The sequence below is a fragment of the Antechinus flavipes genome, chromosome 2, assembly GCF_016432865.1.
Source record: "Antechinus flavipes isolate AdamAnt ecotype Samford, QLD, Australia chromosome 2, AdamAnt_v2, whole genome shotgun sequence".
Taxonomy (NCBI): domain Eukaryota; kingdom Metazoa; phylum Chordata; class Mammalia; order Dasyuromorphia; family Dasyuridae; genus Antechinus; species Antechinus flavipes.
In genome coordinates this window covers 62,345,641-62,405,988 of record NC_067399.1, presented here as the reverse complement: position 1 = coordinate 62,405,988, position 60,348 = coordinate 62,345,641, and the positions used below count along the sequence as shown (strand labels likewise).

General features: G+C 35.1%; 1 protein-coding gene across 1 annotated transcript; it reads right to left on the bottom strand.

Moving 5' to 3' along the window:
- Nucleotides 1-15,801: 15,801 nt before the first annotated feature.
- NAE1 (NEDD8 activating enzyme E1 subunit 1) lies at nucleotides 15,802-57,082 on the bottom strand. Its single transcript, XM_051975074.1, has 20 exons — nucleotides 56,930-57,082; nucleotides 50,945-51,048; nucleotides 50,759-50,819; nucleotides 46,357-46,387; nucleotides 45,079-45,150; nucleotides 44,620-44,699; nucleotides 43,511-43,620; nucleotides 42,364-42,473; nucleotides 40,195-40,257; nucleotides 39,651-39,714; nucleotides 39,081-39,172; nucleotides 29,757-29,816; nucleotides 29,446-29,579; nucleotides 27,926-28,001; nucleotides 27,715-27,754; nucleotides 22,513-22,599; nucleotides 20,644-20,736; nucleotides 18,904-19,018; nucleotides 18,755-18,804; nucleotides 15,802-16,048 (listed from the first exon to the last, which is right to left on the bottom strand). The coding sequence occupies exons 1-20, from the start codon at nucleotides 56,989-56,991 to the stop codon at nucleotides 15,939-15,941; spliced, it is 1,614 nt and encodes a 537-aa protein (XP_051831034.1). The 5' UTR covers nucleotides 56,992-57,082; the 3' UTR covers nucleotides 15,802-15,938.
- Between the last annotated feature and the right edge of the window lie 3,266 nt (nucleotides 57,083-60,348).

Below are 60,348 nucleotides of genomic sequence, written 5' to 3'. Positions count from 1 at the left end.
AGGAAGTGAAAGCTAGCTTCCCAGAAACACCAAGTAGGGAGTCCTGGCAAGAACTGTGTACAGCCAGAAACTTTCACCTCCCAGACAATGTAAGGAGACTGGGCAAACCGAGGGAACTTTGACTAATTAGAAACACTAGGCCCCACTATGCTGAAGACACAACCATGGGCGAGAAGGAACCAGCATCCATGAGTGCAGAGGCAATGCAGCTCTTGGTTTGGATTCTAGATCAGAAGGGAAAGCTGAAAGCAAGCTGAGGCACCATCTTCCCACCCCATGATTACTTACTTACACTAATACTTTTTATTTAAAAAAATGAATAGGCAAAGAAGATGTGTGTGTGTATGTGTGTGTGTGTATGTAGGGTATGTGTGTATGTATATTTATGTATATCTCTACCTATGTATACATAAATATATCCTTTCTTAATTATAGCCTGCTTGAGGGTGATGGGGAAGAGGAAAGGAGGAAAAAAAGAATAAAGTGAAAAAGGTGCATAGCAGAGAACAAAAGAACAATTTCCAAGGAAGTAAAGAAAAGATCAACACTCGTGAATATAATTTCTTCTAATATATGTACTTTCTTGAACTAGTAATTTGTTGTTATATATTTTGAATCCTTCTGGATGTTCTGATGGGCACTTGGTAATGTTCTGTTCTGCTTTTCTTTTCTGCTTTTTTTTCCCCTTAAAAAATAAAGTAAATAAAAATAAAGGGTAGCATAAAAAAGAGAAAATGTACCTAGAAAAATTAACTAAATGACTATTCATGATTTAGCAGTAATGATTCAAACTATTGTTAATCACACTTTTAAAGGGCACTGAAAATCAGTGCACTGTTTTAACCCCCCCCAAAAAAAGAACTCTCATTCAAAACTATATAAGTATAATGTTAAAACATTTAATTTTCTTAACATTGTCAATGGCAGCTAGAAACTAAGCTTTTTTTGTTGTTCTTATGGAACAAAATTTTTCCTCAGTAGCAGGAGCACAGAGGATTACAGAGTTTCGAGCAGGACAAATATACAAAATCCAGTCTCCCAGGGAAAGTAAGTGACTTTCCAGACTCCACTTGTTCTTTTCTTCCAACATGGTTTCAAAAATAATCCCTCAGTCTCCCAATTTATACTCTGAATTCCTAACAATCAAGTGTAGTATTGTCATGAAATTCAAAATTTAATAGGAAAACTATGTTCCCTGATATTGTTAGAAAAATATATATCCACTGTTTCTTTAAGCCTAGGGATAACTATTTTTTCCTCAGAAAATTAAGGAAAAAAAACTATATTCTAATGTATAAAAATTAGCACAATTAGTATAAGAAGCCTATGTTGTGGTTTATAATTTCACTATTCTCATTTGATTTTTCAAAGGTTAGGACTGACAACCCAAATGAGGATAATAGTAAAAGAAAAAAAATCATTTTTTTCTTCAAAACTGCTGTATGTGCTATAGACAATAAGAAGATAAAAAGAAATCTTCAAGTAAAAGTGATATAACATTGTTCTTATTTTTAAAATGCATTAAAACAAGCTAATCATTAGAAAACATATTTTTTGAACCAATCTACAAGCATTAAGAGCTTATATATATATCATGCTCTATGCATAGATGCTAGGAAGGCAAAGACAAATGTGACAGTTGCCCTCAAAGAGATTACATTATATAATGGGAGATATGTGCATGTTCATATACATATATACACATAAAAATAGCAGCTAGGAATAATCAGGGAAGGTTTCAGGTAGGAGGTTAATGTTGAAGGAAAATAAGGATTTAGGGATTTTACAAAGGAAAACTTTGGCATGGGAGGTGGCCTTAGCACAGATAGAGAGAGGAGATAATAATGTGTATATTTAAGGCTCTTTTGCCTGTCTGGAGAGTTTGTAAAGAGGGGTTCTCTGTACATTAATAAGGCTAATAAGGCTGGAAAGGTAAACTGAGACTACATTGTAAAGGGCTTTAAATACTAAACAGAAACGTTTGTGTTTAACCCTAAGGACATTAGGACATTTTCAAAGTTTATTGAATAGGGTAATTATATGGTCAGATCTGGGCTTTAGTACAAGCAGTTTGTCAGCTAAGTAAAGGCTCCATTCTGATATGTGGAGATGGATCATCAAATTGGTTTCAAATGCAGGTGCTATATAGAAATCCACATCGTATACTACCTGACTTATTTACCAGACCATGTGGAGAGTACTAATTCCATAATCTTCCCACAGTGGCCATTATAAATTTAATCCCATTCTTTCACTTGGTCTTTTAAAATATTCCTCCATATTCCCTTTTCCTTGCAGTGTTCAAATGGAAAAGGATTCACTAGAAATGGTGAAGTCCTCAGATGCTCCTGCTTGTGGATAATATTGTGATAATTGCAGCAATCCTAAAATATCACAGAGGCTCAGTGAGGTTCAAAACCATTAAAAAGATATCAGTTTGATGCTGAGTGAAATGAGCAGGGCCAGGAGATCATTATATACTTCAACAACAATACTATATGATAATCAATTCTGATGGACCTGGCTGTCTTCAGCAATGAGATGAACCAAATCAGTTCCAATGGAGCAATAATGAACTGAACCAGCTATACCCAACAAAAGAACTCTGGGAGATGACCATGAACCACTACATAGAATTCCCAATCCCTCTATTTTTGTCCACCTGCATTTTTGATTTCCTTCACAGATTAATTGTACAATATTTCAGAGTCTGATTCTTTTTGAACAGCAAAACAACGGTTTGGACATGTATACTCATTTTGTATTTAACTTATACTTTAACATATTTAACATGTATTGATCATCCTGCCATCTAGGGAAGGGGGTGAGGGGAAGAAGGGGAAAAATTGGAACAAAAGGTTCGGCAATTGTCAATGCTATAAAATTACCAATCCATATAACTTGTAAATAAAAAGCTATTAAAAATACAAAAAGATCAGTTTAGCAAGATACACGGATAATAATAAATTCATGAATAATGTCTACTGTTCACAGCCTAACAAGTTGTAGTATTGTCAACTCATTGAGTTAGTCTATTAGTACATGTATCACTGACAGGTATTGAAAACAGATAAGCTGGATCCAAAAATTGAAGAGAAGGAGGTAAGTAGGATAGGGTTTATTTTGGAAATTTGAAGGTATTTTCAAAAATCACAAACTGCAACCTGACACAAACTTTCATTTTGAAAAACACTAATTTTTCCCTATAATATAGATACTTATCAAGGAACACTACAACATCCAAAATAAATAAATAAAAATTATGATGACCCAAAGGGCAATGGGAATACATAAAGTGGGTATAAGTAAATGACTAGTACCAAAAAGTTATCAGCAAAGAAATACCCTAGAGGAAAAGAAGGTGGTAAATGAATCATGCAGAAGAAATAAAAGATAAAAGATGAAAAACCTAATGTTGCAATGATATTCACAGAATAGATTTTTTTTAAATAACCTAAAAGTCCTATAATTAGTTGTGTGGATCTCTAGGGGGAATTTATGGAAGATCATGATCAAAGAATCACACTTTGAAAAGGCATGGATAGATTGAGAACTGCCTCAATGCAGGGAATATCCACACTAACGAAATCAGATTCCCTAGTCATGAATCCTATGAAGGAAATGTTCTGACTCTTAAGTCTTCAGATAGATTTAGGGGGTTGTAAATTTGTATGGGAAAAGAATTATGTCTTTATTTTCATTAACCTTTAGCTAAAACTTAGCATTTCCTTCCATTTAAAAAATTATTCTGAGAACAAGCAAACAACAATTTTAAAAGGTAAAAATACTATGTTGTGATCCACACTCAGAAAGGGAAAAAATTATGGAATACAGGGTTTTGCAAAGGTGAATGTTGAAAACTATCTTTGCATGTATTTTCAAAAACAAAAAGCTATTATGAAAAGGAATAGATTTCCTTTTATAATTTATTGGGAATTATTATTCCCAATTGGGAATTGGCTCAATAAGTTGTAGTACATGAAGGTAATGGAATATTATTGTTCTATAAAAAATGATCAAGCTGATTTTATAAAGGCCTGGAAAGATTTACATGAACTGATGCTGAGCATAACCAGGAATACATTGTACACAATAACAGCAAGAATGTGTGATGATCAACTATGAAAGACTTAGTTCTTCTTAGTAATTCAGTGATCCAAAGCAATCCCAATAGACTTTGGACTGAAAATGTCATCTGCATCCAGAAAAAGACCTAAGGAAACTGAATGTAAATCACATGCTATGTTCACTTCTTTTTTTCTGTTTTTTTTTTTTCTCTCCCATGGTTTTTGCTTTTTGCTCTGCTTATTCTCTTCAACATAATTCATAAAACAATGCATATTAAAAATAAACAAAAAAAAGAAAACAATTCCTAACCATAAATTTCTGATGAAATCAGGTCTAGTACCTCTGTAATATACACCCACATATTGTATATAATATTTATTATGTGTATATATACATATATATTTATATATATTTACACATTACATGTATGTGTAGTTGTAAAATGATTGATCTTAAAAATAATTGTTAATCTAAAAAATAAAAAACTATTATAAAAAAGTAAAAAAAAAAAAAGAAATAAAGGGCTTGGACAAGATAGTATGAATGGTCTCTCTAAATTCTAATTTCTACAACTGTCAGGATATCTTCCTATTAATTCTTAAGTTAAATTAACCTCTTGTATTTTTATGGAAAACTAAATTTACAGCAACAAGGGTTGTACCATTGGTTAAATAATCCACAGATATTCCTGCCTTTTAAAGAAGGTTCAATCCCACAAGTGCCTCACTCTATCACTTCACTTGAAATAATGATGATGATGATAGCTCTTTTTGTGATGGCCAAATGATGTGCTGAGTGAAGTGAGTAGAACCAAGAGAACCCTGTACACAGCAACAAGAAGATTGCACGATGATTAACTCTGATGGACTTGGCTCTTTTCAACAATGAGGTGATTCAGGACCATAGACTTGTGATAGAGCCATCTGCACCCAGAGAAAGAACTGTGGAGACAATGTAGATCACAACATAGTATTTTCAGCTTTTTGTTGTTATTGCTGTTTGCTTTTTCTTTCTCACGGTTTTTTCTCTTTTGTTTTGATTTTTCTTTTACCTGACAAATTTGTAAATATGTTTAAAATGATTATATGTGTATGACCTATATCAGATTACTTGCTGTATTGGGGAGTAGGAATGTAAGCAAGAGAGGGAGAAAAAAACTGGAATTCAAAAGCTTATAAAAATGAATACTGAAAAATTTCTTTACTTGCAATTAGAAAAATAAAATACTATTGAGGAAAAAAAGAATAATGATACAATAGCTAATATTTATATAATATTTTCCGGTTTATAAAAGCTATTCAAATATTGACTCACGGTATTCTCATCACCACCTCAGGAAGTAGGTGCTATTTTCATTATTATCATTCCTATTTTACAAATGAGGAAGCGGAAAGTGAGAGAGGTTATAAGATTAGCCCAGGGTCCCATAACTAATATCAATGCTGAATTTGAAGCTGGGTCTTCCTAGCTTTCAAAAAAAAAAAATTAAGAAAAGCTGATTTCGAGTATTTCCTGGTCTCATTTCTGGGGAGCCTCCACTCTCTGTAATAACAACAGAGCCCCCAGGAGTTCCCCTTCCCACGGACAGCCTCCAGGTGCTGGATTTAGCCAATCTTCAGGTGGCAGCAGCCACCATCTGGGTCATTTTGGATTCGCAGCCCAAGCCCGAGTTTGGTCAGCTGGCTCGGTCAGGTGATCAAGAAGCCGGGATCATGGGGAGAACTGATGGAAGGCCCGAGGTCCAAACCCCGCCCTAAGGGCTTCCCTTTATAAAGGGCGAGTCGGGCCTCCCTTTCTCTGTAACCTCCTGCACCTGCCCCATTTTATAAAAAGGTGGGAGAGGGAACAAGCATTTATTAAGCACCTGCGGTGTACCAGGCCCTATCTGTGGCTTAGTTTAAGCCAGCCCCACCCCCATCTCAGTTTCCCTTTCTGCTCTAAGGCCTCCGAGCCCTGGCTGAGGGGGATGGGGATCGGGAGGTCAGTTTGCACGCATAGACTTGACCTGGCCTCCAAACCTTAGTGAAAGGGACGGACACACACACACACACACAGAACGGGGTGCAAATCCGACCCCCAGTTTCTCGGAGTACCTCGGTCGAGTCCAAGCCACCATTTCCCGCCGAAATGGGACACGCAACTTCCGCTTGGAAGGCGGAATTTCCGGTGCAGCTCCCCGAAGTGCTTTGGACTCACGTGCGAAAGAATTCTTTCTTCCTGTCCTATCTTGCTCCACCTCGCGCTGTATCTCCAGCTCAAAGCGAGAAGGCTGAAGTTTGGACTTCTTGCTTTTGGAGCAAATCAGACCTAATTAACCCCAGCAGGGAAAGACTGGGTCAGTGGAGGCCCTAAGGGGTTAATTCAATTCAATAAATGTTTATTAAGCATTTTAATGCAACAGCCCCTGACCACAAGATTACATTATTTTACATATGTGTGATTTCATTTGATATCCTTTTAGGTCATGTTTTGTTATGTACCTTATGTTTATAACAGGATGTAATATACATTCTATACATTATCCTTCCCTCAAACCTTTCCCTCTTCCTAATTTCCTTATTACTGTCAAGAGTACCACCCAAGCCTGAAACCTAAATAGTTGCTGTCTAGGGGAGGAAGGGTCAAAGGTGGGAGAAAAAATCTGGAACACAAGGTTTGGCAAGGATGAATGTTGAAAACTATTTTTGCATATATTTTCCCAAAAAAGCTATTATAAAAAAGAGAAATACTAGACTATTACAGTATAAATGTATTAAGGACCTACTGTATATACTGTTTTCAAAGGTGCAAGAATGTTATGGAATATCATTATTCTGTAAGAAACAATCCACAGGATGATTTCAGAGCAGCCTGGAGAGACTTACATGCACTGATGCTAAGTGAAATGATAATATAATAATATAGCAATGTTAGAGGATTTCAGTTGTCACCTACACTAAACCATAGGCTATATAGGGAATGTACCACTTCAATCTACTCTCATTCCAAATTGTAAGGTAATCCAAGAGTATCTTTGGAAAATATTAATATTAATATTAATTACTGAAATTATAATTTCTCTCATTAGTCAGCTAGCTCTGAATTCCTACTTCATTTTACTAAATATTACTTAACAAACTTAAAAGATGTTTTTCCTGGTTAACATGACAGGAAAAGATAATGACAAATGTTGGAGGGGATGTGAGAAAACTGGGTCACTGATGCATTGTTGGTGGAGTTGTGAACTGATTCAACCATTATGGAGAGCAATTTAGAACTATGGCCAAAGGTCTATAAAACTGTGCATACCCTTTGATCCAGCAGTGTTTCTATTGGGCCTATATGCCAAAGAGATCTTAAAGGAGGGAGAGGAACCCACATGTGCAATACCGTTTGTGGCAGCCTTGCAAGAAACTGGAAACTAAATGGATGCCCATCAGTTGGGGAATGGCTGAATAAGTTACGGTATATGAATGTTATGGAATATCATTGTTCTGTAAGAAACAATCCGCAGGATGATTTCAGAGAGGCCTGGAGAGACTTACATGAACTGATGCTAAGTCAAATGAGCAGAATCAGGTGATCATTATACACAGTAACAGCAAGAGTATGTAATAATCAATTTTGAAAGACATGCCTCTTTTCAACAATGAGATGATTCAGACCAGTTCCAATGATTTTATTAGATAGAGAGGGCCATCTGCATTCAGAGAGAGGACTGTGGGAACTGAGTGTGGATCACAACATAGCATTTTTGTCTTTTGATGTTGTTTGCTTGCATTTTGTTTTCTTTATCATTTTTTCCCTTTTTGATCTGATTTTTCTTGTGTAGCATGATAATTGTATAAATATGTATACACATATTGGACAACATATTTTTTAACATGTTTAAAATGTATTGGATTACTTACCATCTAGGGGAGCAGATGGGCAGAAGGGGGGGTGGGTTTGGAATACAAGGTTTTGTAAGGGTCAGTGGTTTTTTGTTTTGTTTTGTTTTATTTTTGCTAAGGCAATTGGGGCTAAGTGACTTGCCCAGGATCACACAGCTAGGAAGTGTCTGATTTCAGATTTGAACTTTGGTCCTCCTGATTTCAGGGCTGGTGCTCTATCCACTGTGCCATCTAGCTGCCCCTGCAAGAGTCAATGTTGAAAAATTATCCATGCGCATGTTTTGAAAATAAAAAGCTTTAATAAAAACAATATAAAAAATATATCACATAAAAAAGAAAGATGTTTTTCCTCATAATTACCTTCCATATATATATAAACTCCTAGTATCTAGGTTTAAATAAAAACAGCTAGCACTTATTAGTGCTTCATGATTTGCAAGACTCAATTTCTATTGAAATTTTCTTTTTTTACACTAATTGCATTTCTTCTTATATCATTCCTTCCCAGAGAGATCTCTCTTACATTTTAAAAATGATGAAAAAAAAAAAGTTTGACCAAACAAACCAATGTTATATGCAGTTTTCCACCTCTATTGTTCTCTACCTCTGCAAAGTAACAGAAGATGTGTTTTCTTTCATCTCTTAGGGGTTAAAGTTGACCATTATCATTTTGCAGCATTATTTTATTTTGTTTTGTCATGTTATTTACATTGTTGTAGTCGTTATGTATATTTGTTCCTAGTTTTGCTTTCTTCACTTTGTATCATAGAACTCTTTTCATTTCCTATATTCATATTCTTCATTTCTTACAGTATAGTAATAATGTATTATATTCATGTAGCTTAATTTTGTCATCTGTTTGGTCATTCTGCAATTGATGGGTATTTTTCCCCCCCTGTTCTTTACAACTACAAAAAGTGCTGCTATAAGTATTTTGGTGTATATGGGATATAGGGTATAAGCCTAGCAGTAGAATCCCTGGATCAAAAGGTACAGAAATTTAAGTTAACTTTTTCACAAAATTTCCAATTGCTTTTCATTATGTTTATAAAAATTCATAGCTCTAATGATTTATTAGTATGCTTCTCTTTCCTTATCCCCTCCAATCCTGACAAACTCTTCTTTTGTCATTTTGACAATTTTCTGACTGAGATAAAACAAATCTCCAGTGGCATTCTTTTGCCTCCAGGATCAAATATAAAATCTAATTAGTGAAAGCCTGGTTCCTTTTTTACACTTCATTCAGTCCTTTTACACTTCATTCCCCTCCCATCTCTATATCTTTGAAGTCACAGTTCCTCTCAAGGGTCCTCAAACTTTTTAAATAGGGGGCCAGTTCACTGTCCCTCAGACTGTTGGAGGGCCGGACTATAGTAAAAACAAAAACTTTGTTTTGTGGGCCTTTAAATAAAGAAACTTTATAGCCCTGGGTGAGAGGGATAAACATCCTCAGCTAGCTCATCTGGCCCCGCAGGCCGTAGTTTGAGGACCCCTGCTAGAATACTTTCTTATCTCCCCTCCCCCAGGGTTAAGTAGTCCCTAATTTCCTTCAAAATCAGCTCAAAACCAAACAATGGAAGAATCCCTCTCAGGTCTTTTCCTCTCTTTTGAAATCACCTTTCATCTACTGCATTTTCTATGTCCCTAGTTATCTACATGTTCTCTCTCACAAATGTGAACCCTTCTAAAGCAAGGACAATGTTTTTTCTTTCTTTATGACATAAGAGTTTTAACACAGTGCCTAGAATTACACAGTAAATGCTTACTGATTATTAGTAATTTGGAGCATTTTTAAAACTTATTGTAAATAAGTTTCTAATGTAAAAAAAAAGTTCACAGCTTTTCCTTATACCCTGGGGGAATGGTCAAGCTATGATCTCTTTAGAATGGCAATTAAATGGTCAAGATTCTAAATCTTCTTCAGAGAGGCAGTGACTGTGTTTATGGTTTCTAGAAATCCTAGTGAAGTTAGTGTGACAGCAGAAAATAATACTACCTTAAATGTCAGAAGATTTGGTTTCAAATCAATCAACCAATAAACATTTATTAAGTGCCTACTAAGTGGAAGAAATAGGGATACAAAAGGAGGGAAAAAATAGTCTCAGCCCTCAAGAAGCTTACAATCTAATAGTAAGGAAAACAAAATGCAAACAAATAAATGCAAAATAAGCTACATATAAGCTACAATAAATAGGCGATCGTAGAAGGAAGGCATTGAAATTGTGAGGTTAAGGAATGTTTCTTGTAAAAGAATTTTAGCTGGGACTTAAGTCCTTTAAAGGAATCCAGGAAGGTCAATAGTTTGTGTACAGGAAACAGAGCATTCCTGCCATAGAGGATAACCAGTGAAACCGCCCAGGGTCTTTCAGAGCCAAAAGATCAAGTGTCTGGTTTGTCCAACAGCCTAGAGGCCAGAGTCCATTGGGTCAGAGTACAATGTAAGGGAATAATATGTAAGAAGACTAGAAAAACTGGAGGGGTGTTATGAAGGGCTTTGAATGCCAAACATTTTGTATTTGATCCTAAGGCTAAAAAGAGCGACCAGAGCTCATTGAATAGGAGACAACAGAACCACAACTATGTTTTAGAAAAATCACTCAAAATGCTGAATTAAAAATGGATTGAAGCAGGGAGAGAGGCTCTAGGCAAGCAGACTGACCAGCAGGCTAATGCAATAATACTAATTGTTATTACCTGTGAGATCTTGGAGATCTGAGACCACTCTGAACCTATTTTTTCCTACTATAAAATGGTGGGCTGGAATAGAATCTCTTAGTCTCTCATAGTTCTTGAAGCCCCTCATCCTATGAGAACAATAAGTGATTTGAATATAGAGTCCATAAAAAAAGGTATATAAGAAGGGTAGGAAAGCTGGTTCAAGAATGAGCTATCTAAATTATATTCATCATATAAATGGAAGTCACTGAAGACTTTTGAATAGAGTGACATTGATGGGGTGCAGCTTTTAGGGGAAATGTCACGAAATGAACCTGAGGTCCCCTGGCTTTAAGAATGCTTATAGTTCTATATTTTTTCTCCTAGCTTTTAGGAAATATATAGATAACCCTGAGGTCCCCTGACGTTAGGAACACTGTAATCCTACAAACATTGCTAACTATCAGATAAAAATCTGTTGGTCAGTGATTAAAAAAAAGTTCTGAGACTATAGTGAATAGACCACCCCTCAAACCTACCTGTAAGCCATAAAATTAGCAAATAAGTAACATTAAGCTCCTGGTATCTCTTTTTCCTATAAATGTATCCTCTTGCTCTTAGTTCTCTACTAACTTCTTTTGGGACTTAGTCCACTTCAATTGGCATTACAATTATAATAAACTTTGCCTCTTGACTTGGAGATGGGTTTGAGCCTGCAAATTCTTTTGAGGCACCTTGCAACATCAGTCTGAAACTCTAACCTTTTGGGGGAATCTCAACATGATTTGAGAGGTGCATTAGGAACATTGTATTAATGATGGATTGAAGAGGGGAGGAAATGGAGGCAAGAAACTGGAAATTGAATGGATGCCCATCAATTGGAGAATGACTGAATAAAGTGTGATATATGAATATTATGGACTATTATTGTTCTGTAAGAAATGACCAGAAGGAGGATTTCAGAAAGGCCTGAAAAGACTTACATGAACTGATGCTAAGTGAAATGAGCAGGACCAAGAGATCATTATATACTTCAACAACAATATTATATAATGATCAATTCTGATGGATGTGGTCCTCTTTAACAATGAGATGAACCAAATCAGTTCCAATAGAGCAGTAATGAACTGAACCAACTACACCCAGTGAAAGAACTCTGGGAGATGACTTTGAACCATTACATAGAATTCCCAATCCCTCTATTTTTGTCTGCCTGCATTTTTGATTTCCTTCACAGGCTAATTGTACACTATTTCAAAGTCTGATTCTTTTTGTACAGCAAAATAACTGTTTGGACATGTGTGTGTATTATATAGTATTTAACTTATATTTTAACATATTTAACATGTATTGGTCAACCTGCCGTCTGGGGGAAGGGGTGGGGGTAAGGAGGGAAAAAGTTGGAACAAAAGGATTTGCAATTGTCAATGCTGAAAAATTACCCATGCATATAACTTGTAAATAAAAAGCTATAATTAAAAAAATCAGAAAAAAACCTTAAAAAAAAAGTAAATTCTACCATTTAAATAACAATACCAATAATATATATACTTTTTGAAAATATAGGCAAAGAAGGAGGCCTACCAAATTCCTTCTAGGACATCAATATGGTTTTGATATCTAAAACAGGGAGAGCAAAAACAGAGAAAGAAAACTGTAGACCAATTTCCTCTAATGGATACTGATGCTAAAAATTTTTATATTGCCAATGAGATTATGCAATATATCACAAAGATCATACATTATAACCAAGTGGGATTTATAGGAGGAATACAGAGCTAATTCAATATTAGGAAAACTATAAGCATAAATGACCATATCAATAACTAAAGCAACAAGTTATATTATCTCAATAGAGGCAGAATTTTTTTATTTTATAAAATACAATTTTCCTTTTTATTAAAAACACTAAAAAATATAGGAATGGAATTTTTCTTAAAATGATAAGTAGTACCTACCTAAACCCATTAGCAAGCCTTATATGTAATGAAGATAAATTAGAAACCTTTCCAATAAGATTAGGAGTGAAGCAAGGATATCTATTATCACCATTATTATTCAATATTGTACTAGAAATGTTAGCTATAGCAATAAGACAAGAAAAAGAAATTGAAGGAACAAGAATAGTCAACAACGAAACAAAACTATCACTCTTTGCAGATGCTAAAATGGTATGTTTAGAGAACCAAGAGAATAAATTTAAAAACTAGCTAAAACAATTAAAAACTTCAGGAGGACAAAATAAAGCCACGTAAATGATCAGCATTGCTATATATTACCAACAAAATCCAGCAGGAAGAGATAGAGATTCTATTGAAAATAACTGCAGAGTTTAAAATACTTGGAAATCTACCTGTACATATACATAAAGGAATGATATGAATAAAACTACAAAATATTTGCACACAAATAAATTCAGATCTAAACAATGGAAGAAATATTAAAATAGTAAATAAAAAATAAAATAGTGAAATAGAAATTGCTCATGGGTAAGCCAAGTCAATATAATAAAATTTTATAATATTAATAAATTTACTTATTCTGTGCCATAGTGAACTACCAAATAATTGTTTTATACACCTAATTTAGATATCTCATTCTTGAACCAGCTTTCCTACCCTTCTTATATACTTTTTTTTCATGGACTCTATATTCAAATCACTTCTTGTTCTCATAGGATGAGGGGCTTCAAGAACTATGAGAGACTAAGAGATTCTATTTCAGCCCACCATTTTATAGTAGGAAAAAATAGGTTCAGAGAGTGGTCTCAGATCTCCAAGATCTCACAGGTAATAACAATTAGTATTCACCCAAGGAACAAAAGATCAAAAATATCAAAGAAATAAATGGAAAAAAATAAAAGGAAGATAATCAAATAGTATGGGATCTCAAATTATACTGTAAAATGGTAAATATCAAAACAATCTGATACTGGATTAAAAAAATAAGAGTTGTGGAGTTGTGGATGAATGGAATAGAACAGTTACACAATACACAGTAGAAAATGACCATAGTAATCCCAAAATTCAAGTTACCGGGGAAAGAATTCACTATTTAACAAAAACTGCTGAGAGAATTGGAAAATGGTCTAGAAGAAACTAAGCACACCATATAGTAAAATATTGCCAGATGATTATGATTTACACATAGAGTAATATCATAATTGGGGGACCATGGGAAAAAATACCTGTCAGATCTACAGATAAGGGAAGAGTTCATGAGCACACAAGATAGAAAGGAACATGGGAAATAAAATGGATAATTTTGATTACATTAAAAAGTTTTTGCACAAAAAACTCCCAATGCAGTTAAAATTAGAAGGAAAACAAAAAATTGGGAGGAAAGGAAATTACAAGTTTCTCAACAAGTCCTTGTTTCTCAAATATAGAGACTGAGCCAAATTTATAAAAATAAGAGCTACTCCTTAATTGACAAATAGTCAAATGATACTAAAAGTTTTCAGAAGAAATTAAATCTATCAATAGTCATATGAAAAATGGTCCAAATCACTAATAATTAGAGAAAATTCTGAGGTATTACACTCATCAGATTGACTAAAATGACAGGAAAAAAATGAGAAGTACTGGGGAGGATGTGGAAAAATAGGGACACTAATGTACCGTTTGATTGAATTATGAATTTGTCAGCCCATTCTTGTAGAGAGTCACAGATAGTGGGGGAACTCTGGGTGAGGTATAAGACCTTCCAGTCCAGCAAGGTAACTGCTGACATGGCTGGTTTGGCTCCTCATCCCCACTAAGAGCATCTTGACCTTCCTGAAAAGTCAGGGGGCATGACAACCTGTATTGTAATTAAAGCAGAGTTTACTAAAGTGGCAAAGAGACATGTGCACACAATAGCAACTTGTTTATGTGGTCCCGCATACCCAGTATATAGTTAGCACATGTGCAGTGTGCTATAGTTATGTAAGGGTATTAGGGTATATAAGGTTGAGAGAATTTTGAATAAACGGACTCATGTTTGACCATCTTCGAAAATTCTGCCCCTTCATTCCTCACCCATTCTCAGGATTTGGGCTGGTACCAAAATCTTCCAGTGAGCAGGTCTAGACCCTTTCTGGAGAAAAGTTTGGAATTACATCAAAAGTGCTATAAAACTGTACATATTTTTTGACTCAGCAATACCACTATTAGGTCTGTATCCCAAAGACATCAAAGAAAAAGGAATAGGATTTTATTTATAGTAGCTCTTTTTGTGGTGACAAAGAATTGAAATTGAGGGGATATCCACCATTTGAGGAATGACTAAACAAACTGTGGTATATAATTGTGATGGATGGAATACAATTGTTATAAAATATGACAAGTAGGATGGTTTCAGAAAAACTTGGGAAGACTTATATGAACTTATGCAAAGTGAAGTGAACAGAAGCAGGAGAACATTGTATGAAGCAAAAGCAATACTGTAATGATAATCATCTGTGAAAGAAACAACTATCTCATCAATACAGTGACCCAAGACAATTCTAAAGAACTCAAGATGGAAAATATTATCCATTTCCAGTGAGTACTTCACATGGGTATCACATTTCATGTCTTCTCAATGAATGGAAAAGGGAGTACAGGAAGACAGAGAGGAATTTGGAACTGAAAATAAAAATGTTAAATTAAATAAAAATAAAGAAAATAGGTGAGATTCAAGGTACATGAGAAAGGGAGATGAATGATGGAGCAAGGATCATCAAATAAAAGGGGAGGGGAGTCTGGGATCAAGGATGGTTTAGTGTCCTTATCTACAAAATAAGGAGGTTAGACTGAGGTGAAACTGATTGGCCTCTAAGATTCTTTAAAGCTTTAACATTCTATGAACTTTTTAGTTTATTACTGTTTTGTCTTTTGTACTCAAAGAGGACCATGACATCAGGGAGGTGGTGTCATGATATGTGAGTTGGAGTTCAATGAGGGAGGGCTGGGAAAGGTTATCTGTCTTACTTTCTTCTCCAGAGCCATCTGGGTCCAGTAGCCAACTATAGAGCAAGACAACTGGATATGGTCCTGACTGAAATGGGAGAGCCTGGCTAAAATCTTCCACACATTTCAGTTTATTAAATGAGATTATAGTGATTATAGTTAGCAACTTACAAATACTATAACACATTTATTGAATTAAATTCAACATAAATACTATGTAAGAAATGATAGCTGTACTACTGTTCCCCTTCAAAATAAACATGAATGACACAACATTTTTTAAAAAATCATTTTTAATGTTTATTAAGGAAACAATTTAGCAGCCCTGTATTGGAATTATACAGAACTTAAAAAAACATGAAGGCAATTACAGTTTAAAGCATTAGCATGCTGTTAACATACTGTAATTTTTCTACAATTGGAAAGTTGCTGAGGTTTGTGACATGCCACTGTAAATATAAGTATTATTAAAAATTACAAACTGTTTGGTAATTATTTTGATAACCTCCTGAGCAGCAGCTCCTATGAAAGAAAAATGAGAAAAGTAAATGTTTTAAACAGTTCACAATAGTTGCATAAAAATTAAAGAACTCCATCATATTAATTTTTCAGCAATTCCTAAATAGTCCTAAGATGCCAGATTTTTTTATATTTTCATATAAAAAGAGGGGAACAATTTTTTTGGGGGGGAAGAACAATTCTTTATAAGCTCTATATAGATCATGTTTTAAAAAGAATGTTAAAAAGTATTTATTTTTCTAAATATGATCAACAGAGAGACAGTGTGGCCTACCAGATGTAGTACTAGCCTCTGAGTAAGGAAGACCTAGGTTTAAATCACAATTCTTTTTTCTTTCTTTTTTTCCCCCGGAGGCAGCTGAGGTTAAGTGACTTGCCCAGGGTCATACAGCTAGGAAGTGTTAAATGTCTGAGGTCAGATTTGAACTTAGGTCCTCCTGACTTCAGGGCTGGTGCTCCCTCTACTGTGCCATCTAGCTGCTCCTAAGTCACATTTCTGACATATCTTTGTGATCCTAAACAAGTCACTTAGCTTCTCATTGCCCCCATATTAAATATGTGTGTATGTTCATATATACATACATATGTATGCCTGTTATTATGTATATACATATATGTACACACACAGATATGTATATGTATACACACGTATGTATATAAACTCTGTGTGTATGTGTATGTGTGTGTATATACAAGTTGCCCAATAGTTGGTGATTAGCATCAATAAAGATTGTCTCCCTTCTCCAGTAAATGGCGGTTGTGTGTCTGGGGGGAAGGGGAGGGGAGCAGAGGGGGGAGGCGAGAAGGAGAACGGGTGCATGGGAAGGGAAAAATTTTTTTTTCTCTAAATAATATGTACTTCTAATCAGGAAGGCAGATAAGTTAAACAGAGGCTGATGCTTTTTTTTTTTTCTATCTGAAATACTGCAAAACTGCTTTGACTACTTCTTAAAAGTCCACTCAAAAAAAAATTTCTACCTCACTGACTACTCTGAACAAAGCTTCACCTTCGGAGATAGATTCACAACACAATTATATAGAATGAAAATGGAAACACAAGCAAATCATAGTTAAGTTTCAGTTTCATTTCAGGTGCAAAGAAGGAAGGTAACTACCTGCTATCAACTATGATTCAACTAGTTTTCCTTGCTGACTGGCCAACTCTGCCAAACAATCAGTTTTTATTTTTTCAGTCATGTGCAATTCTGGTTTGCCATTTCCTTCTCCAGCTCATTGTCAGATGAAAAAACTGAGGCAAATGTTATAAAGTGACTTGCCCAGGTTCCCATAGTAAATGTCTGAAGCCAGATTTGAACTCAGGAAGAGGAGTCCTCCTGACTCCAGGATGAGTAATTATGGCACCTAGCTGCCCAATTTGTGACTACTGAATAAGACCAAAATTTTGGTATAATACAACTTTCCTAAACTTCTGTATCCCAAGTGGTTTAATCTTAATAAGCTGACCTACCCAGAAAAGAGGGATAAAACTCAAACAGGCTGTTTTAAAAATCAAATTAGCAAGGTGTTTTGGAATTAGAGTCTCAGAGTTCGGGGAGAGGGGGTTCACATATAAAATGAAGGCAATTTTTCTATTAGGTAAGAATAACAATTTTTTGGGTTTAAATTCATGATTTAAAAAATAAAAATTCTCATGTCAATTCAAAGGCTTTGGAAACTACACTTGGAAAACTAGTTATAAAATTTACCTTTAAAATTACTAGATATTTTGCAATATTTTATCTATTTCTTCAAATCTTCTCCTTCACTGCATTAAAAATATGTTTGGTTTCAATTTTTGTCTGAGAAATAATATTTAAAATCTGGCTTTAGTTGGGATGTAGTTCAATTCTTTACTTAGAAAATAATCCTTTTAAAAATTCTTTTTAAAAGAAATCTTTTTAAAGTAATTACTTAAATTACAATGATTATAATATAATGTATATTATAATATCCATTATATGTAGTAGATATTATAATATGATATTATATGTATATATATATACATTTATGTATACATTATAATATGATCATATTATATGTATATATACATACATTTATGTGTATATATACATATAATATGATCATATTATAATATCTACTACATATAATGGATATTACAATATAATATATAATATATATATACATATAATATGATCATATTATAATATCTACTATATATAATGGATATTATAATATAATATATAATATAATAATATCAAAGAAAGAAATTAAGTCTTTGGTATTTTAGAATTCTCTCTATATGAGATGTAAGTTCTTTTCATCAAATTTTAATGATGACTATTGAAATTCAGAGAAGATAATAAAAGTTTCAGCTATTACATTCACTACTTAAATACTTGAAAGATGTCCGATTTCACTGGTATGGGTATTCCCTGATCATAATGCATAATGTAGACCTAAGTGTGTCAGAGGATGAGCCACTTCTAAATGAAGTGAGTGGTCTCTCACTAGGCCTTTCTTTCCAGTTTAGCAAGACCTGTCAGAGATTACATGGCAAAACCTTCAGGAATGCTGTCATCCCTATATCATGAGGAGCTATTGGAAGAGGGCTACAATTGATGGTTTGTCTACTTTCTACTTCGGTTTATGTGGCAAAATGTTTTTAAAAAGGTAAAATATTTGACTAAGTACTTCTCAGAAAGGAGCTAAGTAGACCATGAAAGGGTGAGCTCTTTTCACCAAACTCACCTCCCAAGAATGCTGCGATTGTATGAGGTTCAGCAGCTCCGTACCGACAGCTACATAAGCACCAAGAAAAACATCTTTAAGTTAGTCTTAAGTCATTAAAATAATTTGTTATTATTTAACTACTTTTACTAAAAATAGAAATTACTTACAATTCATGGACATAATCATCTTTTACCATTACAGATAAACCATATTCTTGAAGGAAGCTGGTCAGGCAAGATTTCAATTTCCCTATATCATCTTCAACTTGATAGTTATAAACTCCTAATAAAAATAAGTGCAAATTATTTTCCACTTAGAGGCAAATTAATAATTGGCAACTAACTTATATTTACTCCTTAGCTTCTTATAAGCACTACTCACTCTTACATCCTCCATAATGCTCACAAGAGGCCTAATCAGGCTTGGAGACCACCTCTGATTGCAGTGAGAGAACAGCTGGTGAGGAAACCCCACCCCTGCTCTTTGTGCCTTTATTCTACATGCAGAGTCTCATCCAGTGGCCTGGAATGCTGAGGGCTTCAGCGGCCTACCAGGTCACCCAGCCAGAGTCTAGGAGACACAACATTCAAAGCCAGGTCTTCCCCATTCCGAGACTACACACACTGCAAGATCTGTCCTGCTTCAGGACATGAGCATCATATGCAAAAACTCATTCTTGCTCTTAGGTAATATATCAGGACTTATCTCCTCAAAGGAAAAAAGGCAACCATATAAATGAATTTTTAAAAACTACCTTGATCTAAATCTGCATTCATTTCTTAAACCTCTTGAGTCAAATATGATAGCTGGCATAAGTACAATAACAAGAGTCTTTTGTTAAACCTGTTAATTAAAATAGCAAGTCCCAGGAGAATAGGCAGTTAGACCATGGGATCATGCTATACATCAGGAACCATAAATAATAGGACTAATTTGGTTAATAATCTCTCTAGTATAATACAAGACCTTAATTTGCAAATAATCTCTGGCTCCCATATACTAAAACTGAGGTATGATAAATCTTGCATTTAGTCTGCAAAGAAAAAAAAAAAAAAAAAAAAGGAAAGTTGCTCATACAGTTCATATAGCTATTTACCCACCATTTGGCAAACCAAGAATTAAATTCTTTTCAATCAAAGAACAAATACTTACTGGGCACTGGGCATCTAATATGTGGAAGGACCTATACTAAATGCTATGAGAGACAAAGGTAAATAAGGTATATTTTAAACTCTAGGGGAGTTACAATCCAGTAAATGGAGGAAAACCATTTATACAAATAGATAATAATTTACAAGGCTAGGTGAAAGCTTCATCTCTTCCTGCCTGTGTGAGCACAGATAAGGGATTTTCTGAGCTTCAGCTTCATATTAGCAAAATGGAGGTAATACCACCTATACTACCTATTTCTTACAGGACTTGTAGGATCAAGTGAGAACACAGGTGAAGAACTTTGTAAACTTTAAAGCACTATCTAGCAATGGCCACTGTAATTATTAATATAGGACAACTGAAACTACTATGAAACATCAAAAAAAAAAATAATTTAGGGATGGAGGATAGGAATCAGAGAAGACCACAAGAGGGAGGGAACATCAGCAACTAAGCTGATATTTAAATATCAATCTACTTTGCAAACATTTGTATTAATTTTTTTTCATTTAAAGGCAGTTCCTCATTATTGTTTATTGGATTGTCATTATATTATTATAATGTATTATAACTGATTATGTTAGTACATTAATAGCCAGAAGGGCTGCAAAATCTATGCAATGTTCTTAATCTAATCAGTTTCCCCTAAAAAACATAATAAGCACTCCTAATACAAATTCTCTAAGAGTACTTCCTGAATGTAATTCACAATTCTAAACTTTTATTAGTATCTGCTCTGCTAATGAAATGATTACCTGGATATCTTCCATACTGTTTTTGGAATCTATCAACAGCTCGGAGCATTAAGTACAACACTATCTCACTATCTGGATTATCCATGCTGGAAACTAAAAAAGGCAAAAGAAAGAAAAATCTTTTTGAATATATCGCACAATAAGAAACACTTGAGAGGAAAAAAAAATTGATGAACACAATATTTTAGTGTATGACCAGCTTGAGCACAGAAGATAATTTCACTTCTTAAATATCACATATCATTAAATAGTAGAGTTATAGGAATAAGCCCTAGAACGAACATTCAAATTTACATAATTACACATTAAATCTATTTTCAGATGACGAAGTTGTGGTCCACAGAGGCTCCGTTCCTGGCTTCTTTCCATTGCACCTCATTGCTGAGGCCTTAGAGAGACTTAGTGATCTACCCAGAGCCACGCTATAAGCAGTAAAAACCATGGCTAATGGAGTGTTTATGCATGAAAGAAGTCCTGACTGACTGCACAGGTATAGGCTATGAGGAAGAGGGAGGAAAATCTGGAATTCAAAATCTCATTAAAAATGAATATTAAAAACTATATTTACATGTAATTAAAAAATAGAACACTATTTGCATTAAAGAGAAAGAGAGAGAGAGAGAGAGAGAGAGAGAGAGAGAGAGAGAGAGAGAGAGAGAGAAAGAGAAAGAAATCCTAGGAAGCCCAGGCCAATTTTCTAAAAAACTCAACAAAAAGGCTTCTTTTTAAAAAGCCCTCTTTCCAAAAGGAGGTAAACTCCCTGAGGACAGGATAGTTTTTAGATTTTGTTTTTGAGTTCCCAATGCCTGGCATGACACCTGGCATATGAGGGACACTCAACAAATGCTAGTGAAATTGGAAAAAAAAAAAAAACCCACTTGTTCAATATTTATTGACCTTCTAATTCCGCTCTCTACTACTTAGTAGTAGTAGTACTACTACTACTACTCTACCAATAACATCAATCTTCAATTCTTTCACTATCATGCAACTGTGTGACCACATAACAGATTTTATACATACTTCTGATATCACACATACAAACTGATAATCACAACCCAAATGAGTATGTGATGACATTTGTGGAAATATGTATAAAAGAATTGCACCTGTTTAACACATATTGGATTACTTGCTGTCTAGGAGAGCGGATAAGGGGAAGATTTTGTAAGAGTGAGTTTTGAAAATGATCCATGTATATATTTGGAAAATAAAAAGCTTTAATTTTTTAAAAAGAGTATATGAATACATTGCCCTTAATTATGGAAATCTCTTAATATGGAATCACATCCCACCTTAGAGTAGACAAGTAGGTATGGGAAAGGGGAGCACCCCTGACTATCCTTATATCAAAATTAAAGAAGAAAAAAACCACTAATCTGAAAGTTATCATTTTTTCCTAATTGAAACACAGTTAAACTTTAGTAATTTCATTTGTCTGTTTTTAATTAAAATAGTTTTTAACAATTCAAAATAATTTAAAATGTATTTTAATTTTCTTTCTTCATATGAATGCATATAGAAGCATATACATAAACATGCAAATATATAAAATTAGCTTCTTGAGTCTTTTTCCTCCCAAGTTCACGTCACCCCAAGCAGAGTGATTATAGCCTTTTGAATGCTAAAAATACAGTTTCTGTTTCTAAGAATTGTTGTGCTAGAAACCTACTCTTTCATCTCAGAAAACACAGGCTTCACCTGAGCCCCACAGAAGAGTAAAATTATTTACAAAATAAAAAAGTTTCTCTTGTGAGGTATCCTATGACTGCATGCCAAGACTGAACTGTATAGAAAAAGAGCTGAAACTATTTGAAAAGAACTGTTTAAAGGCAACAAGACAGCTGTTTGAAGATACTATATACTCACTAATTTCATCCTTATTGATAGTGTCCAAGCCATATTCTTCAGCAAGGGATCGACACCTCACCACTCGAAGAAATGCTGAATTGCTGCCTAAGTACAGGGAAACATTATCAAATTAAATGGTTGCAGCAGATTAATGTTCTAAATTACAAGTCATTAGAGCTATATGATATTCTTTGTAAACCCTTCACAGAAAAGTTCTATGAAAAGATTTCTTCCATCAAGAGGGAAAAGAATATATTCTAAAAGGAATCTGAAATGGCTGACTGCACCTAGTTCAGTGTTTTGCCCTTTGTAAATGTACAATTCCATGTATGTGACAACAAAGGCTATTAAAAACATCAAGGTAGACTTCAATATTCCTGAGAGATAAGGACCATATGGCTGTGTGTTTCTTTTCAGGTACTAAAACCTAGAAAAAGGAATATTAAATTAAATCAAATCAATTAATATTCAAGTGTTTAACATGTGCAAAGCTCAGTATTACATGGACTCTATCTTTCAGACCTGGGAATTTAAAACTTGAGAGACAACTTGTATGTGGGTATACAAAGCACAAGGCACAGAGAGCAGCAGTGGTTGCAGCTTTGGTGGCTGCCCGGGTGTCCAGGCTTGAGGCTTCTTGGATATGGTAATAAGATTGGAATTCTGTGCAGTGTTCTCTCCTCGCCAGCAAGTGAGTATGGAAAAAACTATCCTGGATGCAAGGGGTGGAGAATGATTCAATTCATGATTTCTGGGGGGCCATTTATTTTGATTTTCAAGCCTACTTTTTCTAAAAGTGGAAAATAAATCTGTAAATAGGTGTTATGGTACATAACAATACCTGACAGGCTACAATTACAACACAATTTTGCACAAAATTCCACAAATCACAGATAAGCTAACACAGACAAACCCATTTAAGATGGAACCCTGTGAGAAACAGAGTCCAGATTTCAAGATCCCATTTTAAAGAAGGGACTGTGCCTCAGGAAAGCAAAGGATCCCTGACAAAGCTGGGACAGGAACCCGCAACATCAGGATAAACGTACAAAAATGACTGACCTTGTTAGTTTTAAGTAATGTGAAAAATCACAGGCTCTTATTTCTATCCAGAAAAGAACTTAAGAGATATAACTCCATGCCCTCATTTTACAGATGATACAAAGGCATGGAGAAATTCACAACCTGCTTGGTCACAAGGCCACCAAGCGGAATAACCAAAATGTGCACTAGATGCTCCACATTTAGGACTCTGACACTGCCCCAAGGCCTGCACAATACCCTCACTCTTACACTGTACCTCGCTTAATAATCATGATTGTAGTTACACTGCACTTTAAGACTTACAAAATGTTTTGCAAATATTATATAATTTTATCCTCACAACAATCTTGGAAATTATTATCTCCATTTTACAAATGAGGAAACTAAGAAAGGCAAAGATTCAGTGATTTGCTAAGTCATCCAACTAGTATATGAGACCACAGTCAAACTCGGCTTTCTCTGATTTCAGGTCTAGTGCTCTAACCACTGCACCAATTAACTCCTCCTAATTTTAATAATAAAATCTAACATTTTGTTGAAACTCTAATTTTTACATAACATACAGAGTTCACTTCTATTTACTCTATTTACCTTACAGTGGGGAAGCAGGATTAAGCATATCACTTCATAAATCACAGACCTTCCAGGCTGGAAGGGCTCAGAACTAGTTCAACTACATCTGAAGAAGAAATTCCTCCACACCCCACCAAACCAATGTTTATACAATCCAGGCTTCAAGAGGCCAGACCCTGCTGCTTTCTAGGCCCAACACTTTACTTTGGGATCTTTCTAATACTAGGAAGTTTTTTCCAGCACCCACAACTCTTATCTATTTTTCAGAGGAACCAAACAAAACAAGTAACTCTTCTTCCAAGTGACAGACTTCTAAATGAGTAAGGATAGCTCCTGGGGCCTCGAGTCTCCTATTGTCTAAGAGAAATATCCCCAGTTTTATTCAATGGCACCCAGGATTGAACACAGAACTCCAGAGATAGAATCAGATCCTGGCAGAGTAACAATCTCTAGACTATCTCTTCTCCAGGCCTAGATTCTACCTTTCTCTTAACTCAGTCTAAGATTACAATTAGACTTTTTGGCTTTCAAATCAATAAAATTTTCAGTTCACTAAAATCCCTAGATCTTTTTGACACTAAGAATTGTCAAGTTATTCTTACCTATCTTGTATTTATTAAGTTGATTTTTCTGGAACAAAGTCTAAGATTTTACATTTTATCCTATTAAATTTCATCCCATCAGAATCAGCCCAATGTTTTATTCTAGTCTGTTGAGAACTTTTTGGATCTTGTCATCCAAGTCAGCTATCTCTTGCAGCTTTTTGTTAACTTCATAGTTCAGAACTGTGCCATCCACACTTTTATATAATGCTCTGATGATGAAAAAGGTTAAATAGCAAAGGATTCAGCCTAGACCCCTAGAGCACAGCACAAAAGACTGCCTGCCAAAGGACTTAATGATGACTCTCCTTTGAGTCTCACCATCTGAACAGTTCTGAAGCCATCTAACTGTACTCTGATTTAGTCCTAATCTTTCGATTCCCCTCCCCACAAGAACAAGATGTTTAAAGTTTTTTTGCTAAATTTGGAACTGTGCCCAAAGGGTTATCAAATTGTGAATATCCAGAGTGTCTCTGCTGGGCCTGTATCCCAAAAAGATCATAAAAAAGGGAAAAGGACCCACATGTGCAAAAATGTTTGTAGCAGCCATTTTTGTAGTGGCAAAGAACTAGAAACTGAGCAGATGCCCATCAGTTGGGGAACAGTTGAATAAGTTATGGAATATTATCATCCTATAAGAAATGATCAGCAGGATGATTTCAGAAAGTCCTGGAGAAACTTTGATGAACTGATGCTGAGTGAAGTGAGTGAACCAAGAGAACACTGTACATGGTAACAAGAAGATTATGTGATGATCAACATGACTCTTTTCAACAATAAGGTGATTCAAGGCAATTCCAATAGACTCATGATGGAAAAAGCCATCTGCATTCAGACAGAGAACTATGGAAATCAAATGTGGATCAACGCACACTATTTACACCTTTTTATTGCTGCTGTTTGCTTTTTTTCCCTTTTGAACTGATTTTTTTCTTTTTTTTTTTTTTTGCTCAGCATGGAGCATGTATATGGAAATGTTTAGAAGAACTGCACACATTTAACCTATCAGATTGCTTGCTGTTTTGAGAAGAGAGGAAAAGGAAGGAGAGGAAGAAAAATCTGGAAGGCTTTGTGAAGGTAAATGTTGAAAACTATCTTTGCATGTATTTGTATATAAAATTTGCATGTAAAATAAAATACCATTAAACATAAAAAAATAAAAAAACCTTTGCTAAAACATAAATATACCATTGCCCTGATCTACTAGTCTAGTAATCCAGGATGGTCTGGCATAATTCCCCTTGATGAAGCAATGTGGGCTTCTGATCATTACTGTTGATACAATGCCTAGCACATAGTAGATGCATAATAAATGCTTCTTGATTGACTAGTTTCCTTTCCTTGCTCATTGATAAACATGTCTTTAGTAACATGTTTTAGAATTTTGCCAGGTTTTGAAGTCAAGTTTGTCTATATATTGTGCAGATCTCATGTGCTTCTGGAGAGCGTTTATCCTCCATTCTTGTGACTCCCTTCTTATTCCCCAAAGTCTTTCAAAGATCTATAACATGACTGAGCAACTTAACCTGCTCATGCTTTTAGTATCCTAGAATAAATGTAATCTGGACCTGATGATTTGAACTTATCTTCTTAGCTCTCTACTTATATTAGATACTAACGCTATTGGTTATTTTGGTTTTGCTATTAGTATTCCAAAGAAGATTCTTTTTGGTAGAGAAAACATGAGTAAAATAAAATTTGAATATCTCTATCTTTTCTCTAGTGATTACTCCTATCCGTTCAAACTGTAGACCCATCTTTGATAGTCTCTCCTTTTCTCTAATGCTGCTTTTAACAGTTTTATTAATGCCTTTTGCTTTAATATACATTCATTTTGCCCATTCCTGCTAGTCTCTTGTTTTTTTTTTTAATACTGCTTTTAACAGTTTTATTGATGCCTTTTAATATAACATTCATTTTGCATATATTTTCTCCAGCCTTTTATAGAGACAGGAATAAAACAACAAAACACCTGATTGAAACCACTTAATAAATAGACCATGTCAATTGTGTGCTCAGTAATACCTGGCACTTAGTGTGGGCTCTACATATGCCTGGCAAATTTAAATGAATTAAGCAACAACATGTCTTCTCTTTCTGCTTCCATTAATCTTCCTGCAAAGACTCTTCACCATGCTTCTTTTTCTGCTCCTTTAGGTTCTAGATTTCCACACAACTCTATCTTCTTCACTTACAATGTTATTCTAGCCTCACTTTATCCTGTTCCTTCTCAATATGAGAACTGGAACTGGAATATGGCTGATTCCAAATGTGGTTTTCATTCTACTGAGTCTCTTGTGAGAAAAAACCTGCCTCTTCAAATCAGAATGTCTTGCTTGTTACTGAAATAGAAAAGCTATTGAAAAACCCCTATGAAGGTCCCACCTAAACCAAGGTTTTTTTTTGTTTAAAATAAACTTTTAAGAAATGAAAGAAAATATTATCAATCTTTTGGACAATAATCTACAGGATTTAATATACTCTTCATTATATTCCAATTACAAGGGCTAAAATGAGTTGATGATAGTTGATAGGACTTAGTAAACAAGTCGAAGGGAGCTTGAATATTATCTAAGAGTTTTACCTTCAACACACATTTTAAATAATCAATTGTTCTAATTTTTCTCACATTACTTGGAATGAACAAAGAAAGGAATTTTGTATAAATATAAATAGTATTTAATTTTAATTTCATTTCAGTTTATTATAGATATAATATTTACTCAGTAACTTTTATACTACTGTACTTAGCCTAGTGCCTTATATATATTAAATACTTATTAATCAACTGTTGGCAAAGTGAATATTTCTATTTTTTTAAATGAAAATTTACACGCATAACTAATTATCAGAGCTGCATACATTTAGACAAAGTTTCATCAACAGAGATACCTATGCAGATTCCGAATCATTTAAATTATCTGACAGTCTCCCTGGCAACACACTATGTGTACATTACAGCAAGCAAAATAATAAAGCAAATGAATTCAAGGCAACTTACAGAGTAATTTTAATTCTTTCTGTGAAATGGATTCTGGTGCCTGTAAAAAGACAAATGATTGTTTTGTTCCAGAACAAAAGCAGAGATTAAAAGAGAATTCAATGAGCAATAGAGTCAATTAACAGATCAGAGGAGCTTTTCCCAGTACCTGGGACAATATTTCTAAAATGAGGCTGCATAGAATAAAGCATAGCCTGGGCCAACAACTCACCTGACCTATAGACTGGAGTAATTTGGCAGCATGATTACCCACAGCAGCAGCATCTGTTTTTGCTTTTTCACGGTAACTGGAAAACAGGAAAATTAAAAATAGTTATTCAGAGTACAATTTAAAGCACTCTTAAAATTAGTATCCTGAAACTAGACAACAAAAGGCATCCATTTGTTCTCAACAAGATTCTGGTTTGGACACTTTCTATGACACATTACTATATGAAAATGACATTCAGTATCAGCGAACCTGGTAAGGCATTAAAAGCACTGGATTCCAAAAGTTAAGAAATAAGGGTTTTTGGTTCTGGCTCCAGAAGTTGCTAATAATCCAGGACCTTTGGCAAGTCACAAAACTTGAGCCTGATTCATCTGTAAAAACAAGGGACTGACTTGAATGATTTCTTTCTAGGTATAAGTCTTTGATCATATGTATACTATGTGTAGAAATTAAAATAGTTCCTATGCTATTTGAAATTCAGTCTTCACTATGTATTAATAATCCACAACATATGCTAGTCATTTCGAGGCAAATAGCCCAATATATCCATGAAATATAAGAAGATGCAAAGAAAGACCTCAAGTATGTTGAATGAATCCTCTGGGGAAAATCTACCAGAACAAATAAGAACAAATAATAGATGAAATATCTATCTTCTCATAGAGAGGTAATGAACTCAACATACAGCATGGCTTTTGGACATGATCAATTGGGATCAACTACTATACATATTTATTAGAGAGATTTTGGTTTTATTTTTCTTAGTCTAGGAGGAGACAGAGCAGGTTATGGGAAGCAAAGGTTATGATTGCCAAAAAATGAAAGAAAAGGTCACTGAAACACGTTTTGAAATGCACAGAAGAAAACAGAAGACAGGCCAGAATTACAGGCAAGCAGGACAGCTTTTGAAAGTAACATGTTTGGGGAAACTAGATGGCACTAGCTCTGGAGTCAGGAGGGTCTGAGTTCAAATCTGGTCTTAGATACTTAACACTTACTAGCTGTGTGACCCCCAGGCAAGTCACTTAACCCTAACTGCTTCACCAAAAAAAAAAAAAAGAGAGAGAGAGAGAGAGAGAGTGTGTGTGTGTAACGATTTAAATTTATAATATACTTAAAAGAAAATCAAGAGTTACATAAGAGATTCATAGTTTCACATACACAATCCTCCTGGTTCTACTGTGTAAAAGGAAGTATTTATTTTGGTTGTTTTTTAAGAATATTTTTTTAAAAAGGAAAAAATTTCTGGGAAGAATATGAACAAGAAATGTACAGGATGAGATGTTATGGATAGCTCATGATTTGTACCAAGGGAAAACCTGTATCAAGATCACAGATTCAATTAAAAGAAAAAATATATATATGTGAAGTATCATTTTCACCCTGGAAATCCAAAAAACTTCATGTAATTTATTTAGTCCCTTACTTGAATCAGTGAAAGACATTATACATGGGGAACCAGTGGAACAGTAAGGTTAAAGATCTTTTGCAAAATTACATATTAAAAAAGATTTACTTACATATTTTGTAATTTTATAAATTTTCCAGAATCTGCAATCATATCAGGAATAGTGCCTCGAACAGGTAAATTTCCTTGACCTTCCCTTGCCACAAATTCTTTTAAAGCCCGCGCCAAAATCCAAAAGGATGGACTCTATAAGCACATTTAAAAAAAAAAAAATGCCAACTAAAATTTCACTTTGTAACATGTACTTTTAGGTAACAGTGATCTTAAAGACTCTTATTACAAGGGTAATTGTTGAAAATTATCCATACATATATTTTGAAAATAAAAAACTTTAAATTAAAAATAAAAGAAGAATCTTATTACCTGTTTAGTAATATTGATACAGTGATCATCATTAAAAATGTCTTCAATACTGCTTGGTATCTAGAAAAGAACAGAGAACACATTCATTTCTATTTTTTAATGTAAAAACAGGGAAATAAGACTGAGACTGAAGACAGGAGACAAAGAACTTGGATTCTAACTGGGGTTTCTATTGTGCAACTCAGTAAACTTCTGAAGCCTCAGTTTCCTCTTCTGTAAAATGAAGGGTTAGACTAGATGGCTCTGAAGTCCCTTCTAGTTCTGGATTTTCCTAGGAATTGGTCTAGTTTACATTAGCTACATTTTTTTTCCATATAAATTCTGTCTTTAAATAATTAAATTGCATTTTTAGATGAATCTATGTGAGTTCATAATAAAATGAGGTACAAAAAAGTAAAAAAAAAAAAATTTCTCTCTCCTCCTGGTATTTAATGAGGATAATGCGTCAAATACAGGTTCTTTAAAAGTCATAGATTGTTTAATTCTTTGGATTTGTGACTCCAATACCCAGAAAAATACCTAGCATATAGTTGGCATTTAATAAATACTTGTTGATTGATTTTTAGCACAATCTGTTCTCTAATACCAAAGAAGGAAATAAAAATTTATATGTATTCATAATTAAAAAATGAATAATTTCACATTTATTAAACATTTATTGTGCCCATAATTATGTGTTGAATTCCAAGACAATAAAACCTGCAAATAAGACATAGCTCCAGTATACATAAAATTTACAATCTAGTATGGAGGTATAACACATTCATAGGTAATTATAATCAGTAACATTCCAAACAAAACTATTAAAGAGAGACAAAGCTCTCTGTGAAGTCTCAAATGCAGGTAGATTAGAGAAGATTTCATGGAGGAGGGAGGTGAAAGAAATGAAAAAAGCTTCTTTTGTGGCCTCTTATTTGAGCTAAACCTCAAAGAGAATTGGGAAACAAGGAAGCAGAGACGAGAGGAAGTGCATTCTAGATATGGAGGACAGCCATTGAATGACAACGTTCAGTCAGGAGATAAAATGTCTTTCATGAGGAAAAGCAAGATGACTCTACTAAACTTATACTTATAAAGTTGATTTTTTGAAGACTAAAGACAGACCTTATATTTAATCCAATTTAATTTCATCTTATTAATTTGATACAATGTTTTAACTTGTCAATATCATTACTTATCCTGACTGTTTCATCCAGTATATTAACTATTCTCTCTATTTTATGTCATCTATATGTTTGATAAAGATGCTACCTTTGCTGTTATCTAAATCATAACCAGATCTCTACATAATGTCACAGTGAATAGAATGCAATACTTGGAATTAGGAAGATCTGAGTTCAAATCTTGCTTTAGACACTTACTACCTGTATGAACCTGGAAAAGTCCCTTTAGTTTTCTCATCTGTAAAATGAGTATAATAATAGCACCTACCTCCAAAGTCTCTGTGAGGACAAAATATTATTATCAAGGAAGCCTGAAGCTGGGTAAACCAGTATATAGTACTATTGCAATAGTCCAGATGAGTGGCACTGAGGGCAAAAATGTGAGACTGTGGAGGCAGAAAATCAGATATGAAAAGTAAAAAAGGAAAAATTAAAAGTTCAAAACAAATGTATTTGGTGTTAGAAACTGGATAAAGGGTGATGCCAATAAACAGAACAAATAAAAGCAGGAGATTGAATATATTTTGGTGGGAAAAGATAATGAATTCAATTTTAGATATGCTGAAGTTTTAGATAATAATGGAACATACCGAGATATGCTACAAGCATCTGGAGATATTAGCTTAGGGTGCAAAAGAAAGAAAAAGAGAGGAGAAAGAGATTTGGGAATTATCTTAAGGAAGTGTATAGAGATGCTCTTAGGAAAGATTATACTTTCTCCTCTTGTAGATAAAGAAAAAAAAAAAAAAGCCAAGAACAGGATGTTAATTAGTTACAAAAAGAGGAAGATAGGGGAGAATGGATCAGAAAGACAAAAGAGAATGAGGAGAGTATGGTGTCTCTAAAGCCAAGGGAACGGTGATCCAAAGCATTTGATGCTTCCAAGAACTCAAACAGGACAAGAATTGGGGGAGAGGGAGGACGACCTTTCAAGTTGTGATAAGTATACTTTCATACATACACACACACACACACACACACACACGAAAGAGAGAGAGAGAGACAGAAATCTGCATTAAAGCCCTGTCACTGAGCAGTGAATTGGTCCAGCCATTATGGAAAGCCAACTTGGAAGTATGCCCCCAAAGCTGGCAGACTGTACATGCCAAATGACCTCATAATACTACAGCTAGATTTATGCCCCAGAGATTGAGGAAAGAAGAAAAGGATCTACGTGTAAAACAAAATATTCATAGCAGTTCTTTTTGGAGGGTGTCAAAGAACTAGAAACTGAGGGGGATGCCCATTAACCAGGAAATGGGTGAACAAGTTGTGGTATATAAATGTGATCAAGCTGTAAGAAATGATGAAAGGAAAAAAAAAAAAAAAGAAATGATGAAAGGGATAGTGTCACAGGAAGACTTATATAAACTGATAAAATGTAAGGTCAGGACAACAATTTCTACAATAACAGCAATATTTTAAGTACAAAAAAACTTTAAAAAACAGAGGCAAGTCTTATACACATAATGATCAATCACAAAGCCTGAGAACTCAAGATGAAACATGTTACCTGCTTCCTGATAGAAAGATGCCAGACTCAAAGTACAGACTGAGACATAAAGACATAAATTTTGGGGGGTGAATGGGCCATGCAGAATTCATTTTGCTTGACTATAACATGTTTTAATAGGAGTTTAATTTTTCTTCCTTTCCCAATTTGGGAATGGGGGAGTGAGAAAGAAGGTCAAAAATGAATGTGAATCTAAAGATAAAAATAAAATGCAATTAAAAAAAAAAGAAAATACATGTGAGAGAGAAGGAAGCACAGGACAAGATCTCAGAGTATGAATTATGTCTGCTTTTGACATAGAAGAGAAGGAGAAAAGGGTGCGTGATAACACTAGGAAGTAGTAGGGGATGGAGAAGGGAAGATGAGAGGGAGTTCTCATCATACGGGACTCCATTCTCTTCAGTGATGTAGGAGGCTAAATCATCTGCTCTAAGTGTGAGGCATAATAATGGAGCTGGGGCTTAAGAAAAGTGAAAAAGGTTTGGAATGAAACAAAAATACCTGCTAGTGCTAAAATGGACTTAACAGCTCTGAATTTTTCCAACTTTATGAAAACTAAAGAAAAACCTCAAAAGATCACACTGATCAAAAATGGAGGGGTATGTTAAATATTTCTTACTGGGTGCGACACAGAGACACAAGTTTCCCAAATGTTATAGCCTGTGTGTGTGTGTGTGTGTGTGTGTGTGTAATGTTAACAGTACTGACACTACTTCTAAAGACATATCTTTACAACAGTATTTCACAGCTCATTTATAGAGCACTTTTGCATTTTAAAAAGTTTTTTAATATTATTTAAGCCAAACATCGCCTTCCATTTTACGTATGAGAACATCGAAGCTAAGACTGGTTAAAAAACTTGCCTAAGATTACATAGTTTTGTGCTAAGAACTCAGGTGCCCCATCTACAAATTTTACATTCCTTTTACTATATCAAAATGACACAAGATTGTGCAGGTTATCTGCAATATAAAGATACTAGAGTAGATTTGGATGGGGCAGACTGGGGTCCCAGCTCTTGCTGTTTTGTCCTTCATTCTCAAGAGGCTCATGACATCAGGGAAGTCATCCATGACATGCAAGTGAACTGGACTGCAGTGAGGGAGGGCTGTGCAAGGTCACCTGTCTCACTTTCCCTCCAGAGCCATCTGAGTCTAATGGCCAGACATAGATCAAGATGACTAGACATGGCCTTAGAAGAAAGAGGAGACTTTGGCTTTTTTAATCTAAGGTCTCTGACAGATCTCAGTTTGACTGAGGCCCCACCACTCAATGATTAAAACTAGGTAGCAATTGAGGTAAAGAATCTCTTCTTTCACCAACCCCCCAAAATTTGAATATATGAATGAATGAATCTGGGAGGGGAAGACTCTCAGGGTTTCTGGCCAAAGCAGGTCTGCCACCTAATGAAAGAACAGATAGGATGAAAATGTCTATAAAATATTTAGCAGTATTATAAACGCTCATTTCCAAATTTTTCTCCCTTCATCTAGTTTCCTCATGTGTTAAATAGGGATAATATTTATAGCACATATATCCCAAAGTTATGAAAACTACTGTAATGAATATCTGTATAAGGGTAAATAGGAAAAAAATTGACATTTAAAAAAATAATATATTGAGGTTTTGTAAATGGCTATGTATTTACTGCAGAGGTGAAGAAAGAATAGAGTAATTCTAATTTAGAAATTATTTTCTTATTAAGTCTCCTCTGAGAGGAGACTTTGATATTCCTAATGGGGCCTGTGCAATGACAGAGTGAAAGTGAAAAGAAATCCTGGAATGTTCTGGAGCCCTGGGAAGTATCATGGCTCAGTTAAATCCTGACCTGCAGGGGACACTGCTGAGTGGCCAAGTGGTTATTCCTGGAGTGATTACTCAGTATTTGTGCAGTTGAAGAGACCCAACAGCACTTTTTGGACTTTGAGACCATCTGATGAGTTGTACTATTTTATAATCCCCCAAGAGCCTTAACTAGACAGGCTTCTCTTTCCCAAACAATTCCAACTTCAATTTATTTTTTAAAATCATAAACATTTTGAAATATAAAATTTCATTAAGAATTTATCATAAAATATAATGAATGCAGAAGAAACAACTTAGCAACAGCAGATTTTGCAAACTTTAAAGCACTGTGTCTCAATTATAATTTTCCTCTCTGGCAATCAGGCAATAAACATTTATTAAGCACCCACAAGGTGTCAGGCACAGTATTAAACTTTGGGGACATGAACATTAAAAAAGACAGTCCATGCCCTCGAGGAGTTTACAATCTAACAGGGGAAAGAGAGCACACACAGAAGCTGGAGTGGGGTGGGGTAGAATGGCAGTCAGCACTTGGTGGAAAAGTTAGAAATCCCAAAGTTGTGAGCTCACGTGAGAAATGACGTGAACTCCCTCCTTATAAGACCAACAGAACACTGCTTTTCACACTTTTTCAAGACTCAATTTATCATCATACACAAGCACATATACTCAACATCTGCTTTATTTGTAAAAGAAGTAGAAGACTCCATCATCACTTCTGTACATTTAGCTAGCAAGAAAGGATTGCCATTTTCATGTGGCTTAAAAACAGCTCATTAAAACAGGATTCTATTTGTATTATAAATGTGTAGTCAGTCACATCGCCTACATTCAGTATGTGCCCAAATTCCTATACATAATTAATATTCATATGTCAATTCCAGTTGCTTTTCTCATCCAAATACTCTCCCTTTAGCAATTTTTGAAAATACCTGAAACTATGTACAAAGGGCAATTAAATTTGATCCAGCAATACAACTACTGGGTCTGTATCTTAAAGAGATTATAAAAAAGGGAAAAGCACCCAAATGCACAAAAATACTTACAGCAGCTTTTCCTGGTGGCAAAGAATTGAAAATTGAGTGGAATTTCAATTAGGGAATGACTGAACAAGCTGTAGTATGTGAAAACTATTGTGCTATGAGATATGGTGAGCAGATTTCAGAAAAACTTGAAAGTTTTTCTACACGAACTGATGCTGAATAAAGTGAGCAACACTAGAACACTGACATGGTAATAGGAATGTTATGCAATGATTAACTATGATAGACTTAGCTCCTTTCCAGTTATACAGTGATCCAAGACAATTCTAAAAGACTTCTGATGAAAACTGCTAATCCATATCCAAAGAAAGACTTGATGGAGTGTGAATACAGAATAAATCATACTATTTTTACTTTAAAATAATTTTTTTCCTTTTATTCTGTTTCTTGTTGTACAGCATGGCTCCTATAGAAATAAATTTTATATGATTACTCATATATAACCTATATCAAATTGCTTACCATCTTAAGGAGGAAGATTAAAAAAAAACTTTGAATTCAAAATCTTATTTTAAAAATGAGTGTTAAAAATTGTCTTTACTGAAAGAACTCTGGGAGATGACTAAGAACCATTACATTGAATTCCCAATCCCTATATTTTTGCCTGCCTGCATTTTGGATTTCCTTCACAGGCTAATTGTACAATATTTCAGAGTCCGATTCTTTTTGTACAGCAAAATAACAGTTTGGTCATGTATACTAATTGTGTATTTAAAAATTGTGTAATTAATCTAATTTATACTCTAATATATTTAACATCTACTGGTCATCCTGCCATCTAGGGGAGGGGGTGGGGGTAGGGAAAATTGGAACAAAAGGTTTGGCAATTATCAATGTTGTAAAATTAACCATACATATAACTTGTAATTAAAAAGCTATGAAATAAAAAAAAACAAACAAATAAATAAATAATTAAAATTGTCTTTACATTGGAAAAATACTATTTAAAAATAAAAATACCTGAAAGAATCCCTAAAAGAGCAGAAATAGCCCACATTTGCCATTTAGGAGATGTGGGCCCACTTACTGGATCTCTAACATTGACTAACTGTGTAATGATTGGCAAGTCTATCCTTTCTCTAAACTTTATTTTCTTCATATATAAAATGACAGTGTCAACTCATAAGGTTGATTATAATAAGAAAGTGCTTTATAAACCTTGCAGGCATCAACTCTAGAAACTACCTATGACTTTATATAAATTTTTTTTGGCATTTAAAGCCCTTTACCAACTTTGTTCCAAGGGAAAAGATGAGATGGCAGTGTAGAGGAAGCAGCCAAGCTCTCCCAACATTACCACCAAAAAACTTTAAAATAATACCTTAAATTGAATTCTAGAGCAGCAGAACCAACAAAAGGTCAGATTGAGTTATTTTTCAAGGCCAAGACAACTTAAGAGATTTGTGACAGTATCTGTGGCATTGAGTGGGAGGGTAGCCTGGGACCCATGGGATGGCAACACCAATTGTAGGCTTTGGAGGAGATAACAAAAGCAGCAGCAGCTGTGGAAGTTCTTAAGCCAGAGCCCAGAAGGGGATCTGCTAACAGATCAGAAAAAGACGGTGCTAGCTAGCACAGGATGCAGGGCCAAGTACTGTTTGGCAACTCCACTGCCCAATCCCACTTGTAGGTCACAATTCCAGAGTGGGGAGGAGCTCTTGAAGTCACAAGAGACTAGAAGCCCTAAAAAGCATATTGTTTTTGATCACAAAGAAGCAATATTACTTCCAGTTCCAAGGGAGCAGGAGCTCTAAAGAACAGCATCTCTTTCTATCCCAAGGGAGTGGGGGCCCTGGGGAGCAGTAGCACTTGCTATATATACCAAGAGAGCAAAGCTGTGAGAAGCAACATGGCTTTCAGTCCCAAAGAAATAGAGGCCCTTCCTGATAAGGACCAGAAGAGCATGATCAAATCTCTCCCTAAATCATCACACCTTCTTAGAAGACTACAAACTTACAAACCTCCAAAACTAGCTGTGGAATTAGCAATGTGGAAAAAGCCTGAAGTTCGGAACAAAAAGTTCAAAGTAAAGAATTAGGCTGGGAAACTGAGCAAACAAAAAAAAAGAACCCAACCAAAAAGAGATACTATGATGACAGGAAAGACCAAACCATAAATTTAGAGTTGTCAAAACAGCAACAAGCAAAGACTCAATAAATAAAATGAAAGTGAATTAGGCACGAGTCCAACAAGAATTCCTAGAAATTGAAAGACTCTATCGACCAGAGATGAACAGAACCTGCCTTTCAAATATAAGACTTAAGAGAAGCATTAAAAAAGGTGAACATGAAAGAAAAGTAAATACGGTTCAATTGTTTATATTACTATATAAGTACATGGAATGTCTAAGAATTTTATAAAAACTGTACATAGAAAGAGAACATGAGAATGAGTTGACTATGCTGGATAATCCAACATATTTTAAAATCCAAACAATATTTTAAAAAATGAATGGGTGGGGGCAGCTAGGTATCGCTGTGGATAGAACACCAGCTCTGAAGTCAGGAGGACCTGAGTTCAAATCTGACCTCAGATACTTAACACATTCTAGCTGTGTGACCCTGGGCAAGTCACTTAACCCCAATTGCCTCATGGGAAAAAAATGAATAGGTGAAAGAGGACATGCTAGGAGAAAGGGGAAGGAAAGGAAAAACAATTAAAGTTATCTCACATGAAAGGAGGGTTAACAGGGAAGAGCTTTTTCCAGTGGAGGGGAAAAGAGGGTCGGGGGCTAACATCTGAATTTCACCCTCATCTGGGCATAGAAATATCTTATCCAACAGGGAAGGAGAAGGAGAAGGGGCTAATATAAAGGGAGGGGAAAGATAAAAGAGAGGGCAGATTAAGAGACTGGTCAGAAGCAAAATGGGATTTTATCAGGATGTTATTTAGGGTAAGCAAAAATCTAGAAAAAATACTGTGATCTGAAGCAGTGTCACATAAAATGGAGGATAGTTATTTGAGTAATGATGCTATTGGATAAAACTCTTTTAGATTGTTGCATTTATAATGCTTTAAATGATGATTATGTATGAAAAGTTAAGAGGAGAAATACTTGACAGATAAACTAGAAGAATGTGCCTTACATTTAAATTAGTGTGTGTGTGTGTATATATATGATGCTGCTGTATTTGTAATAACCAAAAATCAAAGAAGAATATATATATATACTGTATTTGTAATAACCAAAAACCAGAGAAGATCAAGGCAACAAAAGACTTTAACTTTAATAAGTAGCTAGCAGCAAGGTCATTTTGACTAACAGCTAACATCACAAAAAAGAATGGAGTGGGATGAGAGAGATCAATAAATTAACAAAAAATATTCATAAGATAAAAGATGAAACCCTTTACAAGTTGGCCCTTTCCCACCCTTCTAGTTTTCTTACACTTTATTCCCCCTACATGAATGCTGTGCTCCAGCTCTAATGACCAACTGCTGTTCCTTGATTAGGCCTTCCATTTCCTTCTTTAGTGAAGGGGTCCTAGCTGTCCTCCAGGACCGGATTACTCTCCCTCCTTACCTCCAACTCCTACCCACCTTCTGATAAAGATCTTTCCTAATCCCACCCCTTCCCTCCAAAATCCCTTCTTGCTAAAATTACCTTCCATTTGCACCATATCTATTTTATATCCACCTAATTATTTATATGCTGTCTCTCCCACACTAGAAGGTGAGCTCCTTTTGCCTTTCTCTGAATTCTTGGTGTTTATCATTGTGCCTGACAAGTAGCAATGTTTGTTGATTTTTAGTAGATTAGTAGATGTTTGCTGATTTTTAATGATAATACTCACAATACCTGAGTGGTACTTAGTGCTGTGTTCACATTTTTAATAGCTTCTTCAAAATTTTCTTCATCTTCTGGAACACCATTTTCATTCTTCAAAATACCTGTTTGAGCAGAAATTAAGAAATGAGTTCCTTTTTTATTTCTCCTCATTATCTCACATTCAAGCATTTTGAGGGGCGAGTCAGTACACTATATCTATAGATAGATATGGTTTATGAAAACCTTTAAACTATATTTATATGAAAAATGGATCTTAATAATATGGAAATATGTTTTACATGACTGTACATGTTTATATATGTTACGTGCCTTCTCAATGATGGGAGAGAATCTGAAAGTTAAAAATTATTTTTAAATGTAGTTGGGAAAAAATAGGATATTAAAATTTTTAAAAAGAAAAAGAAAAAAATGGATCTTAGCCTCCCTAAAGGAAAAGTTTAATCTCTAACAGATGAGAACAGGTACTAAAAAAATATTAAGAAAAGCAGCCTCAAAATAATAAAAACATTTGCCTCAAGAAAGATTTCTTATTGCTCTTTCAAATACTATACAATCCACAATTATATTTTATAACATTACCTTGTCTAATCAAATCTCTGAAGGCTTCTTTCTCTTTGTATGTTTTAGGTATTTGTCCATTCTTCTAAAGTAGTTAAAACAAAAAGCCTCATAAGTATGGTTATATCAACTCAATACATAAAAATCTAGAGTTTATATCTTTTAATAATGTAATAAAAAAATTAAAAGCCTCACAAGCATGTGAGCATATTAGTCAATATACAAAAATCTAGAGTTTACACCTTTTAAATTTCTAGAATCACACAGGTAACTAAAATTCACTTGTTTTTCAATAAATAACTAAAGAATCATTGGGTGAATTTAAAAGATCATTTTATGGCATTTTGCTATATACATGCCCAACATATTTCAGGATGACCTTCATATAATTAAATATTTTTATTGACTAAAAAATATATCAAAAGAACTACCTAATTTTAAAAGCCCCCTTTTCCAAGGAAAAAAGAATAGCCAAAAAAATCCTAATAACTGGTATTTTACAATACGCTGAAAGTACAATATTGTTTAAAAAAAAAAAAAACAGAAAAAAAAGAAAAAGACTTACATCACTGTGCCACTGTGCCAAATACTTGGCTACAATCACAATCCATGGAGTATGGCTATGGTCCTGAGAATAAGAGAAGAAGCAAAGTGGAGAAATGCTGAATACACAGTAATAGCTGATAAAAGGGCCATGGACTTGAAATCAAGAGTGCTGGCTTACAATTCCCATTCAAATATTCCTAGTTACAGGCCATGAACAGGTAAGTTATGAACTTCTTTGAACCTCAAATCCTTTCACTATCTTATAGGGTTTGGGAGTGGGGGGAGAGAGGGAGGGGGAGGGAAGTACTCAGCAAACCTGAAGGCCTCACAGATAGAAGATCTATTAATGTGATCTAGATCACTAGGTAAGTTACTTTTTAACGGTCTCACTTTTCCTATTAATGTCTTTGAAGTTCACCAATACTTCTTATTTGCCACAAGCTCTCCTATGACCAGTCCTTTTGCATTACCCTGCCCTTTTCCTCCTCTTCTTTACACTCTGATAAAAAGATAACCCTCCTCACCAAAATCAATGCCTCCACCTGAGTCCAAGATTCCTCTCATCAGCTCTAGCAATCTTGCCCCGTTCCCACTAATTTCCAATCATTTATCTACCATTTCCTTCCCTGTTGTATTTATATCTAGATCTCTCCTCCATCCCTAGAAAATCCTCCTTTGAATATTTTACATAACTGCACATATATAAGCTATATCAAATTGTTTACCATCTCAGAGAGAGGGGCACAGGAATCCCAAAGGAATACAGGGATAGAATTTGGAACTTAAAAACAATTTTTTTTAATGTTAAAAAAATTGTTTTAACAACTAATCAGGGGAGGATGGAATAAAATATATATATTTTTAAAGTCCTTTTTTGATACAACCATCCCTTCAAGTGATCAGCATGCATTTCTTCTCCCTTTCCCAAACAAATTCCTAAAAAATGTCCCTACTCACTTCATCCACTCTCTTCTGACTTTTTAACCCTTTTCAATCTAGCTTCTGACAACACATTTACTGAAATTACTCTCCAAAATTCCCAATGCACTCTGCTGCCAAATCTAATGGCTTTGTTTTTAGCCTTTTTCATCCTTTTTGATCTCTCTGCAGCAACAGCTGCAGAAAAATTGGAACAAGAGGTTTGGCAATTGTCAATGCTGTAAAATTACCCATATATATAACCTGTAAATAAAAGGCTATTAAAAAAATAATAATAAAAAAAATAAAGACTCAGCTCAAGCACTACCTTCTCCCAGAAGTTGTTCCCAATCTCCTCAGCTGCTCTTTCCCTCCCTACATTGATTGTTTATAGATTTACATGTGTATGTTATCGCCCCACATGGGCAGGAATTGCTGCACTGGGGTCTTTATAACACTCTAGCTTGCCACAAAATAGGTATCTAATAAATTCAAGACTTGATTGCCTGATGCTATTATCTTCTTGGCAAAGAGGGAAGTTTAGGCAGGATCCTGGTGAGATTCTAGAGGCTACAAAGCAAAGGAACCCATTCAGTTGGAACTCAAATCTTAGGATTCCAATTTAATTCAGCAAATATTTACTAAGCACCTTCGATGTGTTGAGTTCTAAGGGAGAAACAAAGTTCAGATAAATTTACATTTCCAATCCTCATAAAGCTTAGAGTCTAATATGATAATAAGATATGAATACAAATGACAACAATGCAAAATTACCCATGATAAATATAGAGAGAAAGACAAGATCCTGTCTGAAGTCTGAGGGAAGGAAAGGTCATTACCAACCAGAAGAAAGTTATGAGATCTGAGGGAAACAAGATGACTCGACACTACAAAGAGTCTGGGAGAGAGCTTCTTGGAAGAGGTAGAATCTGAGTTAATCTTTAAAAGATGGTCACCTATTAAACAGGTTAGGGGAGAGAGAATTGGCATTCTATCAGTATTTTCAGTCTAGAGGAAAAAAATGTATCTTCACTTCACATGGCTAATAAACTTAATGATAAAGTTATGTACACATTTATTAAATTCACATGGTTCTATAAGAAATCATATACAGCCTGATTTCTGAAATCGTTTGTCCTACAACAGAATAAACAGAACTAGGAATCATCAATATTAGTGAAAACTCCCCTCAATAGTGATGAGTTTGCACAAGCAAACCAAAACTTGCTGATTTCTTGTCATAAAAACAAATTACAAACGTAGTGCCCACCTTCTTCTCCATGTGATCTAAATCATAGGACTGTATGTGCTCTCTAAGCTCAGGAAAGGGCTTATCCAGTCGAAGATCTTCCAGTGCATTGTCTGGATGAGATTCAATCACTATGAAACAAACAAGACGTATCACCAGTTGGGGTAATGTAAGGTATGACGGGCAGGTGAGGGTTGAAGATGCTGCAGAGGTCAATACAAGAGCAGCAAGAACAAGAGAGCATCGAGATTCAAATCCCAGCTCTGCTAATTACCTCCTGAATGACCCTGGCAAGTCATTTCTTTCTATCTCTGGGCCCCAGGTGCATCCCCTGTAAAACAAGAAGGCCAAACTACCTGACTTTCACCATCTCCCTTTGCCCTAGGATCTAATGAATCCTCTTATTTCACAGATACTGACAAACTCAGCCCACAGAAGGAAAAATGACTTGCCCAAAGCCTCACAGGGAATCAGCAGGAAAGTTCAATTTAAACCCTTTGCAGATGCTTTTCTTTCATTAATGAAACTCACTGCTCAAAATATGGGATATCTTTTTTTCTCTTGGGTAGTTAAGAATAATTATGGTCATATTTGTGCTGGCACATCATAAAACTAAAGTAAATAAAAACCTCCAACTTTAATAAAATTTGAACAACTATGCCTCTAAAAGAATTCTTCTGGATGTAGAATCATCTTCAATGTGACTAAAACAAAAAATAAATAAGACATCTAATAAGATGTCCTAGCTTAAAGATACCCTAAGACATATAGAGAGCAGATGGATGGCACAGGGCGATAGAGCATTGGCCCTGGAGTCAGGAGTTCAAATCTAGCCTCAGACACTTGACACTTTGTATTGATGTAATCCTGGACAAGTACTTCACTTTGTCCCAACTGCCTTACCAAAAAAAAAAAAAAAAAAAAGACTTATAGGAGACATAGCAAATATATATCCTTAGAATTTTAAGGTATAAAATTTCATACTTTTTCAAATAGAATATTGCTTGAAAACATTTTCAAATATCTCTATCATTATTATAACCTAGTAAAATTAAACAGTAAGAAATATTTATAAACTACTTAACCCTTATAAAACTGAAGGACATTTTCTAAAATTATATCCAATTTACATGCAAATAAATTCAAATTGCTTTTAAAATTATCTTACCTGGATGTTCTTTTATAATGATCCTCATATAACCAACCAGCCCATATGTTCTACAGACCAAAAGAGGAATGCAAGCATTCCAAAGGATTTCTGCTAAGTGGAGCAATGTACTGAAAAAGAAAGCAAAATACATCAAAATAATAAGAAAAAAATAGGTAGAAATATATTCCAAACATGAAATAGCAATAAAATAAAGCACTTTAAAGCTCTCTTTACTGGTGTATCTTTTAGTTCTAAGCATTTCTTCTGGCTGTCATCTATGCTTAGATGATGCTCCCTGCTCATCTCTGCCTCTGGCTTTCTTTCAAGTCCTGGCTAAAATCCCATCTTCTACAAAAAGCCTTCCCCAAATCCTCCTTCCTTCTGGTTAATATTTACTTTTTAGCCTATAGTGCACATAGTTGTTTACTTGTTCTCTCCCTAATGAGAACATAAGCTCCTCGAGGGCAGGAACTGTCTTTCTGCCTTTCTTTGTTTCCCCAGTACTTAGCACAATACCTGGCACATAGTAGGTGTTTAATGTTTGCTAACTGACTATAAAAAGGAAAGATATAAATGATATATTTAGAGAAAGAAATTAAATATTGCAGAGAAATGCAAGTGTTTACTTGCATATGGATTAAAACTCAAAACAAATATATATATCCTTAGGATTCTAGGGGATAAAATTTCATACTTTTTCAATTAGAGTATTACTTGAAAATATTTCAAATAGAGCTATCATTATTAAAACCCAATAAAATTAAATGGTAAGAAATATTTATAAACCACTTAAGCTTAAATAAAATGTTTTCTATAATCATAATTGCAACTGATGTTTCTATCTGATAAATATTTATGGTTCTATTCCTATATTCCAAAGCTTCCTTTCCCCATTCTATTCTTTTGCCTGTCTTTTCAGGGACAACCAGTTCATAGGTGCTACTATAAAAAGCATGCATGCTTTCATTCATTCAATGCATTTAAGCATCAGTAGTTCATTCAGGTATTCAAGCAAATGCTATTATGTAATATTCATACATTATGTGCATAGCATCAATCTTTCTTGAAAAACGAAACAATCTAAGAGCAGAATGAAAGCCCCAGCGACTGTGGGTATAAAAATGTACCTTTCTGGCAAATGGGTCGCTATCACCACATCAAACCTACAGAAAAATGAAGGATCATTGTCTAGGAGTTTTTCTGGACTCTAAATAGGACAGGAAAAAAAATCCAACAATTTGACATTCATATTTCAGTAAGGCAGAAAATTTCAAATAATGTTAGAAAACAATAAATAATGCAAACATTACCAAAATGAAATTAGGTCAATGACAAATACCATTAAGGGACTAGAACATAATTTAAGATTCCATCCCACCTCCAATGCTCTTTATGCTTCTGTGTCCTAGCTGAGGACTCCCTTAATCTCTGCAGCCCTTTCTGCTCTTGCCTTACATCCCTGAAGACATATTATTTAATATATAAGACAACAAATCCTAGAATTTTTATCAGTTACTAGATGAACAAATTGGAAAATGATTCCACAATCAGCTTTTAAAAGGTAGTAATAAGTTAAAGACACACACCTCTTCCACAAAACTCCCAGAGACGTCACTATTTAATTCTTGTAAGAGTTCCATGGCTGCTTGAGCTCGGTTCTTTCTCAAAATAAAGCAATTGATTGACGTTAGGGATACTCTGATTATAAAACTACTAATTTACACATATTGCAAAGCTTGCCCCACGATATTATTAAAACTGAACACATATCTCTAGTTATTTTCTTTAAAATGACACTTTAAAATTGCAAATAAAAGGAAATGTCACTTAACATACACACTGAACTTATAATCAGGAGATCTCAATTTGAGTTTCTGCTTAGCCACTGGGTAATCATAAGTAGTCAAAATTTTTCAGGATCTCAGGTTTTCTTATCTGTAAAATGGGGAGGTAAAACTGGATGACTCCTTCAGTCTTTTCAAGATCTACCTTACTATAAAAAATCAGAATACAATGCAAAATAATTTTTTTAAATCTATATTTTTGATGTTTTATTTTTGTTAAAAAATAGCAAATAAAAAAATAAACTAATATTTTATTTTATTTTAAAAAATCTAACTGCTAGGGTGAGCTGTGAGGCAGTACAATTCAGTCTAATCTCCTGGATCTACAGAAGTAGACAACGACTGACCCAGAATAAGGGCCCAGCAATCAAAGAAAGATTAATTTTAAGCCTGCATGTAGCACTCAGGCAGGAAAAAAGGAATAACAAATTTTGAGGAAAAAAAATTTATTTAAACATAGAAGCAGAAATCTTTTTGGCTAACCTTTAATTAAAAATAATAATAAAACTTAAAGAAAATTTATTACAGGTTAACATGGTTGTATATACATAAAATCTATATCAAACTGCTTCTCTCTTGGTGAGAAAGGGGTGGAAGGGAGAGAAGGAGAAAAAAATTTGAAATTCAAAAGCTTACAAAAATAAAGAGAACTATCTTTACATCTAATTAGGAAAAAACAAAATACTACAGGGAGGTAGGGTTTATTGGGTGCCTGAGATACCAAGATGAAATAAAACATCACATGAGCCCTGAACATTTTTGATGATCACAATATAACTTTAAACGGCAGAGTAGAAACCCAACAAATAAATATGCACATATGTATTATATGTATATAAATATATATACTTACACATTTAAGCTTTTCATAACTAAGCAAAAGTTTCCATTTTCAGATACTCTTACAAACGTCATGTTACAAATAATCTGATTCAATTTTTTTCAGCCCAAACTAATAAAACTCTTCAGAATTTCCAAGGAAGAACTACATTCAAATACATATAGTAAATATGATTTTACCTTTCCAATACTGCTTCTTTGAAGAAAAAAACTAAAGATGACAGAACAAGAAAAAATTAAAGCTTTATTTTACCACAAAGATATATTAATTTTACCACAGAATAAATTTAATTTACAACAGAAAAATAAAAATTTAATAATTATTTAATAAAATTATTTGAGTTTAGCAATTTTCTGGACGAAAAATTTTCTGGACTAAAATTCCATAAGAAAATCAAACCTTTCTTTGTATAATGTTGGGGTTTTTTTCTCCATTTCATTTAACTCTTTCCATTTCATTCATATCTTTCCACATTTCAATCTAGATCACTAAAACAAATCTATAAGAGGCTTTAATGGGTTGAGAAATCCTGGCCACACAGTCTGTGACTAGTGAAGCAATAGAAGCAAGCCTTGTCCTCAGGAATACCATGCCTAAATGAACAAAAGCTAAGTAATCAGACCATTATAAAGTAATTTAAGGTAACAATAGTACTCTTACCACATGCATGAAATCAAACCAAAGAGTTATTTGTGGATAAGAAAACATGGGGTTTATTATTATATTTTTTAAATAAGCTTAGTTTTGACTAATAACTTTTAGAAAAAAATTAATATTCATGTTATCCTAGATTATTCCCATTATTATTTTCTGAAAAAGATTTCCTCATAAATACTAGAAATTAAAACTGAGAATTTTTTTAGAATGACTTTTCCTATATAGTTCTAATGTTTTTAAATCCAATGCAAAGATATCTTTTTTTTAAATTTGAAAAAAAATTTTTGTTTATTTTTAAATTAAACCTTTTTTGAGAATGGTCACTATGAGACAAAGCACTTATCAGATTCAGTACAAAGTTTTTTTCCTTATTTCTAGGATTGTTGTATATCCAAGAAAATAGTAGTAATAATTAATACATGATTCAAAGTTTATAAAATTCAAAGATATTTTTTAAAAATTTATTTCATAGGGATAGCATGGTAGAAAATCTGGCTAGGAATGAGAAGACCTTTTCTAATATAAACTGCAACTTTTTAGCTATGTGATCCCTGGATAAGCTGGTTAACCTTTCTAGGTCTTTTTATAATTCCTCTTAAGAACAAGCTCAGAAAATAAAATAATCTTCTTAGGGTGGCCCGTAGAATTGGCTCTAGCTTATATGAGTCCAAAATCTTGATCACAGGTGATATATATAATATTTACCCTCCTGTATTCCTATTATTTTTCTTCTAATAGAATGTAAACTGTTGAGGGCAGGGATTGTTGTTTTTGTATTTGGACCCAGTGCTTAGCATTAATGTCTTGAGCAGTGGTTCTTAAAGTCTGGTCCAGAGCATTCTGGCAATCTCTGAAATCCTTTCAGAGAGTCTACAAATTCATAATTAGTTTTTATTTTTAATGTGATCAATATCTATAATTATAAACCCCATAAACAAAAACACTTTGGACAGATCTTCAATCATTTTTAATAGGATAAAGATACTGAGAATAAAAGTTTGAGGACCATTGGTCTTGAGGATAGTAAGATAAATTCTTGTTGAACTGAATCATGTGACTAGTTTACTTCTATTTTGGGGTCAAATATATCATTCATTGCACTACTCTGTGGAAAGTCCTTGTTGATAATCTGCCAATGCTTACATGTAGCACTCAATATCTTTCTATTGTTTTTTGGGTTGCCTGCAGTTGTGAATCTTCTGAGATTATGGTGTTTCATGACTAAAAGTTATAAACCATCCCTGGGAGAATACTGAATCAGCTAGAAATCCCTGAAAACATGATAATTTCCTCCATGTGATACAGTCCAATCTTTCTGTACAATCCAATGTTTCTTTCTATTGTCCTGTCCTTGTCTAAGAAATCTTACAAATAGACTAACTTGATGAATGACACACTCTTGTGTAAGTCACAATCTGGCCAAGAGCTATTCTTTATTCAATGTGGGGTTTTTTGCATTACTAAACCAAACTCCACTGAGTAATCACAGCTATCACTTAGAATACCATGAAAAGGACCAAAGCAATTAGCGCTATGTCAAGAACATCTATAAAACCCTTTGTCAAGAAAGTATCTCTCTATTATTCCTGTACTTATTAGAGGGCACCCTCTCCAAGACAAAGATGAACAAGTTGGATGGCTGTCTCGTTAATATATAATCTTCTTGATGCTAAAACTTATCAGTCTGTTGAAGTTATCTCTGTGGGTCATACCATTTTGTAGGCTGTAAATATGTTATGAGAGCCCTTAGGTAGCCTTTCAAATTATTTCTGTAATTTTTAAATATTTTACCCAAATGACTCAGGTGCTTTTATATAATCAGCAAATAATAGACAAATAGTGCCCTTCTAGTCTCATCAGTGAGGATGTGAAAATGGTAGATAATTGCCTGAGAAAGTTTGATTGCTTCTGTCTCCTAATTTCCTTAAGAAAACCTTCAAGATATACATAGTCCTTTCTCAAAGATTTTAGAAAGATGAGAAAGTAGACATGTGGTGGGAGGAGGTGAAGGGGAAAATAAGCATTTTTACAGTACCTATTGTATACTAGGCACTGTGCTAATATATAAATATTATGTCATTTGATAAAGAAGTTACTACCTAGTTATATATGGGGTAAAAGTTACTGATGTCTTCATATGATTGGTAACTATCAATCATAATCTTTCCAATTCTTTTGGGATCCTCTCCTCTTCGGAATTATCTTGAAAAGAAACTCCGATATGAAATTTTGTTGTCTCCAATATGTCTCTTCTTTCGTCAGGTCCAGCTCTCCTTCCCAACTTCTTAAGTACCATGGCCACCATTACTATTTTATGAAGCTACTCCATAATAAATTATCTCCCATGTTTTGGAAACAAGCTTGTATGACAAAGTAGTAATGTGGCTAGTTTCAGGTGTTAACTAATGGAAGTGATTTCCAGGCTCTTTTGGCCTCCTTGTGATAACTTTTAGAAAAGATGATCTTCTTTAAGAAATATGAATATTATGTTGAGTAATGATTTGGTTTAGAAGCTATCAAATACACTTTTGTCTTAAAGAATCCTTCTCTTCTTTCAAGAAAGAACTCAAGTAACGCCTTTCATATGAAGCCTTTCCCAATCCCTACATCTCTTAGTGTCTTCCTTTGCAACTATCTCAAACTCTTTCTAATTATTCCCTTTATGTTTAGCCTGTATAAATTTCTATCTGTATTTCTTGTGTCCCCTGTTAGAATGGAAGCTTCTTAAGAAAAGAAATGATTTGGTTATTTGTGTTTATATTCCCAGCAGCCAGCACAGTGCAGAATACAGAGCAGGTAATTAGCTGCTTCCTGACTTAATTCTTTAGAGTTTTCCCATTTACTCACCTGCTTCAGATATTGGCAACTAAATTACCGTCATACTTTCATGCTGGTTTGTTTTACTCATATGTGCTCTAAGAATCACAAGGCAAAATTATCAAGTAACCCATACATGATGCTTTTGTATCCTGCAGAAAGAAGATTAAATCTATTCCTTCATTCAGCTCAGAGAAGAATCCATAAGACATGCTCTGGTTAGATGCAACTTCTTTTTGTCTTCTGGTTTTATTTGTACCAAGAATGATGATATTATGTGATTCAGATCCTTCTATAATATATATATATATATATGTGCACTGATATTTGGACAAAGATTGGACACTTAAAGTAACAACAGTTAAATTAATGTTTATTTTCTTAGCAACTATGCCCATCTTTTGCCATTGCCAGTGCAAAAGCAGAAAGAGCCACACAGGACCAGGGGCCTATTTTATATGTTTTCTTTTTCATAGGTAACTGAAGCCTAAGAATTTATCACACAGTGGCCAATTTGCTGCACTGACCTCGACTGGCCTAAAAAGAGCAGAAACAATCTGTCACCAGGCCAGTATTCAAAGCCTTTTTAGCTAAGAAGAATCTGCTAGAGCTTATGCTTTACTGGAATAGCCTTTGTGAATCAAGGTTTATCTCTATGTCCCATGTTTCACTGTTACAAGACTTTTATGGCACTACAAACATTACTGTGGCTTTTTAAAAATTTTAAATAGATGATAAAATACAGGTACAGGGAAGATAGTTATGTGACCACTATCACATGAAATAATAGAACTATTTCAAACCAGGACTCTGGATTCCATTTTCAATAATCTCCTCTTATACCAAGGAAACTGGCTGACACTAATTAAAATAGACAAGGACTCACTCACACTTAGTCCAATCAAATAAGATATATTTTAAATATTTGAAAACATTCATAAACTGTAAAACATTAAGTAAATGTAAAATATTATTTTTAATGTGACTGGATCATATATTTAAATGAGTATACTTTATACAAAATTGGAAATATGCAAGATATTTAGAAAGTAAAATAATTTCACAAGAAAATTTGTGGAATGCATTTATGGAAAAAAATCAACTTACTTATTTCCAGCATCTTCTCCACTGACCTGATTTCCATCAACAATTGTAAATGAGCCAATACCTTTGGAAAATAGAAAAGTCAAATATGTGTGTCTAAATACATACATATGTATGCAGATGTTAACATATATACATATATACATTTTTATACTATTCTCACAGAATTGTATAATTCATATGCATTACCTGGTAATACCAGATTTTTCAGAATTTCTGTTCCTGTGGCTGTTGCATTTATTAGGCAAACATGAGCAGATTCCAAAGCTTCTTGTCCATGATCACCCCATAATCTATAAAACAAGAAACAAATAAATTTAAATATATTTAAAGTTTCACACAAGAAGACCCAAAGAATTTAAGGGGCACAGAAAACTTTGAAATAGACTTTATTGTTCATTAACAAGGCAAGAGTATCTTTGATTTTAATGTAACCTTCTTTCTATATACATTCTTTTCCCTACATTGATTAGTAATAATTCCTCTAATTATATATAATACATTCAAATAACAAACTACAAATAAGTAAAAAAAAGAAAAGGAGCTGAGATGTAGAATATTACCTGATATATCCATTTATATTAAAAAATATATATCATATCTGATCAAAGCTAATCACAAGTCAATGATCCCCTGCCCAAGAAAGGAAGAACAGAACATTGATGAAATATAGAGATACCATTTTGTTAATTAAATGATATGACAAGCTTACCACACCATTCCCTCCTCTCAACCCTTTTACCAGAGGAATCTCATCTTGTAGGTAATTCTCTGTTTCTTCTTCTTCCCTTCTCTATATCTCATAATCCCTTGAGAGTATCCTTTGTTCACTCCTTCTTTACTCTAGTCTCTGAAAAAATAAGATAGCTCTTTCTCTTAATAAGACTTTTCCCTTCCACTCTTTAATTTTTCCCTTCCTATACTCCAGGACTGCTCTAATATGTATTACCTCTTTCTCTCTAATTTTCAATTTCATCCATCTACTGATTCCTTTTCTGTTGCCTATGAGTGCACTCATGTCTCCACTATTCTCAGAAAACCCTTAACACACCCTACCAACCTTTGAAAGTATCATATTTTACCTCCTCTCCCCTCCATTGACCAAACTCCTAGAGAAAATTGTCCACATTCATTACTTCCACTTCTCTCATTCATCTCTCAATCTCTTACAATTTAGCTTCTGACCTCATCAATAAGTGAATCTTTTCTCTCTAAAATTATCAATGCACTGTTTGTCACCAAAGTTAAATGTTTCTCTCTCAATCTTCATCCTTTGTGACCTCTCTGAAGCACTCAATACTCTTCTCATCACCCTCTATTCCTGGATACTTTCATCATATCACTACCTGGATAACCATTCTTCAGCTTTTTTTGCTAGATCATCATCCATATTCTACCCCTTCACAAAGGCTCTGTCCTGGGTCCTCTATTCTGTCTACAACCTCTTTATGGGTGACCTCATGAGTTTACATAATTCACTGATGTCTTCTATGCAGATAACATTTAGATCTTTATCTCCAAACCAAGTCTCTTTCTTTTCACCCTTCTCATTCAGGTCCTTATAACCTTGTACCTGGATTATTCTAATAGCCTTCTTTTAAAAAATATTATTTATTTTTTCAATTAACAAGTATTTGTTTTCTCTCTCTACCTCAACCCCAAAAGATGGAAAAAATAAACCAAAAACCCTTACAAGAAATATGACTGGTCAAGCAAAACAAATTTCAACACTAGTCATGTATAAATATATGTCTTGGTTCCTCATTTCTGTCAAGAAGTAGGTAGCATATTTCATCGTCTTCTGAAATCATAGTTGGACATTACACTAAAGTTTTTCAAAGCTAGATGTCTTTATAAAGTTGTGACTGTATAAATTGTTTTCCTGGTTCTTCTCATTTCACTCTGCTTCAATTCAGTTTTTCCCAGATAACTGAAACTGTCCCTTTTGTTATTTTTTTATGGTGTAATACTGCTTCAATACATTCAAATAATATAATTTATTGAGTCACTCCCCAGTCCAGATCTCTGATACTATAAAAAAGGGTAATTCTAAATGTTTTTTATATACATGGATTCTTTTCCTTAGGTTTGATCTCTGAGGGTATTGGCTTAATACTAGTATTACTGTGTCAAAAGAAATACGGAATTTAATAATTTGTTGGATACCTTTCCAAAATGCTTTCCAAAATAGCTGGTTCACATTACAGCTCTTTCAACAGAGCATTCAGTTTACCTCAACCCTTCCAATATTTGTTATTTTTCTTTGTCTACTCTGTGAAACTGGGAGGGGCAGATGAGATGGAAATTCAATGTTGCTTTGATTTTCATTTGTCTATACTTAATTTTGCTGCATAAGTTAAGCTTGGTTATAAGCTTAGATCTTTAGCCTTTTGGAATATCACATTCTAAATTCATTTTGTTTACTGGCAAGTGCTGAAACATGCATGATCCTGAGGTTTCTCTTTCTCTCTCTCTTTTTTTTTTTTTCTGGTGGCTTATGGCATTTTTTTTTCTTTAACCTGGAAGCCCTATATTATAATATTCCTAGGTCTTTTTATTTGGGGCTTTATTTCAGGAAGTGACAGCAGGATTTCTTCTATTTGTACTTTGTCCTCTAGCTCTAAGAAATATGAACAATTTTCTTGTAAGATTTTTGGAAATCATAAACTTTTTTTTTGTCATGACCTTGTAGTCCAGTGATTCTTAAATTATTTTTCTTTAATCTATTTTCCACATCAGTTGATTTTTATCTAAGCTACTTTATAGTTTTTCTATTTTTTCCCATCTTTTGATTTTGCTTTGATATTCATTTTTGTTCCACATTACCATTAACTTTTAATCATTCTTTCTAATTTTCAAGGAATCTGCTGCTTGGGTAAGGTTTTCTACCTCCATGTCAAGCTATTTCTTCTTTCTTTCTTTCTTTCTTTTTTTTTTTTTTTTTTTTTGGTTTATAGCTTTCATTTTTCATCTAATTCTTTCCTCTAGTAGTCTCATTTCATTTGCAGAATCATTTTTAGCTATTTTTAAAATCTCTTGCTTTACTTCTTCTAGGAATTCTAGTTGAACTTGAGCCCAAGCTATGTTTTTCTCTGAGACTTCACTTATAGATATTTTCAGGTCTTTCTCTTCTGGGTCTGGGTCTTAAGTGCTCTTGCTACTTTAATATATTTTTATGTTGAGATTTTTTTTGTTCGCCCATTCTTCTAGTCTTACTTCTTGACTTTAAACTTTGTGTTTAAGCCAAAGATGTGGTCACAGCTGATGCTTGCTTCTGTATTTGCTCCTGGCTTAGTAAGATCTTAGGGCCTTTGACTGTTCCTTGCCTTGGGCAGCTATCCCTAGGTGTAAATCCCCTCCTCAGTCCAAATTGGATCTGTGACCCAGCATTGGATGGAGAGTAAACAACAGAGCTGCCAATTGGCAAATGTTTCTTCCCCTTCAAAAGGTCAGGCCCCCCTCTGTGCCTGATCTGGGACCTGTTCTTGCCCTGGTGTACATGTGCAGGCAGGCAATCCCTGTGCTAAAATACTCTGTGCATCCTATTTTTCATTAGGCCCTTTCCACAGTGTCCATAGACCTGTTTGTCTTCCAATGATGATCTGGGCTAGACAATAATTCTCTGTGGGATTTTTTTTCCTTGGATTTAACAATCAAGTCGGTCTGCTGCATTTTCTAAATCTTTGTAGAATAGTTATGGGGGAGAATTTGACTATATTCCTTCTATCATAAATAGTTTCCTCCAATAGCCTTCTAATTGCTCTTTTGGCTCCAATTTTTCCTTTTTCCAATCTATCTTCCAAACACTGCTAAAGTATTACACCTAAAGAACAGGTCTGCCCACATTAGTGCCTGCTCATGAACTACAGTGACTCCCTGTTACCCATAAAGCTAAATAAAATTCTTCTGTTTATCATGTAAGGTCTGGTTCCAATATACCTTCCCAGGACTGTTATGTTATTCCCCTTTACACACTCTACAATTAACTGTTCCTTACACTTGATAATCCATGTTCAGATTCTATGCTTTTTACAGATGATTGACTAATCCTAGAATAAATTACCTACTTACCTCTGTGCCTCTCACAATTCCTACTTTTCTTCAAAGGTCAGTTTAAATGAAACTTCCTATAGGAGGCTCTTCCCAATCCCTGAACTTTTTAGTCCTCCCCCCAAAAAATTCCCTTCTAAATATTTTGTGTAGTTATTGTATCTAGTTATATGCTTACAAGCTGTTTCTCTTGCTATGATGTAAGCTCTTTCAGGATAAGACTGTTTCACATTTATCTCTGTATTTCCACTGCCTAGTGTAGTAGCTGGCACAGAGCAGGTATTCAATAAATGCTTGTTGATTGACTGACTTTGATCTAGCCCAAAGGAACACTACTATCAAGGAAAGAATCAGCATCAATGGAGTTGTAATGTTCCAATCATTCCTAACTGTTCGCATCTATTATCTTCAAACCAGTGAACAGTAAAGCTTGCTGAGGTGAAAGAAAGAGTAAAGATCAAGAGAGATGACAATGAAATTATGTTATATTATTTATATATTAACTCCTAAAGTCATCTTTAGAGAATACTTGAGATGAGATAGTATTTCTTTAAGTTTTGTTCCTTGCAGAACTCATTATACATAATATATATTTGCTAAACTATTTCTCTATCACATTCACTATGCTCGTATTGCAAAAGCCCAGATTCTAATATTAAAAGTGTGATTTCTGGGAATTTGCCTAATTTGCTCTTATCTCTTAGGGACTAAAGAGGAAGGATTGGAAACCACACTTTTAAGCTTCTTGGAGGCAAGAGACACTGTTTTAAAATTTTTTCTACCCTTCACACTGTAGAGCATAGGACCTTACACATAATACTGAAATATATGCACAATGGAGTAGAAGGGAAAAACCCACAGGTGCAACCTAATGAAGCTAATAATTTGTCACAGCTCCCAGACACTGCTTATAATTAGCACTAGGTTAATGCTGTTTCAAATAAGGGGGAAAAGACAGCCATTTCAAAACAGATGGATATTTTTAACTTTTAGGGCTGAAGGGGTACAGCAATGAAGGGTACTAGAAAAACTTCAGGAGTTAGGAGCCCTGATTTCTGGAGCTTAGGCCAGAAGGTGACACATGCTACTAATGGCCATGTAACCTTAGCAAGTCCTCTGTGAGCATCAGTTTCTTCATCAGTTAACAAGCAACTGCACTCATCCCCAAGACACTTTCCAGCTGAGGCTCTGAAGGAGTCTTCCCCACCCCCATCCTCCCAAGATAAGACTTGGATGCCTGTGGATGGCCGCCAGGGCAGAGGTGGGGGAAGAACGGGAGGAGAGAAGAGGGTACCAAAAGCAGGTATTTTAAGGAATCTCCTTTTCCCAAAGGAGGGCAAGAGGGCGCCGTGGAAGCTGCAGAACGCCAGCCTGAGTCAGAGCAGCTAAATTTAAATTCTAACTTTCCTACTCAGTGCCTGTCCCATAAGGCCAAATCCTTCCCGGAGCACCGACTTCCCCATCTGTGAAGGCCTCCTTCCAGCTTTGCCATTCTGGCTGCCAAACTCCCTTCCAAATCTGAAACACTTAAGGATCCTCTGCTCTGCTATTCTACAATGAAAAGCCACTTCTTACTGTGACATTCTGGGTTCTAGGGACATGCTCAGTTCAGACTTCTGTTTTGGCATTCAGTGCTTTAAGACCCCTCTCTGCTGTGACATTCTCTATTCTGACACTCAGTGCTCCAAGGCCTCTCTCTGTATCGGCACTCAATGCTCTGAAGCCTCAGGGATGCTCTGAGGCCTCTCTCTGTACGGGCACTCAATGCTCTGAGGCCTCAGTGATGCTCGAGGCCTCTCTCTACTCTGACCCTCAATGATCCGAAGCCTCTCTCTGCACCGCCTCTCAACGCTCCGAGGTCTCTCTCTCTCTGCACTGACACTCAATGCTCCGGGGCCTCTCTCTGCACCGGCATTCAATGCTCTGTCCCCAGTCCAGGGCCCCAGGAGGGCGGATCCAGACCGGCAGACAGCTTCGCTGAGCAAGAAGGCCGCTCCCTCTAGGAGCTCAGCTCCCAGGGTAGGCGGGGCCGGCCCGAGCCCGGAGCTCTCCCGGGAAGCCCGGAGCCCAGGAAGGACCAGGGCTGGGCGGAAGCACCTGCCTCATCCTCCCCCTGGCGCTCACCTCAGCTGCCGGTCATACTTCTGTTCCTTAGGCAGCTTCCCCGCCTCTGGCTGCGCCATCATCCCGCCTGGGCCCGGCCTCACGCCTGCTGCACTCCCGCCCCGGAGGAGGAGTAGGCACCGCCGCGCCGGTACCGCAGGCTGCCCCGCCCCCACCACGCAGGCGCATTACTCCCCGCTCCGGGTTTCCCCCAGCTTATGCGCAGCCGTGCAGTGTGCCCTTGCGTCCCTGCGCAGCCGCACTTTTCCACGCAATCACCCTTCAGCTTCCCGAGTCTGCCAGCAGGGGACGCTAAAGGGCCGCGCACGCGCGAGGGTTTCCGATGGATACGCGGGGTGTACACGAACGGACCTGGTTGTATCAAAGACCATGACCTTTAGTTTCATTTCTCCTCCAAATTCTGTTAGAGCAAGGTCACTTCTGGTCAGCACGTCCGCACCAGCTTGGACCAATACACCTGCCGGGGCGTATCTCCCGTTCCATTTAGCCAATTACCACCAATTAGCTTTTATGATGGGCTATTGAGATGCCTGAGAGTTTTTCCCAGATAACTTTAAAAAACTGATACCTGCCGAAGACAGGTGTGGCTCACGTCCGAAGCCTGGAGCATCTTTGCCAGGTGGAACCTCCTGCCTCCTGAAAGCTCCTCGGACCCTCTGAGTTAGAGCTGGAAGAGTCCTCAAAGGCCACCTAGTTCCACTCTCTGGTTTTATGGATGAAAATAGTGAGACCCAGGAAGTTCCCAAGATCAGAGCATTTAAACTTGGAAAAAGAGACTAGAGTAAATCCAACGTCTCATTAGGTGGAGGAGAAATTGGGGCCCACAGAAGGGAAGGGCTTTTCTTCTTTTATACAAATGATCATCCAAGAACCAGTATTTGTTAAACACCTACTACATGCTAGGACTGGCTAAGGATACAAGGAAAGCAAAAACCAACCTTGAATTGCTTGGCTGGGTCTTGTACGTACATCTTTGCTCCTGGGGACCTCAAATCTGGACCAATTGGCTGCCAATTCCAATCTGCTGGCCACTTGCCTTATTGACCTTACCAAGTTTACAAAGAAGTAGCTGCCACTCTGGTTCCTTTGAAACGAAAGGACAGATAACCAAAGTGAAAACCAACATTCACTGGCTTCAGACTCTTTTGTTTCTTTTTGCATCCTCAGCACTTAGCACAGTATCTGGCACATAGTAGGTACTTAAATGTTTATTCATTGTTTACAACATATTTCTCTGATAAAAGTCTCATTTCTCAAATATATAGGGAACTGAGCCAAATTTATAAAAAAAAAAATAATAGCCATTTCCCAATTGATAAATGGTCAAAGGATATGAACAGATAATTTTCAGAAGAAATCAAACCTATCGATAGTTACATGGAAAATTTTCTAAATCACTATTGATTGGACAGATGTAAATTAAAACCACTCTGAGATACCATTTCATGCCTATCAGACTGATTAACAGAATAAAAGAAGGAAATGACAAATGTTGGAGGGGATGTGTGGGGAAAATCAGGACATTAATGCACTTTGGTGGAGTGGTGAATTGTTCCAGAAATTCCAAAGAATAATTTGGAGCTCTGCCCAGAAGGCTATAAAACTTTGTATATCCTTTGGTCCAGCAATAGCATTACTAGGTTTGTATCCCAAAGAGATTAAATAAAAAGAAAAAGGACCTATTTGCAAATATTCATTCATTCATTCATTCATTCATTCATTGAGTGATTGACTACAGTTCTTTTTGTGGTGGCTGAGAACTGAGAGGATTCCCTTTAATTGGGAAATGGCTAAATAAGTCATGGCACAAGACTGGGATGGAATACTCTTGTGTTCTGAGAAATAATAGAGGGGGTGGTTTCAAAAAAACCTGGGAAGACTTAAGAATCTATGCAAAGTGAAGTAAACAGAACCAGGAGAATATTGTATACAATAACAGCAATATTGTAACATTGATCAATGGAGAAAGACTTAGCTACTTTAGTCATTTTATCCAAAACAATTCTAAGATTCATAATGAAAAATACTTTCCATTTCCAATATATGAATTGCCTCCACATGGCTGAAATAGAAATGTTTACACAACTTCACATATTTAAATAGAATCATTGTTTGCCTTCTCAATGGGTGGGGGAGAAGCTAGAGAATTTAGAATTCAATTTTTTAAAGAACAAATGTAAAAAGTAAAATTTCTATAAATTTATCAATTGATTTCCTGAGACATTTAAGGGTGAAACTGGCAGAACAACAAGCAGGAAAAATGGGAAAGAACTATAAAATTTTTTATAAATAACTCATTTTGCCATCAGTTGCAGTAAGACTACCCCATTTGGCTTTAATGTCTTAGTCTCAGATTTGTTACATGAGGAAGTAGAAATAGTGCTAAAAATATGGGGAAAGCAGCTGAACACAACCAAGATTATACAGAGAAGAGAGTTGTGCCAAAAGCACCATAATTCTGACAGTCTAGATCAGAGGAAAGATAGTGGAGGCTTGGAGAGAAAAAATTTCAGACCTTATCATACTACCTTGCAAAAGTCAAAAGAATTCAATTCAACAAACGTTTATTAAATACCTAATGTGTGTCAAGAATGCTTTAAGTATAGGAGATGCTAAGATAAAGATGAAAATAGTCACTGACCTCAAAAGGCTTACATTCTACTGAGTATCAATTGTAGTTGATTCTAGTAGTTTCTACCTTGATAATACCTCTTGTATAAGTGAGAATCCTTCTCTCCAACCACAGAGCCACCATTTCCAGGTACAGATCTTCATTTCCCCATATCTGGAATATTGCTGTAATTTGTGGATTGATCTCCAGAGTTTCTCCCCACTTCAGAGCATCTGCAACTCAGTTGTCAAACTCACCTGTCAAAGTGTTCTTAAAAGTGCATCTCTGTACTCTATCCACTCAAGTGTTTCCCTTTGACTTGTAGGATTAAATATAAAATCCTCTGTTTTTTAAAGCTCTTTACAACCTGGTTCTTCTCTAGCTCTCTAGTCTTTTTACACTTTATTCCCCTGTACAAAATCCATGCTCCAAAGATACTGGCTTCCTTGCTGTTCCTCCCACATAACATTCCATCTTCTGATTTCTAGCATTTTCTATGATTTTCCCCCATATTTGGAATGCTCTTCCTGCTTTTTTCTGCTTTCTGGCTTCCCTGGCTTAAAATTCCAGCTAATACCCTCCTCCCCTCCCCTCCCTTTTTTAGGAAATCTCTCTTGATTCCCCTTAGGGCTAGTGATTCTGATGATTATTTCCAATTTATCTCATATATAACATAATTTGTTGCATGTAGTCTCCTCCTTAGCCTGGTTGCTCTGTAAGAGCAAGGTCTTTTAGTTTTTTTCATAGTCCCAGAGTTTAGAGCAATGCCTGGCAAATGATAGGTCCTTAGAGAGCACACTGGGAGAGA

Coding starts and splice junctions, on each gene's coding strand:
- NAE1 (XM_051975074.1), bottom strand. CDS start 56,991: ATGATGGCGCAGCCAGAGGCGGGGAAGCTGCCTAAGGAACAGAAGTAT. Junction 51,049..56,929: donor AAGTATGACCGGCAGCTGAG/GTGAGCGCCAGG, acceptor CTTGTTTTATAG/ATTATGGGGTGATCATGGAC. Junction 16,049..18,754: donor AATCGCAGCATTCTTGGGAG/GTGAGTTTGGTG, acceptor TTTCTTTCATAG/GAGCTGCTGCTCAGGAGGTT.